The sequence below is a fragment of the Diospyros lotus genome, chromosome 8, assembly GCF_014633365.1.
Source record: "Diospyros lotus cultivar Yz01 chromosome 8, ASM1463336v1, whole genome shotgun sequence".
NCBI lineage: Eukaryota > Viridiplantae > Streptophyta > Magnoliopsida > Ericales > Ebenaceae > Diospyros > Diospyros lotus.
This window is the reverse complement of record NC_068345.1, coordinates 6,012,914-6,070,127: the sequence shown is the minus strand read 5'-3', so window position 1 is coordinate 6,070,127 and position 57,214 is coordinate 6,012,914. Positions and strand designations below refer to the sequence as shown.

General features: G+C 37.1%; 1 protein-coding gene across 2 annotated transcripts; it reads right to left on the bottom strand.

The window, feature by feature from the left end:
• Positions 1 to 371: 371 nt before the first annotated feature.
• LOC127808349 (histone-lysine N-methyltransferase ASHH2) lies at positions 372 to 55,174 on the bottom strand. 2 transcript variants are annotated; one of them, XM_052346858.1, is made up of 19 exons: positions 54,440 to 55,174; positions 54,023 to 54,318; positions 45,391 to 47,241; positions 44,991 to 45,198; positions 33,109 to 33,275; positions 32,915 to 32,994; positions 30,159 to 30,290; positions 29,898 to 30,014; positions 23,273 to 23,365; positions 22,142 to 22,219; positions 14,534 to 14,590; positions 7,853 to 8,714; positions 7,691 to 7,746; positions 7,191 to 7,270; positions 6,985 to 7,067; positions 6,809 to 6,888; positions 5,489 to 5,568; positions 2,204 to 2,249; positions 372 to 1,835 (listed from the first exon to the last, which is right to left on the bottom strand). In XM_052346858.1, exons 3-19 carry the CDS (start codon positions 47,132 to 47,134, stop codon positions 639 to 641), a joined length of 5,160 nt encoding a protein of 1,719 aa, XP_052202818.1. In that variant the 5' UTR covers positions 47,135 to 47,241; positions 54,023 to 54,318; positions 54,440 to 55,174; the 3' UTR covers positions 372 to 638. The 2 variants fall into 2 exon arrangements, with proteins under 2 accessions (XP_052202818.1, XP_052202819.1); XM_052346859.1 differs by lacking the exon at positions 54,023 to 54,318.
• Between the last annotated feature and the right edge of the window lie 2,040 nt (positions 55,175 to 57,214).

Below are 57,214 nucleotides of genomic sequence, written 5' to 3'. Positions count from 1 at the left end.
TTTGTCTTCCACTGTCATACTCTGTAAAAACAAGGAGAATATTTTTCTGGCACTAATAAGTAATACCTGCAAACGGATGCTATCTCACAACATAACTGGGAATTTCATCTTCTAAGTGCGCATCTATATGAATTCATTCAATGTGCACATGGGTAAGAAAAGAGCAGACTTCGGTACGATTAAGAGTCACTGCTTAGAACTGTCTGATGTATCTAAATTCCCAGATGAAATGCAACCTATAAATAGAAATAGGGGGTGAAATTTCTGAAGATTCATGTAGCAATTTGCCGACATTAACGCAATCTAGTCATGCATCTTAACTACCAATAAGCAAAACAAAGCAGAAGCACCAAGTCCAGACACTATGAGGGTGGATCGATCAATGTTTTTTATTTGTCAGATTTTTTTCATTTTCAATTCAAATGATGAACATAATGAAAAGCACTTACCTCTTTGAGGTCGAGGTTGTCAAATCCAAATGAGCACATTGAAACTATAAATACTACGGACATGCGATCTTGAAAAGGTTAGCAAAAGCAAAGAAAAGGCGAGCTGAGTCTGAGTTGAATTACATCAAAGGAAGCATAAAAGAAAATTCAAAAGCTCCTCTCAATTTTTGGTTTTCCTATAAATCAATACTAATTTTGTTGTTGCGGGAACTGGGTAAAAGTACTGCAAGTTCTTTCCATTCCGGTGCTTACATCTTCTGAACTCTTTGGACCTATGTTCACATTTCCCATAGTCATTACACCTGGGCTGCACATCCCATTTCTTAAATCGTTTCCCATGAATCTGCAGCCATTTCTTTTCCAAAGCCAAGGAGGGAGTTTTGAATTATTCCACTTTTGCTGTCTGAAATACCTCCTTCCCAAATTATACATGCCCCTCGCTTGTTGAAAACCATGTTGATTATATGCACCTGGACTTTGAACATAAGATTGACAAGGACCAGAAGTACTTGTATTCTGATCTGGGTAACTAAAGGCAGCGTGATGATTGCCCCGTTCACTGTTCTCTGCAGATCTATTCTTTGTCACTGGGTTACCCGCACAGGGTGGAGGTCCTCTCCAGTCACGGGGATAAGGAGGCAATGGTGGGAAAGGATTGAAAGGAATGCCAGGAGCAACAACCCAGCTCTCAAGATTTTCTGCTTGAGGTGTACCAAATTGTTGTACAACAGGCAATGGAATGCCATAAGAAACAGCCTGCCGACTGATTAATGTTCCATTAGGATGTCCGATAACCACTTTACAAGAAGAGATTGCTGGGATACAATTTTCTTGGTGGATGTCACTAACAGTTGGACATGCACTAGATGGAACAGAAAATGAAGAACGAGGAAAAAATCCAGGAGGAACATCCTCATCCATATTCTGACTACCATCATCTGCTGGATTTTCCATATGCTGACAGAGATTTCGTTGGTCTTCTCCATTTAACCCATTTATCTGCTCCAATACCACCCCACCAATCTCTGGTTGTGAGCCTGGAAGTGATTTTTCAAACAAACTAGGCTGAATCTTTGGTTCCTTATGCTGAGGAGATTTCATATCTGTGTTTGTATCTGCGGGCTGATCCCATCGGCTTTTACGCTTGCGCATTTTTATCCCATTGGTTGAGCAGCCAGCACTACAAGATGACGAACAGCCATTTAAGAGCCCAACATCAACTGAATTTGTTGCAACAATTGGTTGTTTGATGCTATTTGTCACTCCCGAAGTTTTTACACCTTGATCGGACCAAGGACTCTGTGGTGCAAAATTTCTATTACAGCTGATTTTCCTGGCAGGCCTAGGAATCCACCTATCTCGAAAGTTTCTTGCAATATGATGGACCTGTTAGGCACAAATGATATTCTGTAAAAATTGGCAATAACAAAACACAATCAAAGTGACCAAACAAGAGGTGTGGTAATTGGAATAAAACCAAGGGCTCTCATATAATTAATATAAGCAATAGATGAAAGATAATTTTTTGTTTGCGCTAGGCCACAATCCCCACTAATATTCAGATCAGAATGATTTAAGAGACAGCAAAAGTAACAGTTGCACTTGCCAGAACCTTCTAAAGGAGGATATAGCATAATGGATATATCAATAATTGAAAACCTTCCAGCATTTAGTGCATAGAAGTGACCAATATTGGTGAACACACCCAACAAAATCTCAAATAAGGAATTGCAGAAACAGATTAAAGACAGTACCTGTTTGTCATCATGTTCAGTCAAAATCAAAATGGACTCCCTAAAGCTGCACAAACACACGAGTCAAACATGGATAAATGAATCACAATCTTAGAACAGGCACAAGAAAGATAAACTTGAAGAGAATCAAGCGGTGTCTAGGAACAGTACTGCAGCAATTGGTGGCAACAAAGACTGGTTTAACTTGAGACCAAAAGGAACAATTTAGTTGCAACTGATGTTTCTATACATGTAAAAACATCTAAAATGATACATGACAGTAAGTTATTGGAATGTTTTAAGTTAGAATCACAATCTACATCATAAACATTTCGAAGACACAAATTACATGACACATAACACAATGAGGGACCAACATTGTAGCAGGATTTCACAGATCAACCTTGCACATATCTTGGCAAAAAGAAATAGTTTATCACCATAGCATACAATACTTTGATAAAGAAAAACAGAATAATTGGTTGTCAAAACTTGCTTAAATTCAGGACAAGAAGCACCAAAAAATGCAAAATTCTAAGGAAGTTTCTCCCAAGAAGCACCAACACAAACTCATTCAGGACATGCTTAAATTTTCCAACATATACAACACAACAAAAAGATGAAAGGTTAACATATTCTATATGTACGCAGAAAGGAATAACTATAACTTCAAGGGAAGTTATTTAGGTTAGAAGTATATCAATATTCATCATATCAAAATAAAAAGAATTCTTTTCATTAATTACAAATTGGAAGAAAACTATGAACCAAGTACCCTAACATCTATTGTACAAAGTGTTAAATGGTTAACAATCATTTGATTGAAAAACTTGAACAGTTAAATAGAGGGTTAACTTTTATCTTTTATAATATTATTTTACTCTCAACATGCCCCCTCATGTGTGACCAAACTTCACTGATAACTAGTCCAACCACGTGCAATAATTTAAATATTGGGTTGGCGATGAGGTCTAAACTCAAGACTTTTTGCCTGCTCTGATATCATGTTAAATTATTAATCACCATCTGATCTAAAAGTTTAAGTTGTTAGATAAAGAGCAAACTTTATATTTTATACTATTATTTTACCCTCAACACAGAGTTCTATTCAACTCATATAGGAATGCTTGGCCGCAGGAAACCTAATATATGAAAATAGGCTAGCCAGCAGGCAATGACAAGCCTGCCCAGCATGCTGGCAGTATGGAAGCTGCAGGCAGGGGCAGCAGGGGTGGCAACTGACCAGCCATCCAGCAATGGCTGCCTGCAGGCATTCTGATAAATAAATAAAACAGAAGCCAGAATAAAATAACTTGGTTAAATTCTAGGAAAGTTTGAATTTGTGGGATTTCAGATATCAGAAGCCAGAAGTCAGTGAGGGCATTTTGATAAATTTATATATGCTGGTCCCGACAACCAAAACTAGTATGCTACGGTTTTGGATCTCTCATACAAGGATCAATCCTCTCATACAAGGATCAATCCTCTCACAGCTCCTAGGAAAGGGAACCATATACAAAATTTTTACACTGAGAGGAGAGGAAATACTCTTTAAGATATTGACAATAACAGTGCACACCTTGACATTACCAAACATATAACATATTTTCCCAACCCATCATCAAGAGATTAGTTAACTAAACATGTTAAACTTTAAATTCTTTAAATTTCTAGTTTATCCTCTAAGATGGCCAAGAATAAAATGTGACCAGAACAAAAATCAAACCAAAAGAAAAAAGAAAAATGAAGATCACTCTCCTCCCGCTTTGTCTTGAGCCTACCTCTACCAAAGAGAAACCAAATCTTTCTATTCTCCTTCTTCTTTATGTTCAACTCCCATCTTCCTCTTATCTTTATTTCTTTTTCTGCCTCCCAGGTCCCACAACAACAACCTGCCTCCTCCTCTATCCTCCTACCTGTCTCCCTCCTTTTTCTATTACGTTTTTCCCCCTTCAAAATTGGCATATCCACTTTTGAGCTCTTTTTTGCTGGAGGTTGGGTTGGTATCAATGGGGGTTGATTTGTTTGCAACAGAGGTTCCTTGGGTTAGGAATGGCCAAATTTGGAGGCAGTTCATATTTGGGTTAACCTGCTGAGGAGGTGCTCGAGCTATTGATTGGCAACTGTATGGGTTTTGTTGTGATTGTGTCTCAACTATGATTGGGGTGACAGTGTTGACCACTTATAGTTGTTGCTCTGATTATAATGGCAATGCATAGCAATCATAAAAAGCAAGAAAGGAAAAAGGAATGTTTTTTTCTGCTGAACAAATTTAGTAGTTGTAACTGATTTTTCCCCCTAATTCTATATGATTTATTCATAATTTTGGAAAAGTTTTAAGGGCCTTCCAGAGAATATGGCCATAGATAGATATAGTTGAAGAGCTAAAATTCATGTAGTTGACCTCACTTAGTAGGATTAAGGCTTGTCTTGTTTTGTTTCATATTTTTTTATACTAAATTGATCGTTTCAAGTTTTAGGATTTTTTGAACTTCTGCTAAACAACTTAAAAAGCAGCAGCTGACTTTTTCTAGTTTTCTATTAATGTCTTCTTAGCAATTGGAAAATAGATTTCTGTTTGCCAAATTGGTTGTTTCAGGTTTCGGGAATTTTTCTCAATTTTTCTTCAACCAATTAAAAAGTAGTGACTAATTCTTCTAATTTTTAATCATTTCTTCCTCAATTTGGGGTAATTGATTTCACCAAAATGCACTGATTTCTTACTTTTTCACCACTCCATTTTTTATTTTTATTTTAAAATTTTGCTGGAGAAAGTAAAGCTTGTAACTGTTGTTGCTAGAGAAATTAAAAGTTTGGGTTCTAGATGAGAGATTTAGCCTCCCAATTTTATATTTTTTAGTTTTTTTATTGATTTCTTAATTTTACTTCCTCCTCTTTTACTAGTAAACAAAATTGACAACTACTTGTAAATCTTCATGAAAATTAAATAAAATAATCTGATATCTTTAGATGCATGCCCAACACATTTTAAGAAATGTTCCACATATGTTGAAATTTGTTACATCACCATCTTAAAAGTGGCCTTACTTCCCTATTTATTTTTTTAAAAGCACTAGTATTCCCATGGGGGGATGTGCACATACAGAACATGGAAAAAAGAACATAATAAAACAAAATGAACATGCATACACAATGACAGGAAGTTCTTGTACTCTTGACATTTGAACATTTCTACATGCAAAGGGTTTTGATGTCTTTAAAACACCACTAGGAGCATTTTGAATAGAACCAATCATTTGGAAAAAAGCAATGCAGCTCAATAAAATGTTATTTGTAAGTCCTGACCTCTCCACCCCTGGACAAGGGGGGCCTCCATTAATATGCTCCAAGGTCAGTATCCCCCTCACTGCCAAATACTCCAAAACCTGCATCAGCAACCATAAAGCTACTGATGAATTTCTCCTAGATTCGTAATTATTGAATCCAGCCATTTTTATTTCTTTTATTAGGAGAGCATTCCAACATAGGCAGTGTAATAAGAGATCATCCATGAAAATCCAATTGCAAACATAAGGCCAAGTTATAAATCATCTCAAGTGAACATTTAAGAATTGGTTGTAAAAAACCAAACTAGTAACTAATATTGCACGTATGCTTCTCAAAAAGCTACAAAATTCTTAATTACAATAGGCAGTTTCAATATTTCCTTTTTCCTTGAACAATAGACTGGATAGCAGGTTGGTAATGATTGGCAACCCAAATGAGCTCGCTCTGTGTGGACCATCGGCCAACCTCACTATAGTCATCAAGTTGGGTAATTTCTCAATTCCCACACCAACCAAAGACATGAAAGCTTGGGAGAAACTGACAAGCCAATACGAGATGTTTGCCGCACCAAGTCATAAAATTATCTAGAATTAAGGGCCCATTTGAATGCATTGAATTTTCAAGTGTTCATTTTCAGTTTTCATTTTTTTTATTAGGATTATTAAAACCTAACATTGAGTTTGATAACTTCGTTTGTTTTCAAAATTCTAAAAACAAAAACAAGATACCATGCTTGACAAAAATTCTGTTTATTTTATATGGTAATTATATATATCTAATCATTCACTAAATAATTTTTGTCAAAAAAAAATTGCAAATGTAACCTCTTAGAATAATAAATGGATGATACTAACAACAACAACAACATGTCCACCCTTTATCCCACTATGTGGGGTCAGCTAAAATGGATGATACTATTTATAATAAAAAATAAGCATTTATAGAACCAAAATATTGTTTGAGAAATATTATTAATAACATCATAATACTTTATATAACAATAAAATGACAAGATCACCATAATAATACCATTATAATACAAATCGTAGATTATGATAATGATACCATGGAAGACAATTAAAAATAGCAAAACTATTTTGAAAACAAGTGGAAACACCTTTCCTTGTGCTTATTTTTGTTCAGTTTCTGTTTTCAGTTTTCTCGTTTCTGAAAACATAATGTGTTATAAAACAATGTTTCCTATTTTTTGTTCTCCAAAGGAAGGGAAAAAAAAAAAAAAACAGAGGAGTGCAATGAATTCAAACAGACACTACATTCTTTATTGTTAGAACATGAAAAAGATGTAGAAACAAGACTATAAGGTTTGCAATTGTACACCTTGAGAAGCTTCCGAAGAATTGGAATCTTATTGAAGTCCCTTCTATAGCGCTTCATTATGTTGTGTAACATCTGCAAACCTGAAAAGCAATATTTAATGAAAGCGGGGTCAAGTACACGTTAATTGCTTCTGCAACCACCAAATTATGCAACAGAATACAGTAAGAAATCACTACCATTTTTACTGATTATATCAACCAAAACCATCCGTGATTTTGTTTTCAAGAGTGCATCAAGGATCATAGAAAGATCACGATTGCTGCAAAACAGATACATGCATATAAGTTACCAAAACTTATAAGCAATTTGTCAAAAACAATGAGGTCAAGTGAATCCATTTAGCAAAAAATATTATTAAATGAAAGGGCATGATCAAAACAACCTTTGAATTCCTTCACCATTGCCACTATCACCAGAAGCTGCAGTCAGAAGAAGAAGCTTCAAGTAGCCTTTTGGGGCATCCTGTTGAAAAGAGTAGGATGAATTTAAACATATCAACAGCAATCTCATCAGACATTTATCAAACCAGTGGCCAGGAAAGTAAGTGATTTTCAATCATTTGACAATCAGGACAGTGACAAAGATAACAGATATTCCATACACCATTCAGGTTCTACATCAATTCATGGCTATTAACCTACCACCAAAATGTAATAAGAATAGATTTCCATAACAATAAACACAAACAAAAGGAAGAAAGGGAAAAAAAGAAGCTTGATGATGGGATGCACCTGCAATAAAATTTAAAGCACATGGACATACAGAATCGTGTAATGCACAAAATTTAATGTCTCAAGTTTCTTAATCCATGAACAATGTCACAAGAAAAAGGACAAACAAAAGAGAAAGCATTCAATAATGAATGAGCAGAAAACTGCTTACTTTTCTTTTGCTTATTCCCCCATCAGAATCCAGCAACTCATTGAGTTTCTCCTCAACTACAACACGAGCCAAAACTACATTATCATGAGCAGTTCGAGACACCATCACCAATAAGAGAAAAAGAAAAGGATAGAAATGAAGAGTGAAGGACATTGGAAATACCAGCTTCAAAACGACTACTGAGCGAACTTTCCACAATCTTTTTAGACTTGTGAGGCAGCACATGGGATTTGTTAATCATATCAGGTTTTTCACTGTTCATAAAGTTACTACTTGATTTCCCCTTCTTAACTGAAGAAGATGAGCGAGAAGTATACATGAGGGGACGCGACTTTGAGGTGCGCCTGTCTTCAATTGCATCAGATTTACCCTTTTTCTTAGAATCAATAGCATCAGAAAATAGTTTGCTGCTGAAAACACTCCGCACAGAAGTCTCTGGCCTCCAAACAAACTCATGCTGAGTGTCAGAGATGGGTTTGCTTGAGACATCATCTACATGTGAGTATGTTTCTTGTTGTTGAGAGGAAGGTGCCAAGGTTTCCATTGAGTTACATGTTTCCAATGACATTTGCAATCTTGCAGTGGATGCAGATTTGTTCAAGGAATCTTCAGTACTAACCTCTGCATGCTGAACATCACTTGTGGATTTCTCAGTTTCACTTTCATCTTTTACACATATGCCTGCAGTTTGCAGTTCTATGGTACTCTCCAATTGTCCAAAAGCATACACAGACTTGTCCATCTTATCTTTATTTCCTAATACATGGTCTGCAGCTTGCATTTCTGTTTCATCAAAGGAACTGGTAGAAGATATTAAAATTTTCAAGTTATCATCAATATTACCATCTTCATAAACCATTATAGGTTCAGGGTATTCTTCATCTGAATCACCCTGAACAATTACTTCAGTTTTTAATGGATCACCACCAATATAGCCCCGGCAATGAGATGAACCACAGACACATTTTTTTGCAGCAGCCCCAAACACCCGTACATAGTTATAATCAAACGTTACTTCTTCACCCTGACACAATAAATCCGAGGATAAGGATATAAAGTACAACAAAAGATCCAAAGATTACCTACGTAAAAAGAGATCAAAACAACTGAATTGAGAAATAAATATACATGTAAAGTATAACACACAATCTGGTGAGCATCACTACATTCATTAAAACTCACCACAAAATACAAAATTTAGACAGGAGTTTTTTCAACATATGAAGGTAGAAAATAGGAGAGCAGAAAAATCATATTAAAACTCCTTTAGTAACCAATAGTGATGCATGCATCTAAAAGGCATAGGAGTTAAACAACAGAACTCCATAGAACAGCCAAGGACTTGACTTACCATAAATCCATTCAAATATGTGAGGATCAAAGGAGGACAACTTTTTTTTAAATCCATTAGTAACAAATAGGAAAGGTTTGAATCCTGGTCGGGACAACTTTTTTTTTTTAACCTTCCTATGGTCAAAATAAAGAAGCTAGCTTATTAGTTATATGATTTATTTTGTCTCTCTACTTGTCTCTTTGATATTTAAAAGTACAAGGTCTTACAAGCACTTCGCTTTGTGGGAATTATGATAGTCGGTATTCTTTTGGGAATTGAAACAAGAACATGAAGATTAGTTAAGCATCTATAGTGTTTGATAACCAAACAGGGGTGTGTGGCTTCTTTATATGCAACAAAACTTAATAAAAATATAAGAATAAATTATACTGACCACTACTGAGGTTCACTACAACTAGACAAAAGGGTTATCATATTTATTAAATTACATTGACTGCCCATATCTCTAAAAATCTGTAATAGTTCTTATTGCTAATTGGCCATTAATAGAATTAGAAAGGAGATGCTGACATCAATTAAGAAATGTATGTTACCCAAAATGCACTTGATTTGGTTTAACTAGCTATACTAACCTTGAGGCAAGCACTGTTGTTTCTAAATAACAACTACCATTGGAATCCATAAACATCTAATCATTGAGTCTAACAAAAAGAAATTAAGTCCGTTCATAAACCAAAAAAAAATGCATAATATGATAGATGATATTATAGGAAAATATAACAAATACCAAGGAGACAAAAGGAAAAAGTATTTACCTGAACAATACTAAAAATAAAGTTTAACCTCTATTTGAATTTGTAAGAATAACTAGAATAAAACAACTTTAGTCATAGAATTAACTTATAAAAGTTTAACCTCTATTTAAATTCTACCTTGGATCAACAACTTTGAATTATTTTTTTAGCAAGACTAATAAAAAGGCATGTATTTCATAAGTTAACATCCAAAAATAACATAAATAATGGATTATACAGAAATGTAGGACTCAATAGGCTTATTCTATGTTTTAATTAGTTTTACAGAAATAACATAATATATATAATGTAATTCATTTGAGTTATAGGAGCCTTACAGAAGATATGACCATAGATAAAAACAATTGAGAAGCTAGAATTTTGTAGTCCACTCAACCTAGTGTGATTAAGGCTTGACATGTTGTTTGTTGTTTTAGTATATAATGTAATTATTTTTCAAATTTCAGTTTTATTTTTTTTAGTAAAGCTCCTGATGATGTTAAATTCACATTGAACCAAACCATCTTGGATGTTTTCTCTCCCTGCCTCTGCTCTTTCTTTCTCTCCCTCCTTTTCAGCTTTTTCCTTTTTATTCCCCTGTAATTAGAGAGAGGAGAGTGTGGAGAGAGAAAGAGAGAAAGGGGTAAATTGTCATCTTATACTTCTTAATGGATGGGGGGGGGGGGGGGGGGGGGGGGTTCATTTTAATTCACCAAAATGAAGGAGAAGTCCCCTGAATTTAGCATAACTTAGGGGACATGAGTGTAATTTACCCAATCTTATTTACTAAAAGCCAAATTCTCCCGCCACCATAAAGTTATATGATACAGCACTTCGTTTTCAGGCAGTAGAACCTTGTACCAGAGTCACATGTCCAGATACTAGTGAAAAGATGCTCTTGCCAATCATACTTTGCTCATCTTAATTTTCCAGATTCTCCAGCAACCAACAAACCCATGTACTAAGAGAAGGCATTTTTCAGATAGCCTATGAAGAACAAAGTCCTGCAGAAAACTTTCAGTAGACTTATAGCCTTCTATCTGTTTTAAGGCACCCCCCCCCCCCCAAAAAAAATAAATAAATAAATAAATAAATAAAAGAAAAAACACACACAAAAAAAAAAGCCCTAACTCCCTACATGTGCTTTACCATATGTTTACTGGTAGTATCTCCTGGGAAGATCAAATGTCTAGCACGATGAATTTAGCAAACAAGAATACAAAACCAATTGCACTGAATAGATTCAACTGTAGAAACATAAAATTTCTGTTTTCTCTTTAAGAAAACCACACCCTAAGAAGTATCAAAGACAATGCATAGCCTATCCAGAACTCCTCCTCAAGGCAGCATTCAGGTTTTCCTTTTCCCCCTTTTCTTTCCTTCCCTTTATTTTATTCCTTCTTTTTCCTCATTTGTCAGAAACTGGATATAAAATATGGTACACAGGAAATGATCGAGTGAAAAATGGAGTGGGGATTATTATGGATAAAAGCTTAGTAGATGAGGTAGTGGATGTAAAGAGAATAGGAGATAGGATTATTATGGTGAAGGTTATTCTAAGAAGAATGACTATGAATATCTTTAGTACATATGCACCACAAGCGGGATTAGGTGAGGAGATAAAAGCAAAATTCTGGGAGGACCTAGAGGAACTCATACAAATGATACCAAGAAGAGGGAAAGTGATTATAGGAGGTGACTTAAATGGTCACGTGGGTAGAGACGGAAACGACTATAGAGAGGTACATGGAGAGTATGGATTCGAGGAAATTAATAATGAGGGTAAATCTATTCTAGATTTTGCAATGGCATATGGGCTCATCATAACCAATACTTGGTTCAAAAAAAAGGGACGAACACTTAATCACTTATAAAAATGGCACATCAAGTACCCAAATAGATTACTTCCTCATGAGACAAGAGGATCGGGTGTGTTGTAGAGATTGTAAGATGATACCGGGAGAGTGTTTGACTACTCAACATAGACTTCTAGTACTTGACGTCCAAGTAAGAAATTGGAAGAGAAAAAATCACATAAAACAAAATCCAAGAATTAGGTGGTGGGATTTAAAAGGGGAGAAACAACTAATCTTCAAAGAAAAATTAAGGGGTAGAAGAGAATGGAATGGAGAAAGACAGACAAACCAAATGTGGAGAGAAATGGCTAATGCCCTGAGAAGCACAACAAAGGTAGTGCTTGGAGAGACAAATGGTAGAGCCCCTAACCTTAAGAAGTCTTGGTGGTGGAATGAAGAGGTACAATTGAAAATTAAAAATAAGAAAAATTGCTATAAGGCTATATATCAGTGCAACAATGAAGAAAATCAAAAAAATTATAAAGAATCAAAAAAGGCAGCAAAAAAAGCTGTTAGTGAAGCAAGGTCAAAAGCATATGAGAATCTATATAAACGACTTGATACAAAAGATGGAGAAAAGAATATATATAAACTAGCTAAAGCAAGAGAAAGAAAAACAAGGGATTTAAATCAAGTGAAATGCATAAAAGATGAAAATTAAAATGTATTAGTGAATGAGGGAGCGATTAAAGAGAGATGGAAGGAGTACTTCACAAAATTATTCAATGATGATGGCAACACAAGAGTTAGGTTGGGACATCTTAGTAACTCCGAAAGGAATGTGAACTATACATTTTATCGACGCATAAGTTCAACTAAAATAAGACAAGCATTAAAAAAGATGAAAAATTATAAGGCGGTGGGACCGGATAATATACCAATAGAAGCATGGAAATGCATGGGAGAAGAGGGCATCTCCTGGCTAACGAAATTATTTAACGCGATCCTTAAATCAAAAAAAATGCCAGATGAGTGGAGGAAGAGTACTTTGGTCCCTATATATAAGAACAAAGAAGATGTTCAAAACAGTGAAAATTACAGAGGAATTAAATTAATGGGCCATACCATGAAACTCTAGAAGAGAGTAATAGAGCAGAGGCTCAAAAAAGAAACAGAGTTATCGGAAAATCAGTTTGGTTTCATGCTTGGTAGGTCAACAATGGAAGCTATATACCTACTGAGGCGCCTAATAGAAAGGTATCGGGATCATCAGAAGGATCTACATATGGTGTTTATAGATCTAGAAAAGGCCTATGATAGGGTCCCTAGAGAAGTATTATGGAGGGTTTTAGAGAAGAAAGAAGTCCGAATAGCCTATATACAAGCTCTTAAGGACATGTATCACGGTGCAGAGACAAGGGTCAGAACATGCGGAGGGGATACTGAACCGTTTAAAATTACAATAGGATTGCATCAAGGTTCTGCACTAAGTCCATACTTATTTGCTTTAGATTAATGAACTCACTAAAGATATTCAGACAGAGGTGCCATGGTGTATGCTATTTGCAGATGACATAGTGTTGGTGGATGAAACAAAAGAAGGAGTGAACACTAAGCTTGAGTTATGGAGAAACAATTTAGAATCTAAGGGATTTAAATTAAGCAGAAAGAAAATAGAATATATGGAATGTAAATTTAGTAAGAATGCAAGAGTGGAGGATGTTATAATAAAATTGGAAAATCAAATCTTACAAAGAAAATACCACTTTCAATATTTGGGATCAGTGATTCAAAAAGATGGAGAAATTCACGAGGATGTCACACATAGAATTAAGACAGGTTGGCTAAAATGGAGAAATGCATCGAGGGTGTTATGTGATAGTAAAATCCCATTAAAATTGAAAGGAAAATTCTATAGGACAGCTATAAGACCAGTCTTGTTGTACGGCTCAAAATGTTGGGCAATCAAATACCAGCATGAGCAAAAAACGAGTATAGCGGAGATGAGGATGTTAAGATGGATGTGGGCCATACAAGAAAATATAAAATTAGAAATGAAGTTATTCGTAATAAAGTAGGAGTAGTGCCAATAGAGGAGAAGATGAGAGAGACTAAATTAAGATGGTTTGGTCATGTGAGAAGGAGACCAAGAGACGCTCCTGTGAGGAGAGTTGATGAAAGGAACAATTGGTCAAAAAAAGAGGTAGAGGCAGACTCAAGAAGACTTTTAGGAGAGACATTAAAGTTTGATATGAAGTGTATGGACCTCAATGAAGATATGACAAAAGATAAAAATACATGGAAGTCTAGAATTCATGTAGCCGACCTCACATAGTGGGATAAAGGCTGTATATGTTGTTTTTCCTGCACAAGGGGAAGGGTGACGTCCAATGATGACAAATAATGAAAGAGACCATTAATGCTTTAATCCTGATTATCTTGATCCTCCTAACCATGTGCTTGAGAATGACAAGGAGAGTGCACACTCAGTCGAACAGAAAACAACAGTCAGCTTCTTATCGACCAACACAAAACTATATTCTACACATTACAATGACTATAAAATTCTAGTTACATAGCAACTGCTACTCAAGCCTAACTTTACTCTAGTGGGCTGAATATGGCAGCACTATTCTTATACATCAACTAAAATTGGTAAAGCAGCAGAGCCTTTTCTTTTTCTACCTCAGGTTGGGAATAAGAAAAAGGGAGGGCTTTTGGAAATTAATTTCTGGGTTCCAGCATGGTATTTAGCTTAAGGTCCAAAAAATCGCATTTTCAACAGTTCAACAAAATTTTAACATCCAAACCATTTTCATACCATCAACAATCACAAATGATGCCAGAAATTTACGTCAAGAAGCAATCCCAACATGTCTTCAAGTAAAAGCAGTACAGCTTTTTTGGATTAGAACAAAAAAGCTAAGCACAGAAATGAATAAGGAGGCTGGGAAAATACCTTCTTAATATCTCTTAATGCAAAGAGTCCAATGCAAACTTCTCCATTCACCATCCACTGTTTCAGCAAATAAAAGTAAACTTGTCAGTTTCCTTAATACAAATAAAACAAGTATATTTGCAACTCCAGGAACCAGTAGGTCAATCTACCAAATGATTAATTGCATGAGATCATGAAATTTCCAGTACCAAAATATCTATATCATATATAGCTATATATATAAAAAAAAATAGTCTGAACACAGTTATCTTATACAAGCTGAACCAACTACTGTCTCAAACCATCATCTTGTATTAAAAGAGAGAAAAAGAAGAAAGATAAAATTTATTTTACAGAAGTAACCACATGATATTGAGAGTAAAAATAATAACAACAAAGATAAAGTATCCCTTTATCCATTAGCTTATACTTTTAGTTGAGTTGGTGGTCAGTAAAATGACACCAGGGTGAGGCCAGCAGGGCAAAATTCTGGATTCAAACCACACTGCCAACCTAATATTTAAACATTTAACGCATTGAGCCCAATGATGCAGTAAAGTTTCTCCTCTCTATAACAATTTAAGCTTTGCTTGGATTATGAAGTTATAATCTATAATCCAATGATCGATTCAAATCCACAATTACAAAATCCTTCCATATGGACCAGGCTGGAATAGCAATATAGATTCTTATTATGAGAAAGGGTTATTTGAGCATATCTAAATAGATACCATGTTTCCATATGATCCCCACATTCCATTTAGGATTGGGAATAGACATAATCGAACTGCCTTTTACTTCTCTCCTTATTTGGGACCCTATTTACCTCTTTTGGTTTCTATTGAATCAAGAAATCAGTTTGATTGCCCATCTTTTTGATATACAAGGCATCCTATGGATAATTCAAATCAAAAGTATACCTCATGCAAATTAACAGTCAATACATGCGTGTAGATTTTCAGAGAGAATGATGGCTGCCACCAAAGATGCATACATGATAAAACATTGTTGGACTTTATTGACCTAAGTAACAATGTCAGCTATTACTTGTCTGGCCTCTTTGCATATTATCTCTTCAACATACAGGCAAGAATGTGCAGAACAAACCAATAACTAGCTTCCATATTTGTGGCAGGGTGGTCAAACACCAGTCACCTATGGTCAATTCTTGTTAGTAGTCAGGTTGAATTAAATAGTCACAACGAAAGCCAAAATGAGTTAAAACCCCTCAGAAAACATAATGTGCAATGAGCAGGCACATTAAATGTCCATAAGTAGATATTACTTATTATACTGTAACAAAACCTGTGGTGTTATAAAATGTCCTACATATGAGGATGAGATTTCTTCTTTCAGTGCAACCAAACACATCGTTAAGGAGCAGCAAAGGGGAGAAAAAAAAACACAGAAATAGCAAGTTCCCAAAATGGGAAATTTCATTGGCAATCAACATCAGAGAAAACTAATAAAGTTTGCTCTTTCCCCCAGTTTCTGATATTGACAATTTAGCTTCACACATCATATCCCATCAGCAGTAACATCCCCTTTTGGGGATATTGAATCCTCTTAATCTTATTTAACACATGTCTATTATACCTCTCCAAAATGTCTCTGATGCTAGCCCTTCTTTCTTGTCACCCCACATTCCAATATCTACATATCCATACATAAAGGTCTTTTTGATTCCTCTCAGTTCTTGTACAGGGTTCAACTCTTGATGCCAGTTGACTAATACAGAGTTATTTATTCAAAAAATGAAAAAGAAAAGGTCAATGTAATATTTTCTTGTGTAATGTGTGAGAATCTCACATCGCCTTAGCAAGGAAGACCTGGGCTATATATAAGGAGGAGAATCCCTCCATCTATTAAGTTGGTTTTTCAAGTTGGAGTTCTATCTCTGACTTCTCACATGGTATCAAAGTCAACCCTTGGTTGTCGTGGTCATGGACCAGTACCCTGCCTGATCACCTAGGCATGCATCAATTACTGGAGTAGCTTCGGCGTTTTTGGGGCGGGGGGGGGGGGATGAGAATCCCACATCGCCTTAGCAAGGGAGACTTGGGCTATATATAAAGAGGAGGATCCCTCTACCTGTTAAGCTGTCTTTTCAAGTTGGAGTTCTATCTCTAACTTCTCACGTGGTATCAGAGCCAACCCTTGGCTGTCGTGGTCATGGACCAATATCCTACCCAATTACCTGGGCATGTATCAATTACTGGAAAAGTTTCGGCGTTGGGGGGAGGGGGGTGTGAGAATCCCACATCGCCTCAGCAAGGGAGACCTGGGCTATATACAAGGAGGAGGATCCCTCCACTTGTTAAGATGGCTTTTCAGGTTGGAGTTCTACCTCTGATTTCTCACATAATATTTCAAAACTATATATGTATATTTATAGAAAAAAAAAGACTCAATAATCATGCAATACTATAAATATATATTTTATCCATCTTTCACTACAGACAACATCCTCCTCATTTTTTTGGCAAGCAAATCAATTTCTGCAGTAACTTAAGTTTGAAAACTTTGGTCAAGATTATTGGAATTTTGCTTTCACACAATCACTGCAGTCACTATTGGTTGCAATATTCAAGCTTTTCGGCATCAACTTCTTACCAAATTGGGTACCTCTTTCTCTTCTATTCTTTCTACCACACCAAGATCCCAAGACCGAACAAGTCCTTGGGAAAGGTTGTAGAATTGGATTCCTATTTGAGGTTGTTTTTCTCAAACTTCCTTCCAAATACTTTGGTTAATGTGCCCCCATAGCATCTCCAACTTTACAGCGTTCTTGCCTTGGTTATGTATCCTTCTCAAAATTACGCCCCTCGATCTCTCAAGGCATCTTAATTCTTAGATCCTGTTGAAATAGAACATGTTGATTGCACTTCTTATCAACTTGTTGAGCATCACCAGAGGTGCATCTCACAAGCCATGCTTCTCAACCAGTTGTTCTCCTCGTCACACAGCACAGGTCTGGGCGCCCAATCATTCTCCTTGTTGGCAACAAAAGTCGCACAACTCTAGATCTCTGAATCGCATGAGTGTGCAGCTATTAGTTCATCTACCAAAGAGCTTTCCATGAGTTGGTAGCCAGACACAAGTTCGATAATTTTTAGCTTCTTGAGTTCAAGAGGGATGTTAGAATATATTGAGGATTTTGCTAGAATATTCTGAGAATATTTTAATAGATCTTTTATATACTCTTTGTAATCTTCCCATAGTTGTTTATTTAACTTTTTAGGTTAGTCAAAGAACTTTTATATATCCATTGTATACCTTATACAACACATACAAGAATACAATATTCTTTTACTTTAACACATAGCTTTATCGTGCATTTTTCTCCTTTTGTTTTTTTGAGTGAGTGCACCAAAAATGCTAAGAAGCATTATCAGATGATGCACCCCCAAGTACAGTAAAAAGCAAACACAAGTCCAGCAAAGCAGGAACTACAAACTCCCAATACCTCATGCTTAAGAAAATTTGAAGATGACTCATGGTGAAACTCCTCCCTCCCAAAAACCAATTTTCAGAGAATACACATGCTTGATACTTTTGCAGATAACAACCAGATGGAGCATTGATTGGTTCAGTTACCTATTCCAAATGTTTCTCTAGACTTAATTTACTCAAATTACTTACCATTCACAAAGTCATAGTCAAGATCACCTAATTAGTTTTTCATGAACCTTTTCTGTTTTTTCAAGAGTTGACCTCAAAAACCAAAGAATTTTCAGGAATAATAAGTTCAACCCCTCTCCATTTGCGAAGTCACGAGTTCTCTCTTACCTTATCAAGATAAGAATGACTAAATCAATCTGACAATATAATGGTAAGCTTGCGTTATGATATAGACTAAGGTTCTTTGCTCTTAGGATTTATTGAGAAGTGAGAACTTCATCCTCCAAAAAATAATAGGATAATTAGCATAGCATCACGTATTACCTTAGCTCTTCCAAATAGACATTGAAGTGTTTGCTTAATGAAGGATTTACAAAGTATTGTCGGACTAAGTAATCAAGTACTTTTATTATGCATAACGACAGTTCTTTATTTTCAATTTCGCAAGCCATAAAGTATGACAACTAGTTTCCTCTTTAGTGTACTACCCTTGATATCTTTAAATTTGTATCTCAGTCATTCCACAACTTGAGAGCTAAGAGACCTAAGCGTCTAGTTTCTCCTATAAATCACATTTTATTAATAATATAACTCATAGCAAATAAGAAGCATAAATGCTTCCAATGTCATAGATTACATAAACTTGAAATAACTTCTTGTCATTTTAAAGATTTATCTCCATAATTTATTGCAAGTAAAAGTGCAAAACTCATTTCTATCTTCCTCTTTCCATGAATAACTCCAATGCTACCCTTCTTTATACACAACCTGTCAAATAAGGAAGCCTCTCTTACTATTTCCTTGAACAACTTTAGTGCTGCCTGTATATATACTCAACCCCTACAAATAATTTTCTGGACTGTTAGGGAAAATGCCTTGATCATCAAAAATTCTTGCTCTGCTACCAAAAAATGTGGATAACTAGTGCTACTAATTACTCATTAATTAATCTTAATTAAATCCATTAATTACCAATTGGGTCAAAATTTCACAGCCAACTCCCACAGTTGGTTGTTTGTCTCATAGTTGATCGTACAGTCATTTGGTCTTGACAATAGACTTACAGTCGACTATGTAATTTGACAGTTGAGACTGCAGTTGCTCCAGAGCCCTAACGTTGATTCCTTGGTCAACATACTATTTAAAGCTGTCTTTAACCATTCATTAGCTATCATGCTTCCTTCACATTTAACAACCTAACTTGTCCTAAATGGTCACGTCAGAATGCCAACTTTTTAAGATCCCAAAATACATGGCACCTTTTTTTCAATACATGCACAAAAAGATTCATGTTCCATACATCTTCGATAATACAATTGCCTGTGCCATTTGTAACATTAAACAAGCCATCCATATTTCTCTCGGTCATGACATCACAGGCCTTGAAAAATACAGTCATCTCCAAATTCCTCATGCAAATTAATTTAAAGCATTATACAACACTAAGCTGATTGCTACAGAATAAACACATTTCAATTCACAGCAATAACTCATATTACAAAATGTCCACAAAGTCCATTTGGTTATTCACCCTAGGGCCAAACTCCAAGCATCATTTCTAGCTTGCTCCCCAACATTCAGCTCATCCGTGAAAATGTTAGGAATGCAAAGGAATGAGCTACACAAGCTCAGTACCACAAGAAATACCACAAATACATCAAAACACCCCTCACATCACTCAGGTACCCATAATCACAAGGCCAAGGTCACTTCCGACTTTGGAGAGGCCCAGTTCCTATCTTAGCTCACCCCGCTCAAGGTCAAGCCACTTCACCCACAAGGAGAGTCATGCCTTGGTTTTCATGTCTCAGCATAAAAACAGTTTGCGTGCATCATAAAATGCCTGATAACATAATTCACATGCATGATTCATCTCATGCCAAATGCAAACCAGCATATACATGTGACAATGCACAATTAGAGACACAATAGCTATCTTACCATAAGTATGGCTATAGAGTGCTCAATGTCTGGGCTCATACAACTTGAGTAACTATCTTCCTTCTCTGCCCCCACCAAAATTCTCACAAGAATAGCGCCTATTTTCCCTCTATTGTGATAGAAAATTCATAGGAAAGTTCATCCCTGCCTAGGCCTTTCCCTTTTTATAGACAAGCTCAGCTTTGTTGGGCAGGTGAAAGGTCTCCCCATTCCATTGGCTGCCATTCCTGAGCATGCAGGTTTCTGTCATCATTTCCCCACACCATTTCAGCTAACAGAGCCTCACCATACTCTACAATCATATATAATTTCAGCTTCCTAAAGCTTATCATTTCATCACCTTAAAACCACCAATTACCATTCCATTTCAGCAAGGCTAAAAAAGCTGTGAAGAAGCTTGTCCTCATAAATACAGATCATTCTCTCTCCAAGGTATTTCTGAATTTTTTCTCTTCAGATCATATTACACAGAGGATGGTTCAAGTTTATGAAATCTATACTTGTCATCCCCAATTATTCATGCACAATTCAGCCAGGTGGCTACCATTCTCTGCTTTGATCAATCAAAACCTAAGTCAAGATCCATACCCATTGGCATTCCAAAAACTCCACATGGCTAGTTATAGACTACTAAAAATTCACACAATCATCCATTAAGGTTTTCAAAATCAGTCCCAAAATCATCCTCAGATTCAGTCCTGAAAATTTGTCAACTAGCTTAGAATCCTGCAGTTGACTTTCCAACCGGCTGTCCACTAGCCCTAGATCATTTGATTACCACAGAAAACTCTCAATCGGTTGTTATCTCCTCACAGGCCTAGTCAATCATTGGCTTTCACTCACTCGGCCTTAGCTCACCCAATCTCATCCACACACATGCACTCACATAATTGCAAGGCCAAGTACCCACTTATGTATGACATTAATCCACACACTACAGTTCACCCATTCTTGAACAAAATATACAGGACAGCACTGTGGGTAGAGGAGGTCTAATCAAAGTTCTTGTCCTTGACTAGGAAAGTTGGCAGTCTATACAGGTGTTGGAAAGAAATGGGGAAGCATATCAAGCATTAATCCCGCTAGGTGGTATTGGCTAAATATATTCTAGTTTGCCAATCATTTCAACTCAGGTTAACTTCTCAAAATAATCAGTGCTTCCTTTAAAGAAGTAATTAAGGCCAAAAAAGGTAGAAACAACATGTTTTTCAATATAAACAAATATTTACATGTATTCTTTATCTCCAAGTATAATCATTCACCATTCTCAACAAGCCCACCATGCACATAATAAGAACACACATGCATAACGAATCCACTGGCTTAATCACTCTTACGGGGAACCAAAAGCTCTAAAGAGGTCATGAACAAGCAGGCAAAAGGAAAAAACTATGCTATATTGCATATTCTAATTGCAACAAGGATCAATTATTCTATCTTAAGGCAGGAGAAACTGAAGAGCCAGGCCTGCCAGTCATAAGCTTTTTTCTCGCATCTAAAGAGAATGAAAAAAAAAAAGGAGGGGGAAAAACTAGTTCGGCCTTTAAGAGAGTAGTCTATTCTATCCTCACAAAATGAATTACAGATTATTTTAACTAAAGAAAAATGCTTCTAAAAATTACCCCACTAATAACCAATTCTCAATCTTTCTAAAGGGCTTATTCTTTGGAATTGTGCCTTTCCTCAAAGAGTACTTTTTCCTTAACATGAATTTTCTAACAATTAGCACCTACATCAATTTCTTAAATTTCCCTTCTTATCACTTGCAATAACACTTGACTATTTATAGCTGGTAAAGTACAGGTAACATACTGTCAGAATTCAATAAAATTAAGTAATAAAAGCATCCCCACTTCAACGTATTTATCCAACAATGTTAGATAGATATGAACATGTATAAAAGAAAAGGTGAACACTCACAACACTTATGGAGATACAAATATTTGTTCATCTCTAAATAGAATACAATTTCTGAAATGGCCCATTCAAACATTTAGGTACTACATGGAAGAAAAAAGATGAAAGGTGCAAAAGACATAGAAAACTCTTGCTTGCTTGGATGTTCACCTTTTCAGTACGGCAATTTGGATCACAACTATGGTTTATGAAACGGCCTAGATTCCCTTTAGCACATGCATCTATTACCTGAAACATGGAAATGTTGGCATTATACTACAATAAAAACTTTTTACGTTTAATAAAGTAAAAAAAAAATGTAACTTTAAATTGCTAATTCCAAGGCATCAACGTAAGATGACTCAAGTTGAAATAAAAAAACAATGTAAACAGCTGAGGGATCTAGATATTCCTGTTGGAGACATTGTTTAGCTGTCATATTGTTTGTATTTTGTTATAGCAGTTAGTTGTTTCTGTTATGCTTCTTTAAGTCTGTTTCAGTTAGTTTGTTGCTGTAAATAGCTATATGAATAGCTATTCCTCTGTTTTATGAATTATTAATCGAAATTCACTTTTCATAATTTCTCTCTCTGTTTTCTGTTTGTCTTTAATTGAGAGAATATCATTTACAATTCCATATGACCACTTTCAAAAAAATCAACGCAATTTCTAAGCTACAGTTCTCTCTGCTAGGATATATATAATAAAATGGGAAACAAATGAATGGAAATAGATGAGGAGAACAAATTTCTGTTTGATGGTAAGAGTAAAAATATAGTAGAACAAGGCATGACCTTTTTTCTTTAATAGTATGGTGTTCGAGAGCCTATCCAACCTCAAGTGTGGCATGGATCACCCAGGCAAGTAGAGGCTCTCACTTTGGCCACTAGCAACACTCATGGTTTCCTCCAGGTGATGCTGCAAATACTCAATCTTGGATTGCCTAGTCACTTTAGCTACATACTTACATGCTATGCCTTCCCCAATGAGATAACTCATGTGGGTAACATTGACGGGTGTTGATACAGATGGCATTCAATATTTCTATTATAATTAATACAAAATGCTCATATGGACACACGCTTATATACATACATATATAGTCTTGTATATAAGAGTAATAAATAACAATCTCCAACCAAAAAATCAAGAACCGAACTAGAGAGAGTTCCATCAAAACCACACCAAAAACAAGCCATATGAAATCATCCCAATTACAGCAATTCATGTATATCAAGGTCAAAAAGTACATTGACATCATTACAGATGATGTTAGAACAATTAGAGCAGAGACTGTCGTACCTCACTGCCATTCAATGTCATGAAATAAAAATGCTTGTGACCTTCTGAGGCATAGTCTCTTTGTCGTGCCTGGTAAGCCAGCATATCAAGCACCTAGAACAACAATGTATTGAAACATACTGAGATACAAAGTCAAGTTCAATAAAGTGGTTAGACTATAAATCCATATCAGGATGCCTGTCACAGTTTGACACTTGAAAAAGATTAACCTAAAAAAGAAATGAGCGTGTGAACATATCAGTAAAAGCATAATTTTTTATTAAGGCCCATTCCTATAGAAGTAAACAACCAAATCAAAAATTCAGACCAGTTCAACTCTGTAAAATATTAAGCTAGGGCAGAATCAAACAAGGTAGATGAGAGGAAACTCAGGTATCGTTAATTTCTCAAAATATCAGAATGAATACAACCATAAACAGTTGAGCTATTTATAAGAATAGCTCAACATACACGGAAAGCAAAACACGGAAACAACCAAATATAAACCAGTGAGAAGATAGCCAAAATACAGCTATTAACTAACAACTGAAACAAATTAAGCTGTATTAATTATCTAATACTTCCACACTCCCCCCTTCAATTTAGACTCCGAACCCTTTAACCTTCTTGCACTTGACTTTACTTCAAGCAACTTGGAATTTCTGTAAGGCCTAACTTCTGACGCAGAAGTTCAAAACGATCTCTAGGCAACCCCTTGGTAAACACATCAGCAACTTGCTCAACAGTAGGAACATATCGGATTTCCACCTCTCCATTTTCCACTTTTTCACGCACAAAATGTACATCAACACCAATATGCTTCGTACGAGAGTGATATACTGGATTTTCTGCCATGCTTTTGGCAGCCAGATTGTCACACCACACAACAAGAGTATTTCCACAAGAATAACCCAACTCCGATAGTAATTGCTTAAGCCACAAGAGCTCAGTCACTCCCAAGGCAACAACACAATACTCTACTTCTCCAACTGCTCTAGCCACAACAGATTGCTTCTTAGATCCCCACACTACCAAGTTCGGACCAATATAGACACAATAACCATTGGTGGATCGACGAGTAACTGGACATCCAACATGGTCTGCATCAGTGTAGACCACTAAAGAAAGATCTTTCGATGAGGAAGTAAACACTAACCCCAAGCCAATTGTGCCCTTAATATATCTCAGCAACCTCTTACATGCTAGCCAATGCTGCAACTTAGGAGCAGCCATAAACTGGCTCAACTTATTTACAGTGAAGGCAATATCAAGGTGAGTATAGGTAAGATATTGTAGTGAACCAATTAGTGTACGATACAAACTAGGTTGAGAAAACACTTCACCATCATTAGTCAATGAAGTGCCAATAGCCATAGGAGAACTATAGGGCTTGCAGTCTTGCATTGATGCTTTATGCAACAAATCACGAACATATTTGGACTGATTAAGATAGAAACCATTTTTATTTCTATAAGCTTCAAACCCCAAGAAATAATTCACTGCTCCTAGAGTTTTTAGTGCAAAGGCACTACCAGAGCGATCGAACAGGAGCCAGTAATCAGAATGTCGTCAACATAGACTAATACAAACAATGTATATGTAGCAGTCCGTTTGATGAATAATGAGGCATCAGACACTGATCGAACAAAATCCCAACACCAAAGTGCTGCCTTCAGTTTGTTATACCAGGCTCGAGGAGCCTGCTTCAAACCATAAAGAGATTTCCGTAGCTGACAAACATGATGAGGAAATTTAGAACTCACAAACCCTTCTGGCTGTACCATATACACTGTCTCACTCAAATCACCATTGAGAAACGCATTATTCACGTCAACTTGCTGTATTTCCCAACCAAACTGGACAGCCAACGAAAACAAAACGTGAATGGTGGGAGCCTTAACCACAGGGCTGAAAGTATCACCAAAATCAACTCCTGGATTTTGAAGAAAGTCCTTTGCCACTAACTGAGCCTTATATTTAAGAATGGACCCATCGGAATTATATTTAATCCAGAAAATCCACTTATTTCCAATCAGATTCATGTCTCTTGAAAAAGGAACCAATTCCCATGTATGATTCCTCTCTAAGGCCTGATACTCATCCTCCATAGCCTTAACCCATCGTGCATCTAAAAGAGCTTCACTCACTGAACTATGTTCCAAAGAACTCACTAAGGCGTGTGGAGGAGGCAAGGTAAGAGACTTAGCTTTAAACCTTGTGATCATAGGATGAACAGATGGTGCTGAGAAAAGTTTACCGGACTTAGGTTTAGAAGCAACAGTCTGAGGAATAGGCTAGAGGTGTCAAAAGGGCCGGGCGGCTCGCGGGCCGCCCGGCCCAGCCCGTGACGGGCCGGGCTTTGGCCCGGCCCGTTACTGTTCATACGGGCCCGGCCCGGCCCGTGGCCCGTTGGGCCCTTATGGGCCGGGCCCATGAGGCCCTTATGGGCCAGTAAGGCCCTTACTCATTTTTTTTTTAATTTTGTTATTATTTAGTAATTATTGATATTGGATATTAAAAAATTTAATTTCACAATATATATAAATAATAACCATCAATTAATTTATTTAAAATTTTTAAGTTAAATTTTTTATATATTTAAATTATAAATAAACATTCTCCTTTTTATATGTACATTATTTTTCATATCAATTCACAAGAAAAATTATAAGGTATATAAAATAATGAAATAATATTTAAAACTTAATAATTAAGATAGAAAATATTTTAAAAAGAAACAAATTAATTTTTATATATGTATATATTATATGTATTATTTTTAAAAAAATTATTTAAAAAAAAAGAAAAAAAAAAGGGCCGGGCCCCCCGGGCCCGGCCCGTTAGGCCTTGTGGGCTAAGGGCCCGGCCCGGCCCTCTAGCCCACGGGCTGGCCCGGCCCGGCCCCTTTGTAGGGGGGCCGTAGGCCGGGCCGGGCCCTATCAATGATAAAAGGGCCCGGGCCCGGCCCGGCCCTTTTAGTAAAAGGGCCGGGCTGGCCCGTTTAAAAAGCCCGTGGGCCGACTCGGGCCGGACCGGGCCGGCCCGGCCCTTTTGACACCTATAGAATAGGCACAGGCACACTAGAGGCAAGAGATGTGGTTGATAAAGATGTACTAGACGATGATACGGACTGAGCTGCTCTGGGACACAACAAAGAAGATGATGAAGAAGGAATAATTGGGTGAAGAAAGGCAGTGGAATGACCTCGTGAACTTGACTGTGAGGATGATATAGATGATGAAGGAAACAATTGAAGGAAAGGAAACTCCAAAGGATTAAACTCCACATTACGAGAAACATAAATTCTGCCTGAAGGATGAAGACACCTATACCCAGCTTGATTTTGACTGTAGCTAATAAAAACACACTTTGTAGAATGGAAATCAAATTTGTGTTTATTATATGGCCGTAAAAGAGGAAAACAGGCACACCCAAAAGGTTGTAATATGTTATAGTTAGGCGTGCGATTATATAGCTTCTCGAAGGGAATTTGAAACTGTATGGAAGAAGATGGAAGCAAATTGATGAGATACACAGCTGTTTGGAAAGACTCAACCCAGAATTTTAATGGTGGACTAGCATAAGACAACAGGGTAAGGCCCATTTCAGCAATACGCATATGCTTCCTTTCCACCACACCATTCTGTTGATGAGTGTGAGGACAAGTAAATCTAGATTGAATCCCATGAGCCTGAAGATAAGGAACAAAGGACTTAAACTCCCCCCCATTATCGGTTTGTAATGCACACAACTTGGTTTTATACTAAATCTCGGCAAGTTTATGAAATATGATGAATGCGGACAAAGCATCAGATTTGAGTTTAAGAGGATAAAACCATGAATAACGGGTATAGGCATCAACAAATATAACATAGTATCGAAAACCCTCTGTGGACAATACAGGGGCAGGACCCCAACGATCGGAATATACTAATTCAAAGGGGGCATTTGCTATGATATCATGCCTGGAAAACGGAAGCTGACTTAGTTTTCCAACTTTACAAGCATCACAAAAGGATAGGTCATTACCAGAACACAGTAATCCAATTTTATTCATTACCAAACGTAACACATGTAGAGATGGATGACCTAATCGATCATGCCATTGCTTACACACCATTGTTCTATGTTTGACCTGAGTTACATTTACAGACTTAGACAACTCATGACCAAATGAACACTGTCTATTACATTGTTGGCTAGTACAATTATTTTCGCTAGTACATGAAGAACGATGAGACACAGAAGGAACTGAAACACAGGCTAGAGGATGAGCAGACTTGCTGTCAACAGCAGACATAGAAGCTGGTTCCAGTTGATATAGCCCATCCTTAAGGTGTCCCTAGAGCAGCACATGTCCGATAATTTTGTCCTTGATAAAACAGACATTAGAGTGAAATTCAACTAACACATTATGTTCTCGAGTAAGCTGAGACACACTAAGAAGATTTTTCTTCATACTTGGAACATGAAGAATATTTGGAACACACAAAATAGAATTTGAGTGAGGAAAAGTTTGTAAAGAACCTATGCCGACATGTTTTATAGGTAGTTGCTTACCATTGCCTATAGTAACTTTATCTCCACCATAGTATGGAGAGTGAACAGATAGATTGTTCAGACTTGAGGTAATATGATTCGTGGCACCGGAATCCACGAACCAAGACTGATCTGGAAGAACAGATGAAGAATTAAATTGATCAGAAGGCTGCAAATTAGGTTTAGGTTGGTTACCATAGTGAGAACTTTGGTTTGAACCATATTCAGGCATGAAAGCTCCGTTAGGTTCACTAAAGGAGGCAACATAAGCACGAGCATCCATTTGAGAACGATAACCTCGAGCATCCAATTGAGGAACACTCCCGTTTCCTCCTTGTGATCTACCATTATTATAACTAGTCACTCTTTGAAAATTCTTATCAAACTGGTAGTAGCACCGATCTACAAAGTGACCAGCCTTGCCACACAACTGACAGAAAATACGTTTGTTTGAATTTCTGCCACGGCCTCTACCTCCTCTAAAACCATTACCACCACCTTGATTAACAAATCCTCCTCTATTATTGTTATTTGATCCTCCACTGTTCTGACCAGTAAAGTATGACGCTACATTTGCACTCAAAGGTGCTGAAACATCAAAATTAAGAGTTGTTAGAGGTTGATTCTTAGCAGACAATCATTGTTCGTGCATCAGAAGTAGATATTGTACCTTATCCAAGTCTATGTCATCCATTTGATAGGTTACGAGACTCACAACAGTCTCATAATCCTGATCTAAACCATTTAGAATGGCCAGCAATAATTCGTTGTCATTCACCGGTTCTCCTATGGCTGCAAGTGCGTGGCCTATGGTTTTGATCTTCAAATATAGTCATTAATAGACAAACTATCCTTCTTAACAGATCTTAACTGCTGTTTAAGTTGAAATAATTTTGCTAGTGTCTGTCTAGCATATAAGTTCTCCAATAAAATCCATACCTCAGCTAATGATTCTAAATATATCACCTGAGCGAGCACCTCTTCACTAATTGTGGAGAACAACCAGCCAAGCAAGAGTTGGTCCGAACGAAGCCAATTCATGTACTCCGGATTCACCACAGTTTCACCATCCGGAAGGAACTGTCTTGTTCAGTAACGAAACAAGATCAAAGGAACGAACAGTGGCGAGAATTTGCACCTTCCAGAAAATATAATTTCTAGTGTCTAATTTCAGAGGAATGCAACTAAAAGCCTTCGCAACTACAGAGAAATCAGATTGCGAGGAGGTTGAAAGATTTGAGTTAGATTGATGAGAAGGAGGAGAAGTAGAGGCGGTGTCAACAATTCGATCGGAAGCCATTAACATGGCTCTGATACCATGTAAAATATTAAGCTAGGGCAGAATTGAACAAGGTAGATGAGAGGAAACTCAGGTATCATTAATTTCTCAAAATATCAGAATGAATACAACCATAAACAGTTGAGCTATTTATAAGAATAGCTCAACATACACGGAAAGCAAAACACGGAAACAACCAAATATAAACCAGTGAGAAGATAGCAAAAATACAGCTATTAACTAACAACTGAAACAAATTAAGCTGTATTAATTATCTAATACTTCCACAAACTCATGCACAGATACCTCATAAAAGGACATGCTAGTGATCACATTGTATTCTAGCAAGAATATAGGAACATCAGAGCAGAAATGAAACTACATGGACCAGCTGATAAGGAAATTCTCAATAATAATAATAACCAAGATATAACATGGCATGGATGCAATGACAAATAAATATAAGCTTTGAAAACTATACATGAAAATAGGAATTATTTCTTTCCTCAATTCCATTTCTGTTAGTGTTCCGAACTAAGTTTTTCTATGTAAACTGAAAAGAAATGAACTTTTTGATAAATATCAATTTAAATTTCTAACTAACAATCTAACGTCCAATTCCTTCATTTTTTTTACTATGTATCATTGCCATGAAGACATTTCTTTCAATTCCATCAAGTTCTTAGAACATTTTGAGTTCATATTTGGAAGTGCATTAACATGAACCTGGATCTAATAACCAGTAGCAAATGTCCATCTTTTGATTTGCTCATTTCTTTCTTAACATCTGGAAGCACAGATATTTTTCAAGAGAAAGTGTTAAAGTACCTCCCCAACATATTCAATAAGAAATTGCCCTTTAGATATATCTTGTAGTAACTGGAGCCCATAACCCTTCTTCCCACATCGGAACCACTTTAATTTGGCATACTGGCGTTTCTGAAACTGCAAACAAAAATAATCACAAACAACTGATATCATTTACAACAATTCAAGCATTAATCCCACTAGGTGGGGTAGGCTTTCAACTGATAACATTTTTGTTCAAAAAATACAAGTGAAACAAAAGAATAGAACTTTAACATGAACCTGTTGATTCGAACAGCGTTCCCCACATGGACAAGTCCCTTGAACACATTCAATGTTAAGCATTCGATTCAAGCATCCATCACCACAACCTATTCTGCCATCCAGAGGCGGTTTGCAGTGGCAAACCATTATCTGGTAGTATTAAATCATAAAAATGAAAAAAAAAAAAAAAATTGGTATAACCCAGTAAAGATTGAATAGCCAAAAAGGCAAGCTGAAATGCATCAACAAGTACATACTAACATTACCAGGATCTCAGATTACACGCACATAAAGATCATCCTCCAAAGTAATTATACGCTCATAGAAAGACATCTATTTAGCCAACTGTGAATCTTTAACATTGTGTGGCTAGAAACTCATACTCTCTAGTTTCTCTATCATTCAAATGAACTGAATGGAAAATTAAGTCTTAAATTTATTTTTGTAAAAAAAAAAGAACAAAAAAAGGTGATGGAACTGGGATTCAAAGCTTAGAACACTAATGCCAATGGATATCCAAGAATACATATCAGAATTGTCAAAAGGAAAAGACTAAATGATCATGAAGTTGCAGAGTACAACAAGAAGCACAAGCCTTAATCCCACTAATGAAATTGCAGGTTATTCGTGGAAAATATATCAGGAACCTAAAATAGCAAAGGAAGTGAAACAGGTTTGAAACAGCAATGAACTTTTCAAGAAGTTCAATAAGAAGTCATCCAAAATCCTTACAGCCTGTATAAGTATGAGTGAACCTAACCAAAGAAGAGAAAAAAGAACATACCTAAGCTCAACAATATAACGTTAGCCATATAGCCCCCCCCCCCCCCCCCCCAAAAAAAAAAAAAATACCAAAATCAAAATTCTAACAGATCCCCACCCACAGTAAAAACTTCAGTAACTGATTTGTAAGACTTTCCCAGACCTTTTTGAGCTTGCCAAGGACAAACACACTTCTATAAAACACATATTATCTCTGACACAAGGCCTAGTTTGGTCACTACTATTTAGACATAATCTCCAAGACTGGGAATTGGGTGCCAGAACTGCTTTTTTTCTTTTTTTCAGAATTACTTGAAGACCAGTCCATTATTAGCCAGTTATAGAATTAGGTAGGGCACCCATCTGTCATGACCCGAAGAATTAGGAGATAGCAGAAAGCAGCAGTTGAAGTTCTATTTTACAGTTACAACTGTTAGCAGAATCTGTTAAACCAAATAATTGCTGTAAATACCAAAACTGTTGTAAATAACTGCTGCAAATATCAAGTTAATCCAGGTTAATAACTGTTGTTGATAGCCATATATAATGTTATGCCACTTAGATCCAGGATTATCAAGAAATTAATTGAAGTTCTCTCATTTTCTCTCTATCTATTCTTTGTTTCCCTCTGTTTTCTCCCTAAATTCTCTCTTTTCTCTACGTTTCTTTCTTCTTTCTCGATTGTCAACTAGAAATCCAAGATTCAAAACCTAGGGTCTTGACACCATCAAAGGGTGGAACTTTTCTTGTGTGGGCCCTATTATAATGTACTTAGAGATGGAAGGTCTAAAAGGTTTCTTTGGAAGGTTATCTGCTAGGTGAGAGCACCTCCCAAAATAGCTTTCTTTGTTTGGATGATCTCCCACAGCTATATCCTTACCTTGTCATTGATAAATTCAGCACAAGGCAGCATGCCTTAGTCAAATGGTGCTACATATACAATGAGGGAGAGTGTATGGCCCATCTTCTCCTGTGCCATTTGATGTCAAGATACTTGTGGTATTTTATTCTTGCTTTCTTCGGGGTCAGTAGGTTAATGACAATATGGTCTCAGAGTTAATTGCAATGCAAACTAGGAGCTATCCAAGAAGAGGATATAGAATATTATGATCCATTACTCCACCTTGTGTAATGTGGTGTACATGGAAAAAAATAAACAAAAGAGCCTTTGGAAATATAGATCGTTCTTCAAAATCTTTGAAAGAAAATTTGCTTTCCTCCTTTTTATTGGTTAAAAGAGGATTCACCATTGTATAACCTCTTTCACTTCTTTTGTTGATCAGAGTCAATGCATGTGCTTTGTGGGTGTGTGGGCTATCATGTTAGGTGGTGAAAACATGACTGATGAAAGGAAAAATGTGAGCAATAGTGTTATAATACATTGAGAAGCAGAGAGAGAGAGGAGGAGGAGAAAAATTTAAACAAAATAAAGCTGGATGTCCCCAATCAGTAATGCCCATAAAAGAGTGCGATAAATGAAGCAGGGTTCACTGAGCAAAAGAAGAGAAAGATATAAAAAAAGGCACGAAAAAAAAAAGAAAAATCACTCAAGAGGTTGTTAACTCAACTAAGATTTTATTTATAAAAAGTGACTTGGTGGTTGTGGGTTGAGACCTCAAGCAAGCCCCAAAAAAGGGTTTTTGGAGGAGATCAAGTATAAGAAGGTTTTGGATTTAACACTTCAGGTCACTTGTTTATCATTGCAGTTGGCTTCTTCTTTCTATATGTTGTGGTCCAGACAAGCAATACATGGTTAGGTCATGATGACTGCCACATGCCCCAAAATGGATTCAAGATTGGGGCCTGGTAAAAATATAAGATCAGCATATTTCCAGACAATCCTGAACTAGTAAGCATTCTCTATACAATAAACACAGCCAGATTTGTTTACCCTTTCATGCACTTTTTTTGTAACAGACAGATCCGTTCTTCATAAACCCGCTGGGAATCACATGATGTGCGGTCAAAAGTTGATTTGAACAATTTATAGGCACAAATGTGAAGGCATTTACCTCATCGATTGTTTGAGTTTTACGGCTGCGATGGAGAAACAAATTTGAGTTGATGAGCCTCCAAGAGGATTGTTGGTGAACTGCAATCCATATCAAACTTAATTCAGACATCAAAACCAATATGCCATATTTATAATCCAAAGTTCAAGGAAAACGAAACCCATCTCAAAACCCTGTTAGCAGAATTCATATACCTGTTGAATGTTTTGCTTCCATTCTCTTGGAACACCAATGGTGATCACTAGCATCTTCCTCACAAGAGGCATCTGATATTTCCAACTCAGCATTAATTTCAGAATTTGACTTCTCTTGAGGTATTGAGCAGTCAGCAAAGCTTTTATCCATATTGTCCTTGCAGGTCCTTCAGTAATAAACCCATGTAACATAACATTAAAGACGCTAGAAGATAAACACTTGCTTAACCAACCCAAAGTGAAATAATAATATCACAATTTAATATAATTTATCATAAAAATTATGATATGTGCTTAATCTGTAAAAGCCTGAATTGTACAAAGTAATGCCTTTGAATCATTTTACCATCCAGGACATAACTACTAAACCAATAAATACCTTAGTGCTGTGATATTTCTACAATTTGGTATACAATTTAGACCTGAAAACTACAGAGAATTGAAGCCTACTAGCTATGATAGCATCAGCCTGGTCTGATAGCACCCCAATCGATTCTCAATGATTGTCAGGGTTCACCAAGTTAAACAGATAGGCTGGAGATAAAGAACTAAATTTTATTTTATATGTTACTGTTACGAGATCAATCTGAATGCATTCATCACTACTCCATTTACTCCAAATCAGTATCTGTTGAATGAATCACGGGATTACACATGATTTGGAGAGAAAGATTGCAAGCAGCCTTTCCAATAATATATTGGATTCTCTCCAAAGATTAGGAATGTGATCATAGTTTAAAATAGTTTCCTAAATCTGTAAAGTTGTATATATGGTTTTCTTGTTTATTGTGTTTCATATTTTTGCTTTCATAGAACTTTCCTATAGTGTATCCTCTTCCCTATTAATAGGGAATGTATCCTATTGTTCAATACACGATTTTGATTCTAAGCTTCCTTTCTGCTCATCGATTTCTACATGGTATCAAAGCCAACCCAAGGAAGTCCTAAAATCGTTTGTTTCCAACCTTCATTGCACCTGCTACGATCTTGTTCTTTTCGACCTTCACTGCCCTGTTTGCTTTCTGTCCTTTCTCAATTAATTATCTTCCTACAGAATGTCGAAGATCACAGAAGCCACATCTCTCATGCCAACAAAAGAGGCAATACCTATTGAATCTACAAATGGAGGCCCATCTTCTGGTGAGTTGCCTAGCATGCATCAATCATACCAATTGGATGGTGGCAACTACCTCCAATGGTCTCAATTGGTAAGGACTCTTTTGAAGGGAAGGGGGAAGATCTCTCACCTCACTAGACCAGCCCCTTAGTCCCCAGATTCTATGTTTGCTGCTTGGGACATTGAGGACTCCATGTTAATGCCATGGTTGTGGAGTTAAATGCAGCCCGAGGTAAGTAAAATTACATGTTTTTATCTATGGCTAAGGATATATGGGAGACGGTAAAAAGGACATACTCAAAGGTGCAAGATGCATATGTTGTTTATGAGATTAAGACCAAGATTAGTGGCACAAAACAAGGATCTATGAATGTGACATTATTATAACAAGATGAATGGTTTTTGGCTTCAATTGGATCACTACCAAGACATTAAGATGGTATGTAGTGAAGACACTATTATTCTAACCTCAATGTTAGAAAGAGATAGAATAGTAGAGTTTTTGGTTGGACTTAACCTTGAATTTGATCAAGTTAGAGCAAAGATCCTTAGCCAAGAAAAACCGTCACATTTGAATGAGGTCAACTTTATAGTTCGGAGTGAAGAACATAGACAGATTGCCATGTTTAGTGATATTCATATGGAAGGTTGTGCTATGGTTTCTAATAGAATGCAGGGAGCATGGTCAAAATTGTCTCAAGGCAAGGAGCAGTTCTCTTCAAAACAAAATAAGGAAGGCACGTGGTGTTCTTATTGCAAGAAACCTAGACACACACGTGAGACATGCTTCAAATTACATGGAAAAGAAGCAGTCTGTCACAATTCAAGGGTAGTTAGAAGGGTATTATTGTAATAAGGTTGTAGTAGTTAGTAAGAGATATTTTGTGAGTTGTTAGGAGCACATGGGCGCTATTTTTCAGATTTCATTTACTATTGAATAGCCTATAAATAGGCCCTAATATGTAGAGAAATGTATGCTGAAAATAACATAGTGAATTCATATTTTTCCTCCTTACTTCCTCCCTCTCATTCTTCCTTTCTCTCTCATTTCTTTTGATTTCTGCTGTATATCTCCCTCCAATTTTTCTCCGTTTCCGTCTCGAATCCTTCCCAATTCCTTCCTAGACCCTAGCTAAACCCTAGGGTTGTGACAAATGGTATCAGAGAGAATCCTTCATTGGCTGTGATTTCAATCAAACTCCGGTGAAGACGAGGCTAAGGTGATTTCGGAAATCTGTAATTCATGCACGTTCAAGCAACAATTGAGTCCGGAGAACTTGCATGCAATTGAGTTCAGAATTGGGATTTGGATCTGTCCGATCTGAGAGGTGAAGTGAAATTCAGATTGATCCTAGAAGGCAAATCTTATTGGCTGCGTCGGAATCGTTAAACAGAGGAGGGCGGCTCGAATTGGTGTTGAGATCCGGCGGATTCCAAGTGATATGAGATCAGGCGAGTGACTCGGAATCGAGGTGTGTTGAATCACAGAAGAAGTGACGAAATGTGCCGAAGCAAAATCGTATCCGATCAGGCAGCTTTCAGAATCGGGGATTCGTAGCAAGGTCTGACGGAGGTTGATGCTCGGAATCGAAAGACCATCTTCAGCTGCGGAATCAAAATCAGGAAGGCGTTGCAAGCTGAAAGAGTTCCAATCGGACATTGATTTAAATTTTCAAGCGAATCAAAGGGCGAAGCGGAAGTAACACCGAAAACGAGAAGTTGGTCGAGGATTGGGTGTGGAATCGAACAAGTTACGGAAGGAGATTCAAGAAACAGCAAACTCTGGGAAATTCTAGAGCCAATTGGACGGTTATTGGGCATGGGTTGGGGCGATTATTGAATTTGATTGATCGAAGGAAGCTAGCAATCGATTCGGAAGCCTCTTATTGATCCAACGAAAACTCTGTGATATAAGTAAAAGCCTCTTTATCAAGTTCGAATTTTCCGTTCATTAATTTCATGTGCTTCGAGAAGTTTCCTTTAGATTCTCGGATGGTATGAACTGGAAATTGCTTGCATTTGATCATGTTTTTGAAGTTTGGAGTCATCGCTTAGTGAGCTGCTCCAATTTATTGCCTGAGATCGGTCGGATTAACTGAATTGAGAGACAAAGACACCGATTCCAGCTGGAGGGGAAGTCACTATGGGCTGTTGCGATCAACTTTTGGCTGCTACTCACTTGATCGGAAGGTGATTTTGATTCTGTCAGGGTAAGTAACAAACCAGCATGCGTGATGTGCTGTTGTTTGTGATCAAAAGGCAGCAAGGCCAAGCAACGCAGGATCCAGAAAGAGAAATCCAGCTTTAGGTGCATGCTGTGGCTGCCGCATTGATTTGTCCTAACACCAAACGGTTAGGCAAATTCGATTGGGCAACCGGGAGATCAACCATGGCTGAATTGAGGTTGAGGCAAGTAGGAAGCTGCGATCAGAAGTGGTAAGAAGGGAATCGATATTTTCCAGAAGCAGCTTGTGGTCTTTGGAAGCTATTACAGGGGTGGGCGATTGCTGATCTACAGCAATTCCGATCTGATTTTGAAGGAGACTCAGGGAGCCGAGTGATTGTCACGGTTGCATTTCGGATCAGGCGATTATTGGAGGTTGTTCAACAACAACTGAACTTTGGAGGTTGCTCCTGCATCAGAGATTAAGGAAGATTACACAGAACAACGCCCTATGGAAGATCGATTTTCGGAGGCAGTTGATCATTTTAAGAGACAGAATTTTGAAGTTAAGGATTGCTAAATTTTAATACCAGGAGGAGTTTCCGAAGGGATCCTTAGAGGCTGATCAAGAAGCTGTTACAGGGTGCAATTTCAAGAAATTGAATTGAAGAGATGGCCGAAGGACTAATTGCTGCCACAAAGGAAATTAAGGACCTCCGTAGGCAGCTGGACCATTTGTTGATCTTATGTTCACATAAATTTTAGACTACTAATCGGACTTTATCGACCTCAATTCCAAGTGTTGATTTAGCCACTATTGCTCCATTGGCTATTCTGGTGTTTGACAAGGATGGGCTAAAATGGTGGATCCGACAATGTGAACGGGTGTTCTACCAACACCGAGTAGTTGAAAAGGAGAAGGTAAAAATGGCTGCAGCTAATCTGAGTGGAATTCCATACGTTTGGTTCCAAAATTGGAGCTAGGGAATGGTGGAATTGAGCTAGCCGCAGTTTGTAATTGGCTTGTGTAATCGGTTTGGAGAAAGGACCAAAACCTATATTATCAATGGAGCTTCTAAGGCTGTTAAGCTGGAGATGCAAGAAGCTGATGAGGAAGAAAAAGAAGTGGAAGAAGGGATTGAAGAATTGGGGGATGACAGTCCAACAGTTGGCAACATCTCAAGCACCCCCACTGGTACTGAGAATTCAGATGCTAAAACCCTCAATATGACACCGTTGGAAAAGGTAACTGTTGAGGATGAAGCTGAGATGTTTGCTAGCAATCCAGGAGCCAAAGATCTTGGAGTGGGAACGACCACATCAGCCTTAGATTGTGAAGATATTAAATCTATTTCTCTTGAAGGAATAGGAATGGAAGGAGTTGCTAAATTACCTACTATGGATCAGGTAATTCCAACTGAGAAATCAGTCAATTGGGAGGAAACTTGTGCCTTAATCGAAGTGGATAACCAATGGAGGGCAGTTCAAGAATGGTTAGAGGTTAAGGGAGGATGCTTGCATGATATTGATTACACTAAAACCTTTCAGCAATATGTTTCTGATTTGGAGCAATGGAGGAAGCAAAAGGATAAAGCGAAACAAGATGAAATGAAAAAAAGGGAAAAACAAGATAAGAAGAAGGAAAAACAAAGAAGAAACCAATGGGTGAAGATGGGCATTGGATAAAGAAACGATAACTTGGTTGTAATAAGTTTCTTGGGGACAATAAACCTTTCAAGGGGAGGGGAATGTCACAACTCAAGGGTAGTTGGAAGGGTATTATTGTAATAAGGTTGTAGTAGTTAGTAGGAGGTATTTTGTGAGTTGTTAGGAGCACATGGGTGCTATTTTCCAAATTTCATTTATTGTTGAATAGCCTATAAATAGGCCCTAATATGTAGAGAAATGTATGCTGAAAATAACATAGTGAATTCATATTTTCCCTTCTTACTTCCTCCCTCTCATTCTTCCGTTCTCTCTCATTTCTTTTGATTTCTGCTGTATATCTCCCTCCAATTTTTCTCCGTTTCCGTCTCGAATCTTTCCCAATTCCTTCCTATACCCTAGCTAAACCCTAGGGCCGTGACACAGTCTTAAGCAAGATGGGAGGAGGATTCAAGGGTTTGCAGGCCAAACAGTCCATGAAAGCTTATCTGACCACTAAAGGAGGAGAAGAAACTGCTGGAAAAGAAGAGGCTGCAAACATACCTGATTTAGGAGGACTAAACATTGAGGAGATCAGTAAGTTTAAATCTTTTTTGAAAACCTTTCAAGGGGATTCATGCTCTCTGGCTCAAGCAGGTATGTGCTTCAATTCTGAGAATTTTATTGCCTCCAAAATACCTAGGAATGAGTTATGGATATTAGACTCTGGAGCTAGTGATCATATGACTCCTAACCTAAATTTTTTTGAAACATATGAACCCTTGAATAGCTCCAGAAACATTACAGTTGCCAATGGCCAATTTGTTCCTATTGTTGGGCATGGCAAAGTGAGCCTCACTCCTGTTTTTAAAGTGCAGCATGTTCTTTATGTTCCTAGCCTTTCTACCAATCTTTTTTCAGTCTGTAAATTAACACGAGACCTCAATTGCAGTGTAATTTTTTCACCCTATGATTATGTGTTTTAGGATTTGGCCACGGGGAGGACGATTGGTGTTGCTGGAACACACCAGGGACTATACTACTTAAAACAGCAGATCCATGATTTCCCTGCAGGAGATCAGCCTATCCTAACCCATGTTTCCACATCAAATTCTACAAAAGAGGATGTATGGATTCACCATCTTAGATTAAGGCACCCTCATTTTTCTCTATTGAAATCTATGTTCCCTAAACTCTTTCATAGTCTTAATATTAGTGATTTTCACTATGATGTGTGTGAAGTGTCCAAACATCATAGAGTTTCCTATGCTGTAAGTAATAAATTGTCCTTGTTTCCTCTTTCATTGGTGCATTCTGATATATGGGGACCCTCAAAAATTCTTAATTGTTCAGGGACAAAATGGTTTGTTTCTTTTATCGATGATTGCACTAGAATGACCTGGGTTTACTTATTAAAAGAGAAGGCAGCCCTTAATAGTGTCTTACAGTCTTTTTACATGATGATTCTCACCCAATTTGGGGTATCAATTCAAAAATTCCAAACTGACAATACCCGAGACTACTTTAATCAAACTCTCAATCAGTTTTTCCAACAAAGAAGAATTCTCCATGAATCCTCTTGTGTTGACACCCCCCCCAAAACAAAATGGGGTTGCTGAGAGAAAAATGAGGCATCTTCTCAATGTGACTCAAGCTCTTTTGCATCAGAGTTCTGTCCCTAAAACCTTTTGGGGTGAGGCTGTGCTAACTGCTACTCATTTGATTAATCGGGTCCCCTCTCGGGTGCTTGGAAATCTTAGTTCTCATCACTATCTTGCTACTAATTTTCTAGCTCTCTCTCTTCATTCTCCTCCCCCACTTAAGGTTTTTGGGTGTGTGGCCTTTGTGCATGTGTCTAAACAACACCGGGACAAATTTGACCCGAGGGCTCTTCGTTGTGTCTTCCTTGGTTATTCTTCTACTCAAAAGGGCTATAAATGTTACTATCCTCCCACTCGGAAGTTTGTTATCTCTAAAGATGTTACCTTTGTGGAAAAACAAGCCTTCCTTCGCCCTTGTGTTTCTAGTCACCAGGGGGAGAGTCTAGATGGTGCCTAGGTTTTGCCAAGTTTGGAATCAGTGTTTCAGCCATCATGCACTCAATCCTATGACCCCCAGTCCACAATTTCTCTTCCCACTAATTCTTTGTCTCCTACCTCTCTTACTCCATGTCCAACTCCTCAAGAGGTAACATCTCAAGAGTTACTCCCTTCTATCCTAGGTTCTGCAAGGTTCAAAGGGTCACCCTATGTGTATAAAAGGAGGAATCAACCTACTCAGTGTGCTCAGCAAGAACCAATTTCCTCCCCACAGTCAGGTATGAAATTCTCTCAGTCCATTGAACCTTTGTCTACTATTGATTACACTGATTTGGACCTGCTTAATGCCATTAGAAAGGGAGTTAGGAGAAGTACTAAACACACTATAGCCAATTTCATTTCCTACCATCATTTGTCTCCTAAGCACAAGTGTTTTATCTCTTCCCTTGACTCTATAGCTATTCCTAAGACTATAGAGGAGGCATTATAGGATCAGAATTGGGTGCATGCTATGCAAGAGGAGATGAGGGCCCTAGAGAAAAATCAGACATGGGGCATGGTGCCTAAGCCAAAAGGGGTGCAGCTTGTGGGTTGTAGATGGGTATTTAATGTTAAGTACAATGCAGATGACACTTTAGAGAGATATAAAGCTAGATTGATTGCCGAAGGATATACTCAAACCTATGGTATTGATTATTTGGAAACTTTTGCACCAATAGCAAAAATGAGCACTGTAAGAATCCTTCTATCCTTAGCTAGTTGTTATGGTTGGCAATTGATGCAATTAGATGTTAAAAATGCTTTCTTACATGGTGATCTAGAAGAAGAAATCTTTATGGAACCACCTCCAGGTTTTAATAATGGTGTTGCAGGGCAGGTTTGTAGGCTAAGGAAACTCTTCATGGACTGAAATAGTCTCCAAGGGCTTGGTTTGATAGATTTTCAAAGGCTATGAAGTCCATGGGGTATTGGCAAAGTAGGGGAGACCATACTCTCTTTATCAAACACTCAAAAAAAGGTAGTCTAACAGCTTTATTAGTGTATGTGGATGATATCATTGTTACAGGGGATGATATTGAGGAGCAACTACAACTAAAGAAGGATCTAACTCGTGAATTTGACATCAAGGATCTTGGTAAGCTTAGGTACTTCTTGGGGATAGAAGTGGCCTACTCTAAGGATGGCATTTTTCTCTCGCAAAGGAAATATACCATGGAATTGTTAGAGGAAACAGGGATGTTTGGTGGCAAGACAACAAGCACTCCTTTAGAGCCTAATCTAAAGCTGGGAGATTCTAATGGCTCGATTGTGGAAAAAGGAAGGTATCAAAGTTTAGTGGGACGTCTGATTTACTTATCTCACACTAGGCCTGACATTGTATTTGTTGTTAGCTTGGTGAGTCAGTTCATGTATAATCCCACTGAGGAGCATATGCAAGTAGTGAGAAGAATCCTATGCTATCTTAAGACAACTCCCGGAAAAGGCTTGCTATTCAAACCAGGGAAGGAAATGAAAGTAGTAGGATATACAGATACTGATTATGGGGGCTCATTGGTGGATAGGAGGTCAACTACAGGATACTGCGTCTTTCTTGGAGGTAACCTGGTGTCTTGGAGAAGCAAAAAACAAAATATGGTGGCTCAGTCTAGTGCGGAGGCTGAGTTTAGAGCAGTGGCTCTCAGTCTATGTGAGCTACTATGGCTAAGGATAGTGTTGGAAGATCTGAAAATTCCTACCAATGGACCTATGAAGCTGTCTTGTGACAATCAATCCGCTATCAACATTGCACATAACCCGGTGCAACATGATAAGACCAAACGTGTTGAGATTAATAGTCACTTTATTAAAGAGAAGTTAGAATCCAAGGAGGTATGCATGTCCTTTGTTACTTCAACAAATCAGATTGCGGATGTGTTAACAAAAGGCCTACCTATTAAGAGATTTGAAGAGCTTATAAGCAAACTGAGAATGATATATATTCATTCACCAGCTTGAGAGGGAGTGTTGAATGAATCACGGGATTACACATGATTTGGAGAGAAAGATTGCAAGCAGCCTTTCCAAGAATATATTAGATTCTCTCTAAAGATTAGGAATGTGATCATAGTTTAAAATAGTTTCCTAAATCTATAAAGTTGTATATATGGTTTCCTTGTTTATTGTGTAGCATATCTTTCCTTTCATAGAACTTTTCTATAGTGTATCCTCTTCCCTATTAATAGGGAATGTATCCTATTGGCCAATACACGATTTTGATTCTAAACTTCCTTTCTGCTCATCAATTTCTACAGTATCTCATGAGAACATTAATAAATTCATTTTACCTGAAAAGAATAAAAAGAAAGTCCAAGTTTCAGAATATGCAAAAAATGCAATTCAAATATATTACATTCAATACATATCTCTTCACCTCAACTTAGCAAAAGAAAAAAGAGTCTTAGTCAAACCTACTGCAATTTCAAGTTCCAAATGTTACATTATACAATCTATAACTTCATTATTTATTTACTCAGAAAGTGTTTCTGTTTCTTAGTACATATTATTAATGCAGCCTCTTCTATTAAAAAGAGAGGAAAGAGGGGAGGCGTGTCAGACACAAATCAAACAGTTACTTGTGAACCTTTCACCAATCAGAAGATGTATATGAAGGTATTCCAATCTAATTGATCTTAATTGGTTCTTTTCTTTTCTGAAGTTCATAGAACTCATCTCATGGGAGAACCTAAACAATTATCATCTTGAATATAATTAGGCTCTGCTTGTTTAGATTTTTAACTATTTTTAGGTGTTTTGGATGACAAAAAATATGGTAAAGATTTTTATAACAAAAACATTTTACCTCAAAAGGGGTAAATGACTTGCTGATTCAATTTCCATAAGTTATTTTGCATTCACACCAAAACTAATAAATTATCTTTCCTTTCATTAAAATACCTTTACATATTACATATACATATATATGTAAATATATAGTCATATACGTGTATACATAGATTTATTATGCATACATGTATATATACACATATACATAGATGTAAATACAATTACATAAATAATATGTATACATATATACATATGTATAAATACTAATCTAAATATATACGCATATAGTTATTTTTTAAAACATATTTTCTTTATGCCAAATAATGGAAATATTTTTACATGCAAACCAAACATTGGAAAATAAAATGAAAATTCATTTTTTGTGTAAAATATTTTCACTTCTAAATTTTTTCAATGTAAAATATTTTACATTGTAAACAAGCAGAGCCTTAAACAAGAAACATGAAATGACTTTACTTTTGACGAAGAGCACTTGAACACAAATAAATTCCTAGAAAGATTATCTTGAAATTAACCAGCTAGCAGAGGAAGATGAATGAAATATACAGAATAGACAAGTTTGCAATTCTTTTAAAAAAAAAATTTAAATACAAAATGGCTTCCTAGGAGATAAAACTACGATAATATAATTTTGTTAACCAACAGGCCTTAAGCTTGTAACAAAAGAATTGAAAGAGAAGACACTACTAACAAGAATTGGCTTCAGAATAAGAGCAACTAATTCAAGATCTCTACATCATGCAACAAGAAAAAGAAGCATTGTACTAAAAAACACACACATACACTTCAAATATATTACCTAATCTGACTCTGTCCCACAGGGAACACTAAATTGTCAGCCAAAAGAAGATGGCAAATTAAAATTTTATTCCAGCTTGACTTTCAACACTTGCCTCAAAATCCACCTACAAACTGTCCTCTGATGGCACAGAGATCGTCCACAATTGGAAGTAACTTGGGCTTAAGGACTGAAAGCTAGTCAAATGCAATCATTCACTTCATTAAATTCCAAATCTTAGTTACACAACTGCTAATTAATTAAAAAAATTGCTAATTTTACCAGTAAGAGGGTACCATTCATAGCTAAACAGGTCATTAGAAGTCCCCCTACTCTCTTTGCCTATTATAACTGTAAAAGTTATGCCCTCTCTATACTGTTACAGAAACTTGAAAAATCGGATGGTTTGACCAACTATTAGTTGCATATTTAGATAAGTGTTGAGCAAAGAAAACTCTTCTCACTTAAAAAAAAAACGTATCAAGTCTTAATCCTACTATGTGGGGTTGACTAAAAGAGTTCTAGTTTGTCAGTCATTTCTATCTATGGCCTTATCTTTTTAATTAAAAAAAAAAAAACTTTTACAATTTCCTGACCTTAATTTAAGTGCCGAGCTTGAGGGAGTGTTTTCCAAAAGGTTAAACTTTCAATACTATTTCGCCACAATCTTAGATATCATACCTGTCTAAGTTATCAAATGGCAAGCAAGATTACCTACTTTTATTTAAAGAAAAGTGGATTATATACTTCTCCAAACAGTTCACAATATCTCCTATGCCAATCAGTTACAATGCCAAAATATTGTAGCCAACAAGCAAATCTGATTTTTAGAATTGATTCGTTTGGATTTGGTAGATGTTTTTTGTGATCTTTACAATATTTACTGCTTCTGTTGATGACCTAGGATTACAATCCTTGACCTTGTATATGAAGACATTTCTCATGCAACTTTTGGTTTTTCTTCTTTGATTGCATCTTGTATCATCAGTAAATGAGATACCACTTCTTTTGATACATTTTCCAGTGAGATTCATCTAGGACAAGAAATCATGCTTCATATTCAATGAAGAAGTAAGACCCACTGGAGATATCCTGAAGCTCATCTAAAGATCTCAGTAGCAGTAAGAAAAGTTTTTTTGTTGAACCTTTCTTTTAAATGTTATCCAACTAGAGAAATTTGCAGTAACCCTAAGTCCAGACAAATATGTAAGCATTTATTCTTTTATCTGTTACTAACTCTACTTCTATGTTGATAGCAAGTTTGAAATGCAGAAATGGGTAACGATAGTAACATACCATTTGCAGTTTGTTTCTTCAATGGAATCTGCAAGAGTAGCTGAAATACGCCTCCACTTGAAGCAATCATCACATCGAACCCAAGCATTCCCTGGAGATAGATATTGGTTCCCTGCACCTTTAGACGTCATGTCCAACTCCAGCATATCCTTGTTAGAACTTCCATTTCCAGTTTTAGATTCCCAAGGATTATCTGATGATTGATCTCCTAAAAGACAATCACTCAAAAAGAGATCGTAGAATCAAAAACAATATCTGTTTTTAATCAATAGGATGCAAATGCCATCATGCGATGAGAAAAGGGATGAGAAAAGATGGGCAACAAACACAAAAAGAGCAAAGAGTAAATTTTAGGAAATGAGTGGGAATACATATGGTAAAATATAGCAACTTTCTGTACCTGTTTCCAGGTAATTTTCCCCTTTGTAAAGAATCTCATCACAAGCACCCTTGTCTTTCACTTTCCTCTTATTAACTGACTTCACTGGATTTCCCTTCTGTCTACAAGCATTTCTTCTTTGGCCCTTGGATGAATCAGAGACTTCTGACCCAATTCTGCTCAGTCCTCTTGACTTTGAACTGCTTTTCAAATGCTTTTGCCCTTTAGTTTTAGTATAAAGAAGTAATTTCTCAGAGACATGTGAATCTGGTGACTCTAACTCTACACCATGCCTGATGCATGGATCTCCTTCTGTTCCATTTTCAACTTTCCAATTCATATGAGAGACTCCAAAATCACAAATTCCTGATGAAGGCAATGTCTCACCAAAAAAGCCCTCACTGCTCGATGTGTTTCCTGACATATTTGCAATGGTAGTCAAAATAGAAGCATCGCTAGAGTAAAATCCATTTCCCTGTCTCTCTACATGTCCCTGTTTCTCCAATATATTAGCTTTATTTATAGTTTCAGGACTAGTTGATTCATCTTCCACTCTGAAATGACTATCCATTTTCTTTCCTTTCTTAGCAGTCATCTGTGGCAGATTCAAATTTGTAACATCTCCAGAAGCAACACAATCTTGAGAGTATATCTGAGCATCAGCCAAGTGTTCTTGACCTTTTCCATTAACTTGGGCTTCGGGAATCAAATTGATGACTTCTGAATCAGGTGAAGTTTCTGAATCTAAACACCTGCTATCAACTGCAGTTCCTGATCCTTTAACCTCTCTCTGGTAGGAAACCTTTTGATGGTCATCTGTAGTAACTCCAGAAGACATCTGATAAAACAGCAAGTTCTCCAAGTCCTTGTTAGCAAGACATAAATCAAGGTGAGAAGAATCTAATGGTGTTACCATCTTCTCCTGGTACTGATTCCAACATTGAGAATCCACCTTTTCCTTCATTGAATTTTCATTGTCATGAATTATTTTAGGGAGTTGTATACTAGTATCCTGATGGTTACAAAGACCATTGTCTGTAACAAAATTTGGTTGGCAACTTTGACCCACTTCTTTGCTTAGTCTAAGCTTAAGGCGAATAGTACATGTTGAAGCAATGGTTTTTCCCTTTGACATTTGTGAATTCCCAGCTGTCTGATTCTTTTTCCGTCTTCCACTTACTCGAACACCCCTTGCATTTTTTGATATTTTAGGTGCATTTTGAGGGACATCAACACTAGTATTCTGTTCAAAAATCTTTGTGATACAGCCCATTGATCCCCAAACATAAGAACGGACTGGTTTTAGAACATGGCTTCTTCTTTTTCTCACCACCCCCAACAGAATCATATCTAGTTGTGGTTTATCAACAACTTTCTTCCCACATTTTCTTGCAGCTTTCATTGTCTCTGTCTTCTGGTCTGATTTACTCAAGTGAACACTCCTGTTTGAAGGAGATGAACATATAGTCTCAGACCAATTAATTTTAGAAGAATCATCAAATTTAACTTCATCTTTTCCTTCATCATCTCTATTGCCAGAAGGTTCAACCATGCTGATAAAGTCAAAAGGACCAACAAGACTATCAGCACCTGAGATATCTGGCACAGCTAGGCTTTTACAAGGATTGTTATCAGTGACAGAGAAAGGCTCGCACGATTGCAGAGAATTTGACAATTTTTCAACAGTGCAGATAGAGTCCATGTTTGATGATTCTTCCTTGAAATTGCAAGCATTTTCTACCAAAGGCAATATCTCAGGTAACATATCAACGTCTGATGAGTAATAGCAACCTCAAAACCAGGAACTTGTATTGCTGGAGGCACTGAGAGCCAACAAAAGGCTCATGCCTCAAAGAAGCAGAGAACTGATTTCTGGAAATTTGTAAAAGCAGAAGAATCTTTACAAGATAGCAAATACATCTCTATATTCTTTTGAGTGTTAATACTCTGTACTAGTAAAAATTGACATTTAAATAGCAAAAAGATGACATATTTAAATCACCAACACTGACAATCTTCAACAGACTAAAGAAAATGAACCCTCACACTGAACACATCACAGAAGGGTAAAATTGTATTGATCACAAAAGAAAATGAACCCTTATACTAAACAAATGCTAATGAACAAAGAAAGACATAAGAGCAGAAAAGCCTAGCAGGGCAAGAATTTAGAAGCAAAACCTCAACAGTAACACCAAGGCTCCTCACCCAAAAGTGCTAGTTAAAGTTAATTTTTATGCTCTTAGGACCTAGTAATATAAACAAGATCTCAGCGTTAGATGATCAGTGAAGCATTGGGTCGTAACAAACTCCCACCTTAAGTTATCAACATCATTGTCAGGCCAAAAATCTCACCTCATAACTTTTGCCCAATGCCCTCTCTTAGCTTGCACCCAAAATGGTAGTCATATGTTGGCTTTGATATCACTTCTATCACCACAAGTCCTTGCTCAAAAGTGCCAGCTGAAATTAATTTTCAGGCTCTTAAAACAAGTGATATACCCAAAAATTCCCGTAGACTACTGATGTGGGATTGGATTGTGACAGCAACTATCACTGAAAATTCCTAATTAGAGATCCAAACAGGAAAAAGAAAAGAACAATAGAAAGATTCAACAATGTAAAACACCCCAGAAGCTATTGTAAACAAAAACCACATCATTGATTGGAGTATGTTCTCAATGGCGTCTTAACACTAATCAAGTTTAGCAATCCAAGCAAGTACCTAATTCATTAGTCTCATGAAAGTGTTTGGTGCATTGGTTAGTCCAAAGGGCATGACTAACCACTTAAACAACCCATCCCTCGTCTTGAAAACTGTTTTCCACTCATCTCCAAAATGGATTTTGATTTGATGATAACCACTTCTGGGATCAATCTTGGTAAAAACCGCAACCCCATCAAGTTGATCAAGCATCACATCGAGTCTAGGAATTGGAAACTTGTACTCAATAGTAATCTTGTTAATTGCTTTGCTATCAACATGCATCCTCCAACTCCCATCTTTCTTTGGTGTCAATAATGTCGACACTGCACATGGACTCATACTAGCTTGAATGTGCCCTTTTCTCAACAATTCCTCTACCTTCTCCTGCAAAATCTCATTCTCCCTAAGACTCATCCTATAGTGCGGTAGGTTAGGCAAGCTAGCACCAGGAACCAAATCAATATAGTGTTGAATATCCCTCATACGAGGTAACTCATTAGAAAACTCCTCAGGAACCACATCATGAAATTCCTCCAAAACAATCCCCGCACCTCCGCTAGAATTTGATTCACTTCTAATGGTTTGCTCACACTCTCCCCCTTTACAACCAACAAGTGAACCTCTCGAGTATGCCTACGCTCCCTCACAAACTCAGAGTGTTTATGTGTAATGGTAAGAAAATTCTTCCCCTCCACTTTAGAAGCTTTGGTTTGGTTATTTTCCATCATAGGTAACAAGATATAACGCACACCATCTTTCTCAAACTGATATATGTTCTTCCTACCCAAGTGCTTAGCATCCATGTCAAATTGCCAAGGCCTCCCAAATAAAATAGGGCAAGCATCCATATGAACAATATCACAATAAACTTTGTCAAAGTACTTACCAATAGAGAAAGGCACCTTGCAGCATTCATCCACGCGTATGCCACCAACTTCTTTTATCCATCCAACCGTGTAAGGGTTTGGATGTTTCTCAGGAGTTAGTTGCAGCTTCTCCACCACATCTCTTCCTATGATGTTCTCCTAACTTCCACTATCGATAATCAAGTCAAATATTTTCCCCTTCACCGTACATCTCATGCGAAAAAGCCTATGCCACTAAGTATTATCTTCATTCTTTTGAGACAGCATTAACTTCCTCACTACAACACATGTATACTCATCATGCCCATACTCTCCTTCATCATCCTTCCCATCAGGTGCACAATATACTTCACCATCAATAACATCTTCCTCCTCCCTTTCTATAATATTAATCATCTTTCTCCTTGGACAATCACTAGACCTATGCCCAACCTCATTGCACTTGAAACACTTTAAAAGAACAAGCTTCGCATAAGGATTAATGGGTTTTGGAGGGTTAGAAGTAGTACCTCGAGTGTTTCCTCCCATTGTGATCTTATTGGTGTTGACTACATTAGATGGATTGGAAGGTTGCACTCCTTGAACCGACTTGTCTCTATCAAAAGTTGCTTGTTTATTGTCATTCCCACTATACCGGCGATAGTTGTCACTGCGGATCCTCTCACTCAACATTAACTTAGCCTTTAAAGCCAAGTTCCTTGCTTCTAGCACACTCATAACCATCTAAACCCAATTTTATCATGAATAGTAGGCTTCAACCCATTCAAATAACGGGTTGCTTGTTAATTGTCACTTTCTGATAATTGGTTTCTCTTCGCCAATCTCAGAAACTTAGAGATATACTCATTCACACTCCTTATGCCCTAGGCACATCTCTGATAGGCGTCAAACATGTATTGTTCGTAGTCAGGAGGCAAAACCTCTTAACAATTGTTTCATTCGTCTCCATGTCTGAACTGGATGTCAGCCTTCCCTCAAACTCGTCTCTCTCAATCACTCCCACCAAACAGATGCACCTCCCTTCAATCTATAAGCCACTAATTTGACTTGTTTTTCATCTAGGATCTCCATGTATTTAAAGCATCAGTCAACCTCAATGATCCAATCCAGGAACCTCTCAATATCAAGATCTCCACTAAAGGTAGGAACATCAACCTTTAGTTTAAACTCATCGTTTCCCCAATGGTTATTATGCTGCGCATTCCTCCTAACCCCTCTACCGCTAAGATTAGCCATTACAAGACCAAGATCATCTTCATCATCACTATCATCCATCATTGGTGGGGTCTTTTAGGATTAACAAGGAGAGGATTAATGGTTGATCTTCCCGGGTTAACTCCTCCGGCGTGATTCATTCCATTATTCTGGTTCTCGTTATCATCACCTCATAATAAAGTACCCAATTGGTTGTTGATCGACTCCAATTGTTGTTGCATATTATGAGTTATTTCCCGATGTTATTCAATTGCTCTCTAAACTGCAGGCAACCCTTGATCACCGTCACGTGGTTGGTTGCTACCGCCTTCAAGATTGCCATCTAATTGGTTGATTTTACTGCTCGAATACTACCCGACACAACATGTAGTGCATGTGTAGAGAACTAACATACAAATGATACTCTCAAAGCAATAAGTTTCAAGCACCAAAACTTGGTCTTGAGTAAGAGAAGAAAACCAAATAGGTTGCTAGAAATTAGAAATCGGAAAAACTGTTTACAAACCCTAAAATCTAAGTACTTATAGTGTTCGACCACCCCGTGGTAGTATTGTAAATAAAAACCAATTAGAATCCTAATAGAAATAAAACCCTAAAATATGAAGTAGAATAAAATCCTAAAAGAATAAGAAAATATGAAGTTTTGGCCCCTGTTTGGGCCGGTTCTTGAATGGGCCAGTTTGGACCGGGTCTTGAAATGGACCCTCCATCTTGTCTCAAACAGTGACTGCAGCACTAGGAAAATTAGGAAAGTATACTTCTAATATTAGGCAAGTCTACCTGGGGCATAAACTTAGAAATTAGTATATTAGTACACTTTATTCTATTTCCTAATTAGTTTTGTTTCTTTAGTTTTAATTATGTCCTCTTCATAAAACAGGTTTTGTTGGCATACTACATAAGCCACCATTAACGTATTTTGAAGACAGCTTTTCAATATTGAATTGGAAAACAGATTTGAGTATTGCTCCTCAGTATTTTATGTGATTGCGTCCTTGGTTCTACATCAAAACGTAAACTTAGAATCAATTGTTTTTCCAACTAAGAAAATCCCCCCCCCCCCCCCCCCAAACCCAAATTTCTTCACTTTCCAGTAGCCAACAGGAACGACGATAAAATAAGAAGACGACAATAAGAATATTAGAAGTGTAAGCCAAAGAAGACAATGAATGAAATGAGGCACACTCCAAAGTGCCTATAGAAGGCAGTGTCCCACTCACTACTGCAAACAACAAGATCCCCACAAGCTGGCAGCACCGTCAAGATCTCACTGCTAGCTAGCTAACCATAAGCCAGTGCCTCTGACTGAAGAGCCTTCCTCCAACTCACAACATGCATATCTATTGATCTGCACCTGCACCACCCACGCACTAGGAAGTTTGTCATGGGCCAAAGAAAAGCTTGCTTTCCCCATGGGTACTGCAACAAAGATAGAAGGATAAAAGAAGAATGCGAGAAAGAGAAGAGGAAAAGGCGAGGACTGCAGTAGGGGATATTATGGCTTCAACCTACCCAACCTCTTAACTGGAACCAGTTTTTACTAAGTCCGCCAGAATCTAGTCCAAGCCCAACCCATCAGTTCAGTCCAGCAGCCAAAAAAACTGACACAGCATAGGAAGCGATTTAACCCCGTTTCACATTGAAACTGAAGACAAAATTGAATTTAAGAGAAGAAATCTGATGTTATTCTAAAGCTGCTTTCTAATACTTAGAACAAGAATATTTATAGGCTAATCCTAAACCTTAATTCACCAGGAAAAAGAATTCCTAGCTGAATCAGGAAGAGAAAAACAAAAGTCAAATCCTAACTAAAGTAGAAAACTGAAATTCTAATTGACATAGAAAACTAAAACTGAAATCCTAACTGCAGTAGGAAATCCTAATTGCAATAGGAAAACTGAAAGGCAACCTAATTGGAGTAGGAAATCGAAAGGCTCATCTGGCTTCTTTCGGACTCTTTTGGGCTGGATATTCCACATCAAAAACCTTTATGTTCATCATACAACCCAATTCTCCAAGTCCGATCTGGTAGAAAACCAGCTGCTGCAGTTTGTAGTCCAAGCCCATCAATTAACTCCAGCAGCCAAAAAAACTAAACTGGAAATAGTGGCAGCCTTCCACAGTGCCCTCATTGACAAACTACTGTTGGTACACCAATTGAAGCCTGTTCTTCAGGGAGGTATGATGCTCTATTGGAAGCTTAATTAGTATTTAGTTATTTGATAATTAGTAAACAGTAAAACTGTTTCTTTGGTTTCTTTAAATTCCCCACATCTCCCAAGAAGAAACAGCCGGTGAAGAAAAAAAAATTAGCCTACTTCTTGCACATCAAGCATAATTATTTCATTAGCTAAACCCAATCATAATTGACATTGTCATCTAATTTAAATGTCATAGTTCTACAAATGTGCTTCATATCAGATTGCTCATCCGCATTCAGTTTTGCAATTTAAGTCATCTCAGCATCACATATTCTGCATTACCTGTCGCCAAAACAGGCAAGGAGAGGTCTTACCGTCGACCCACACAATCCCTATTCCCTGAAAGTAGTATAAACACCTTTTAAATGAGAATGAAGAATCTCAAAGGTTTTGTTGGACGAATTTCTGACCAGCTAGCACAAGTCCTCAAACAGATAGGTAAACAGACAGTAAGAAGTGACTTAGCTAGGTTTCCCATTCCGGTGAACCTAATCTCAGTATACTTTACACACATGGGATACACATTACCTCCAATAGGATTGATTAATCATGTACTAGACAATTTAACGTGGAGCCAATACAAACCACTGGAAGACAGCACACTTTATCTTGATCACCTTCATGCAAATCTTCATTCTTTATATGACTATAGATTATGTCAATAATGGCCAGAAAAATTCAATCCTATTTCCATTGAAGGGTTTACTGAATTTATGTACAAGGCAGCCTATCAGAATAGGCAGTTTCCAAATATGGATTTGGAAACCTATACAATTTAGGATACAACTAATTTAAAATACAATCACAGCCATATATTCTTCTAGAAGATACACCATACATCCATAGGAAGAAAAAACAATCAAGTGAGTATATCTTGTCCGAGAATATGGACAAGATATCTCATGTATCTTCAACAGATTAACACCTATGCATTAGCATATACACCCAAACTTTGATGAACTGAAGGTGCCAAACCTTGATTGGTTGCAGCCAGTGTTGAGGTTCCTAGACTACAGGCATTCACCCAAGCCTCCTAGGTATAGTTATGAGGACTGCTGGAATATTACAAGGAGAGTTGAGGTTGATGTCCTAAACTATGATGTAAAGTTAAACCCTAATCTTTCTGTAGAATTGGTTCAAGGCTAGAAACAATTACTTTAATTGATAAGATAGGACTATGATCGAGTGAGTTCATTTCGCCAATGAAGTTAACTGAAGCTGCAAAGGAACATTGGCAAATTATGCAATGCAATTTAGTGTATAGGTGAACCTACCATCACGCAATGGGAGTCATGAGACAGAAGTTAAAGGAGCAATAGTTAACTATTTACCATAAAAAGTCAGTTAAAAACCAATTGCTAAACCTAAAGCAAGGAAACTTTGCACAGGGCCATGTTCTGTTCAAGCTTTGTTCTTCAGAATTCTTGAAAATTCCATTGAATGACCAATATCTTCTATTATTCTTGAGACTTAAGAGGCAAGATATTAGAGACAACTTGTAATTTAAACAGAACATATCTAGAGGTGAAAATTAACAGTCGATCACTAAAATCACAAAATACAAAGTTTACACAAAACCTGATTGCAAACCAAGAATTAGAATGTGAAATGTAGGTTCGGTAGCAAAAACAGAAGGAGCGTATGTGCGTAGTCAAGGCCTTCACCTTACTGGCAGAAATAAGAACCTCCAATTTGAAAAGGTCTCCCTTCAACGCAGTCGTTGCTGCCGGGGATGGCTAAAACAGGGCAAAATGCCGATGATCAAGCCAACCCAGCCAAACAGAACCCCAGGAAAACCCTAATTTCGGAGGCGAATGCAGTGCACGCACCAAGAAACACAGCAGAAATCCACCACGCCGCTTGCGAATTGAAAAGCCAGAGAGCAAGGGCGGAGAGAACCCGAAACAAGCCCTAGAACGAAAGAAGTCCCCCAAGCTCCTCCCACCGAAACAAAAGCACCCTAAAAGGCCCCACGCCAATGCCGATAAACACGCAGCAATTTGCACGCATACAAGGCGACAATTACACGTAGAATTCCTCAACAACACGGGAAGAACGAGCGAGCGACAGAGAGATCGTACCTGGTGAACGAAGCGGTGGAGCAATCCAAAGCCGTTGAGAATTCAGAATCCAACAAATATGTTATACGTATGCACCGCTTTATATATGAATATAATATAATATATATGTATAATGTGTTTTATATATATATATTGGGATGAGATATCGCGAGAAATTAGCGATATCTCGAGTGTAAAGTAAAGCAATTTATCGTGATATCTCGTCCCTGGTCAATCTGATCGAATTGGAAAGAGAGAGGGAGAGAATGAACAGTTCAAGGGATTGAAAAAATTCCCTTAGATAAATGTTGAAGAAATTTAGCTCATTATTTTTAATAAAATAAGAAAGGGTTATCCCGACTGTGGGTCACAACAGTTTGCGGTGGTTCCGGCGGAAGGAGGGTCAAATTAGTGGAGATGGTGGTTGTTCGTACGTGGTGGAGATCGACGAAGGATGGCGGTTTGCGGTGGTAACAACAGCGGAGAAGATGGTGGGTAAAATCGGTGGTTGGAAATGGTGGGTGTTCGTATTGGTTTGTGATGGAGATTAGTGCCTGGAGAGGGTGATTTGCGATGGTTCCGATGGAAGGAAGGTCGGTCAAATCAGTGGAGATGGTGGCTGTTGGTAATGGTGGTGGAGATCAGAATAGCTAGCGGACGTCGACGGCAGAGAGATAAGAAAACTGGAAAGCACGGAGAAGGAAGAAGATGGAAGAGGAAATGGCAAATGGGTGGCGTCGGCTCTTGACTTGATTAACGCTGTGCAAGAGGGAGAGCGAGAGAGAGTTTTGGTTAGAGGGGTAAATTAGTCATTTTAATGTGCCTGTATAGCTTTATATATAAATATATATATATGTATATGTCTGCATATATATACGTATCCGCCTTGACAGAAAATTTGTAGGTATCTGAATTACTTTGAGTGAGAGGGAGAGAGAGGAAGAAGAAGAATTTTGAGAGAGAAAGTATCGGTGTGGGGTCAACATGGCGATTGAATCATTGGCTGCGTCGCGGCCTCGAATGGGTTTTAGGACCGGCCAGTGCCTGCTTGACGCGTATACAAAGAGGGTTTTTTTGGGGGTAATTCGGGCTTGATTAATCGGTGGGTTTGTTGATTTTGTATGATTGAGTTATGATTGTGGATTGTGCAAATTTCGAGGCAAACATAAATTGAGTAATATTTAAAGAAATAACTATATTTTTTTCTCATTTAAAGAATATTTTTCATGTCAAAATAGTGTCGATTTTTTAAGATACGTCCAGATTAAGAGATTTAATAAATAAATAAAAAATAATTTTTTATTTTTATTTTTAATGAAAATAAAAATTAAAAGGCGATTCAAGCAATTATTTATGAGATTAGAGTGATGTAAATAACTTATATTCTTATGTAATATTTGTTAATAATTAATATATAGGCTATAAAATATAAGATATGAAAAACATTATAAACTTTTCTTATTTTCAATATTTTTGTTAAATTTATCTGACGATCATTAGAAAATAAGCCATATAATTTCTTATTTAAATTTTTTCAAATATGTTTAAGTATATATTAGTCTCTGCAAAGAAGAAAGTCCTTCAGTGTATTGTAACAAATTTAACAAATAATTTGATAAAAATTTTAAAATATTTTTCAATTTTATCTTGATCATTTCATATATTAGTCTAAAAAATATTTCAATCTTATCTTAATACAACTTTATCTTACTTATTTTAACAAATATTATTTTATCAGATTATGAAAGAGTTATTATTATGATTGCATATTTGTCAATAAATAATTTATCGAAATATATTGAATATCTTAAATAACTCGTGATATCATAAGAAAATGTGAATGAAATTACGAAGCATTTAAAAATTTCATACTAAATTATTTTGTTGGTTTTAATAAATTATAGAGTCATTAGATGTCATATAGTAATTGCTCATAAGAGGAAATCCAACTAAAATGTTTGGAGCAAATATCCCTTGTTAAATTACCTTTTTATTTAGGTAATGATTTGCACAACTTACAATTGACTTGCTGGGTAGTTACCATTTGCCACATTGTTATTGCATGGACAAAACAAAATTTAACAAGAGATATTTAATAGAGTCATTATGCAGAGCTTGACGGGCCTACCAAGCAACTCATAGAATGAGGTAAAAAATATGATTTTGCCCCCGCTCACTTTACAAATTTGCAAAGCGGGCCACTATCCCCCTATCTGGTGCGTCTCCTCTGCCATGGTCGTCGTCTCGCCTAGTCGTCGTGCCTTGCCTCATTCGTCTCTCTGCCATGGCCGCCTCGCCTCACCTCACCCTCGCCAACAGTCGCTGCAACGACTGTCGGCGAGGCGAGGCAGCCATGGCAGAGAGACAACGGTAGCAAGGCGAGACGAGGCGGCAGCCATGGCAGGGAAGACGCACCAGAGTAGGAGGGAATCCATGAGAGGGGGAGGGAGAAAGCAGAACGTGGGGCAAAATCAACTTTTTGCTCTCTTTTGGTAAACCTGTGAGTAAACTCGTCGGGCTTTGTACAATTTTCCTATTTAATGTTCCCTAACTGGCGTCCTTTTAGAGTACAAGACAACAAAATTATTTTAAAAATTGACTAAAAAGTTATAAACTATGTAACCAATTTTATATATTGAGTTTTAGAAAACATTGAATTTTAGTTCTAATAATTCAATTTATGAATTTAATATATAGTCGGAATTTCTAAATGAATTTCCAGATTTGAACAAATAAATTTTGTGGACAAAGTACCCGAAATTATATCAAACATATTTTAGAAAGTAAGGGTAAATA

Excerpts from the sequence above, each read along its gene's own strand:
- LOC127808349 (XM_052346858.1), bottom strand. The coding sequence starts at position 47,134 with ATGTTACCTGAGATATTGCCTTTGGTAGAAAATGCTTGCAATTTCAAG. Across the intron at positions 23,366-29,897 it reads TTATTGAATATGTTGGGGAG|GTGCTTGATATGCTGGCTTA; the intron begins GTACTTTAACAC and ends TTGTTGTTCTAG. Across the intron at positions 1,836-2,203 it reads CTGAACATGATGACAAACAG|GTCCATCATATTGCAAGAAA; the intron begins GTACTGTCTTTA and ends TGTGCCTAACAG.